At 41.8% G+C, this 72,089-nt stretch overlaps 3 protein-coding genes and 1 long non-coding RNA gene across 4 annotated transcripts; 2 read left to right on the top strand and 2 right to left on the bottom strand.

Moving 5' to 3' along the window:
- Positions 1–1,349: 1,349 nt before the first annotated feature.
- Positions 1,350–26,422, bottom strand: LOC306925042 (uncharacterized protein; the record flags this gene model as incomplete). Its single annotated transcript, XM_079503723.1, has 26 exons — positions 1,350–1,558; positions 2,053–2,130; positions 3,319–3,409; positions 5,084–5,260; positions 5,415–5,561; positions 6,094–6,126; positions 6,240–6,284; positions 6,870–6,905; positions 7,059–7,130; positions 8,559–8,612; positions 9,984–10,037; positions 10,696–10,749; positions 11,317–11,361; positions 12,883–12,936; positions 13,428–13,481; positions 14,463–14,516; positions 15,988–16,041; positions 16,515–16,568; positions 18,686–18,739; positions 19,517–19,570; positions 19,792–19,845; positions 20,940–21,074; positions 22,169–22,308; positions 23,214–23,255; positions 23,743–23,767; positions 26,384–26,422. The coding sequence occupies 26 exons, from the start codon at positions 26,420–26,422 to the stop codon at positions 1,350–1,352; spliced, it is 1,908 nt and encodes a 635-aa protein (XP_079359849.1).
- A 2,573-nt stretch (positions 26,423–28,995) lies between these two features.
- Positions 28,996–29,692, top strand: lage3 (L antigen family member 3). Its single transcript, XM_079503367.1, has one exon. The coding sequence runs from the start codon at positions 29,278–29,280 to the stop codon at positions 29,578–29,580; it is 303 nt and encodes a 100-aa protein (XP_079359493.1). The 5' UTR covers positions 28,996–29,277; the 3' UTR covers positions 29,581–29,692.
- A 932-nt stretch (positions 29,693–30,624) lies between these two features.
- Positions 30,625–36,429, bottom strand: snrnp48 (small nuclear ribonucleoprotein 48 (U11/U12)). Its single transcript, XM_079503366.1, has 9 exons — positions 36,206–36,429; positions 35,396–35,509; positions 35,113–35,173; positions 33,563–33,643; positions 32,594–32,770; positions 32,113–32,234; positions 31,583–31,689; positions 31,126–31,272; positions 30,625–30,865 (listed from the first exon to the last, which is right to left on the bottom strand). The coding sequence occupies exons 1-9, from the start codon at positions 36,395–36,397 to the stop codon at positions 30,805–30,807; spliced, it is 1,062 nt and encodes a 353-aa protein (XP_079359492.1). The 5' UTR covers positions 36,398–36,429; the 3' UTR covers positions 30,625–30,804.
- A 4,655-nt stretch (positions 36,430–41,084) lies between these two features.
- On the top strand, positions 41,085–43,783 carry LOC306924422. The gene is made up of 3 exons (XR_013790158.1): positions 41,085–41,209; positions 42,918–43,271; positions 43,670–43,783. It is a non-coding gene; the product is annotated as an uncharacterized lncRNA (long non-coding RNA).
- Positions 43,784–72,089: the final 28,306 nt, after the last annotated feature.

The raw sequence follows: 72,089 nt of genomic DNA on the forward strand, positions 1-72,089 counted from the left end.
TTGATCAACTCTTGGCGAAAGTTATGCTATGTTATTGAGCTCATAACCACACATTTGTGAAATCTAATCATCTGAGGCGAGGCAAATAGCTATGGACGTAACCCCAAAAACATCAAAAGTAAGATGTATTCTTCATGGCATCCCCAGACTAATACAGATTTGTCAGGTTTCCAGAAGTAGTTCAATTGACAATACATCAATACCACTATGTAACAAGTCCTAAACTTTTAAAAAGTTTGAACTCACATAAGCAAATAAATAAAATGACATGAATACAACAAGGTGGAATAAACATAAAACCACAAACATTTTAATAAATATAATATAGTACTATTTGTCACTTTTACTTGGTTCTCAAAAGCAATTCAGTACAGCAGTTATTTGAGCTTTTGTTGATTTTATCTATGAGTTTCTTTTGACGGAAGGTCTGTTTTGAATTCATGCGTGATAACCTTAGCTTGTTTATTTATTTTCTCTTTAACCCTTATTGAGAGGTTTTACTGAGCATGCATGCTATTTGTGTGGTAATGTCCTATTCATTAATTAACAAATTAATTAATTCCTGAGAGCTGCTAGGTAAAAATAAAATATTCAGCTGTGTAGAAATATCACACTAACAGCATTGTAGGAGGAGAGTGCACTGCCAATTTACCTGTCCAGATCATTGAATGCAATTTGAATACTGATATGATCTGTCTTTTACAAATCAAACACATTCACTAGAGAAAATGAGTGAAATGCCCAAGTATTGCCTTGGGTTTTCAAGACTCAGTAAATTAAAACTGAAGACTCATATTACAAAATTTCAAATGATTTATCTAAAACATTTCTTCCAGACACAGTACATGTATTTCAGATACTTTACAAAAATATTTACATTGCATTTTTATTTTCATTTTGTTGTCACTTTCGAACCAAAAATAAAACAAAAATCAAGAAATTAAGGATCACTCTTACTTATTGAGTCCTACTCAAGCATAGTTGGTCTGGAAACAGCTTTTGGCAGAAATATAAAAATCGAACACGTCAAAGCCTTGTCTGGCTTATATGGAATGTCCTTTTCCGATGGCTTATTCTCTGTACAGAGTCCAGCATTTCTCACCATACCTGCCCAGCACTTGAGCACCCCAAGGAACTGTACTCGGCACAACTCCCCTCAATACCCAAACAATATAAAAAATCTGAGTCTGAAATATAAGCATGTTTCCATTCAAACCCAGTATCAAGGTCACTTCCCATGTCACCTGGAATATTATTGAAACAAACCATGATGTTTCAATGAGGTGATTCTCCAATGCCCAGGAGCAACAGAACAGCCCTCATTACCAGCAGAAGCATCATGTCTGGAGTTAGATCTTAGTATAGCTGAGGGGTCCCTTTACCAGGCCCTGCTCTTTGCGCGTGACTGGTGCGTGAATGCTACAGTCTCGTGCCTCACAAAATCCAGGCACTCCTGCATTCCCAGCCATGCCAGGTTGGCCCATTGGTCCTGGGAACCCACGGGGACCACGAGGCCCTGCCATGCCATTTTTGGCTTCTGCCGGATGGCCTGGCAAACCTGGGGAGAAAATAATCATAATGGAACATGAAATGTGGACCTGCAAAATAAACCCATTTGTAAGCAGCCCAGAGAGTAATGCCTATACATTTGTTCCATTTATCAACAAACTATTTCGTTTTGAAACTGCTCCCACTTTTATGAGGTTATTTTCAACATTTTTGGCAGTGACCTGATGATTGCCTTTTGTTATATTGATAAAGTGGTATCCTATCCTTGAGATTCACACAGGAAATATTGTTTGTGTGGAACGTTAGTTCTCAATTTAACTTCTTAGCCATTTAGCCCATGAGCTAATTGTAATGCCAGTTGACTTTGCAACTGGCATTCCTTTGTTTGAATACTGGCACTCATAAAGTGAGTTAAATTACATATCTAACTTTAGCTTAAGGACACCTGACTCAAGAAAACATAATAGGAGAGTCAAGGTTTGGGTGTTCTTTTCCACAGTGTAAATACAAGGTAATTTTGTGTCAGTAAGAACAGAGCCACACCTCTGATGCCTTGGTGTCCATCGTGTCCTGGCAGGCCTTTACCAGTATCCCCCCTGACACCTTTAGCTCCTTTGGAACCTGTTGAGAAAACACAATCAAGTGTGGTCGTTGGTTGATTCCGATTTTTCAGGACACCTGACTCAAGATTTCTTCGGCCCCAGTGTGTAAAGACCTTTAGTCTGACAACTAACACTAACTATATCTACAGTGCATAGTTAAAATTTCGTTGCTGGCGGGAAGAAACACATATTAACCGTTTCCGTCCATCCGGCGTGTCCACGCGTCATAGGGAATCCAATCGACGCATCCATAGGACGTGTGTACACGTCCTAGCGCATCCTCAATGTTATCAGGCGAGAGAAGAATATTCCGAATTGTTTGCTTTTTTAAATTTTTCACTCGGACTCTCGGCCACCGTACGCTTCGCTCTTCAGTCATATTAGCTTACCGTTAGCCTCGATACCCAGGCTTTCATTAGCTTACCATTCACTAGCCTGTTAGCGCGGCAGAAAGAAAATGCCTCGTATCTGCTCATCTAGGGCGCTCTCCGTGGTTTTGATCTGATGGATATACTAGCGCTTCATTTCTGCTCCTCATCCGCCTCTCGTTCAAAATATGAACGCTTTTTGGATGTATCGTATACATGAAATCGAGAGCAAGGTAAGCTAGCAAAATATTTCTCCGGTTTTAATAAGTTACATAATAAAGACTCATTTGGAATGGGAAATAGAATTGGTAGGATTTCTTGTATGCAACTTTGTAATGCTACTGACTATTGTGTGCAACCCTGCTACTGACGTTTGTGTGCAACCCTCTTGAAAACAAAGTATTGCATTATATATTTATGATTATATATATTTTAGGGACATGTCATGTGGTCTACCAGCACAGCCTATGTGATCTACTGGTAGATCACGATCTACCTTTAGGGCACCTGGTGTAGGTGATGTAATGGTGAGGTAAAACAAACGGTGCAAACACAAACATTAAACACCATTAACAATAAAGAGATAATATGACGTAAATGGCACATTATTATATTTTCCCTTCATTGTCAATGGCGTTTACAAAACAAACATTGAACTAAAGACAAACATTAAACCTGTGTCCCCCCCACCCCCCAATGAATGCATTATTTTATACTTTGTCATATGCCAATGTTGCTTTTTTCTATTTCCTGAAGTAACAAGAACTATTTGTCTTTGTTTTACACCCAACAGCGAATGTTTTGTCCTCACTATCAAGGGAGGTTCATTTTGGACATACCTCTTTCACCCAGTGCACCCAGCTGACCCTCCAATCCTCTGTCGCCTTGGACACCCCTGGCTCCTTTGGCTCCAGCTTTACCTGCTTTGCCCTGACACATAGGAACATGAGAAAGGAAGAAATGTCCATTGATGTTCTCACTCTTATGGTTAAGTCAAGATTCTTTTCATGTCTTGTTCTTTATCCAGATAATTAATTTATAGTACTAATATCCAGCAATATCCAACATATCCAGCAATATCCAACATGTACCATACAATAACATTTCCTTGGCCAGAAATGGCCACTAACAGCCATGTAACCTTGTAGTAATACATTATTTAACCTTATAGGGTGATGGAACCTCTAGTCTCTTTTCTTCTTTGCTCGCCCTGCTAGTTTAAAAATGTACAGAAATGGGTGCTGAGAGAGCAGCAGTGTATGGGGAGGGGCTTTAGTGCTTGAAACATTATGTGCTTTTTTATTGAGGCAATGCCTAGTATTAATGTCTATTATCCCCAAATGTTGTCTCCAAATAGAGTAGTTGTCAGAGCACTCGCCTTTGGACCACAAGGTTCTGTGTTTGATCCCAGCTGTTTCCCTAATAAAAGTTGGTCACTGCATTTGAAGACAGTGTGCGGGTGTTTGTTCCTTTTTCATTTTTGGGCACCGTACCCTCTCCTACGCACCTGTCGCCTGTAGGTGTGCAAAAGCCTTGCTTTTTAGCTGTTTCCCTAATAAAAGTTGGTCACTGCATTTGAAGACAGTGTGCGGGTATTTGTTCCTTTTTAATTTTTGGGCACCGTACCATCTCCTACGCACCTGTCGCCTGTAGGTGTGCAAAAGCCTTGCTTTTTAGCTGTTTCCCTAATAAAAGTTGGTCACTGCATTTGAAGACAGTGTGCGGGTGTTTGTTCCATTTTCATTTTTGGGCACCGTACCCTCTCCTACGCACCTGTCGCCTGTAGGTGTGCAAAAACCTTGCTTTCTATTGATCCCAGGACCAGCCTAATTAGTGTTTAGATACTTTCTTGGCATCAAAATGAGAGAATCAATACTAATCTGTACTTATAGGGGTATCAAAACCATTTGCACTGATACATTTATATATACACACATTTATTTCCTGTTTGTACGCAAATGTTCTACTTTTTTTTATTAAGTTACATGTTATTTTTAAGTTTATGTTTATTTTCTATAATGATTTGTATCGTAATTGCAATGTGTAAAAAATGGATTCCGAAAAAAGTGTATCGAATCGGTATTGATATGAACGTACCCAGCCCTAACCAAGGCCTAGTGCATTGTAATGAAGTTGATAACGCCAGTTCACGAGCAGCCTACTTTTCACAACCACTCCCAGTTCACCACTGTATTAACAACTTCCTCCACTTATCAGAGCCACTCCTTGTTTTCAACCACCATTGTATAATTAAATACACCTTGCTTGACTCCACCCCCCAACATCCTCCTTTCTGCCCAGTTCTCTCTCTTTCCCCTCTCTCTCTCTATTTCTCTCTCTAGGAACCCACAGGGGGGCAGTGAAGGAGCCATGACCACCGACCACTCCAGAGGAGAGCAACGATGGTCGCCTCGCCAGGTCCTGATACTGCACCCCCACCCTGAGTGTCATCCTTCCCTGGGTTCTCACCTTAACCTGCACTCAATCATGTTATTCTTGCTTATAATAAACAATTAAAACTTCAGTAGAGATGTGGTCTCTTACTGTAAGAGACCACATCTCTACTGAAGTTTTAATTGTCAGATATAGGATTGGGGAACATACAGGTTTGCCTGCTGATCCAGATGGGCCTTTGCCTCCTGGTGGTCCAATGAGCGTTCGGTTGTTGATGGGGCAGCCCTGGGAGCACTTAGCCCTGATGGAGACAGCATACTGTGAGATCTGAGCTGTCACAACCCCTCTGCAGAGCTGCAGCACCTGATCATCAGTCAGACCTGGACCCTGAGTGGGAAGAAAGCGTTGACTTCATCAGTTCATCTGCCAACATAATAATTTATACAACAGCTACAAATGTACAGTTTTACAGTCCACCACTTTTTCAAACAAGACTTATTCAGTAGAGATGCGACGAACATGTTTTGAGAATGTTACTCACAGTGGAACCTGGCATGCCTTTGGTTCCCCCATGGCCTTTGACACCCAGGTCACCACCTGGACCTGGTTTTCCTCTAGTCCCTGGGATGCCAGGGGGTCCGATCCTGCCAGGGATGCCATCTTCACCAAGATAACCCTTCTCTCCATGCTACCAGAGGAATGGACAACAAGATATGGAGGGGGAGAACAAGGGGAAGCAGCCATAGAGAGAAGAAATGTGTGTTAAAGTGGAGACATATATGAAGGTCCTTTACTAACTTCTTCCTCAGTTTCTTGATCTCGAAAACAGTTCAAAATCAGAGCAATCCTGTTTGCAGAGCACACCTGATTTTAGCCAACAGCCTGATGCCTTGATAGAAGCATTGTGCTCCACTTGATCTCAACAGTAACTTGAAACCCATTTCAGAGCCATTACAGGCTAATTACAGGATGAAGTTACTGAATCATTCAACACCTAAAATATAGTCCATCATTGTTGTCAAGTTATCAAGTTACCTACAGTACTGATACTGTAATGTAAAAGTTAACATACAGAAAGTTATTTTAATTATTTTATTCTAATCAGTAATGTACCAACCCAGTTGTATTTCCCCCTCTTGGAATAATATATAGGAACAGAGATCTCAATCTGTAGTTTTTTTTTTCCTGCTGATGTCATGGTGAAAAATAATAATTATTACCTGTCCTTTGTCCCCACGGTCGCCTGTGACTTCCTATGAGGAAGAAGACACTGATTAACAACAAACCATGCAAAAAAGAGGAAAGAGGAAGTGGAACAACACAGTTGTACAGTATACAGATAGTCAATATGATGTTATTACTGTACCTTCTCTCCTTTCACACCTTTGATGCCCCGTTTCCCTGCTGCACCCTAAGGGAAGGCAAATAAAGCCTTTAATGATGTCACAAGGAATAAAACCACCACGCCGGTCACAAAACAACTGGTGACATGCTGATCCGCAAGGTACCCTGCATGGTAAATCCTAACAACACGTGACATTCCTCTAGGGTTTCTCTACTTATCTCAGTTTCTCTTGTGAGGTACAGTACAATGCTCGTATCTGAAAGCGTATACCTGTACTTGATCTAACTACTCTTTTTGACTTGCAGATAGATTTACAGACACAAAGATGGACTGATAGATAATAACGATATTAATCGCTTGTAAGACAATGGAGAATGTCAGAAAACTACATATGACTTATCTAGGCATCTCTAACCAACTCTGCTCCTCTTCTTATGTATCATGTTTGTTTGTGTGACTATAGTGTCACAGTATAATGTTAATAACAATGCAAATCAAATTCTATATATAATTATTTCTTCTTACATTGATAAACTAACTTCCAGTGAACAACCCTCCATGATTTATTGCATCCAAGGCAGAGTTCATCCTTTATGCAAGTTACTGTAACATGGTTTTGCTGTTTAATGAGGAGTTTCAATCAGAACTTACCGTCGGACCATCTGGCCCCGCCTCTCCTTTAGCCCCCTAAAAAAAGAGATTTATACCATTAATTGCACCATTAATTAAACCCATACTAATTTAGTTTACCATAAAACTTCTTAGATAGTGTGTAACAATGGTAATAGTGTAGTAGTGATTTATGTATATATACTGTAAACATAGAGTGCATATACACACAGGTTGGGCCTGCAGGCCCTTAGGTCCTGGTTTCCCTGGTACTCCAGCATCTCCTCGTCCTCCTTGAGGCCCCTGTGATAGATGGGTAGATAACGTTGTCAATAGCATAAGATACAGCATAGGAAAGAAAAGCAAGATGGGAATTAACACTCAGAATAGTAATATTAGTTCTCATTGTATGTTTCAGTTATAAATAATCCAATCACAAACAAACAAACAAACAAACAAACACAAATATACTAACTGTTCAAAAAGCTATCGATGAACAGACAAGCTAAAAAAGCCGTTCTCAGTTTAGGTTTGGGGTTGGGGTCAGGATTGTCTTTGAGCTGAGGGAACAACCTCACGGTATGCTCCCATCAATAGCACTAAACAGAAACCATAATAATAACAACCACAACAATAATGCATCAAAAGCAATATTGATTCTAATATGTTTTGTCATTGATTGAACAGATTAGATAATATCTCCCTTCACCATCAAATTATATGAATTTGAATGGATTATATTTTCTGTACTGAAAATAATCACCAAAAGTGAAGTCAGGGACGATCATACATCATCTCATTTCGGCCAATCACAATTTGCATCCTCACCTTCGTCTTCGATGTTTGTGTTTATGCAATGTTTGTGTTCGAAACTGGCCATTCATTGTCAATGGCATTCAATGTTAGTGTTAGGACAAACACTAAAAACTGGCCATTCATTGTCAATGGCATTCAATGTTAGTGTTAGGACAAACACTCAAAACTGGCCATTCATTGTCAATGGCATTCAATGTTAGTGTTAGGACAAACACTCAAAACTGGCCATTCATTGTCAATGGCATTCAATGTTAGTGTTGGAACAAACACTAAAAACTGGCCATTCATTGTCAATGACATTCAATGTTTGTGTTTACACAAACCCTCAAAGCTGGATATAAGTCAAAGTCAAAGGACAAACATCTAAGATAGTCCTTGCCTTTGTTCGCAAATAGTGACATCATATGCATTCTCTTATTACACCTGAATTGAGGAACTATCACATTTCAATCATAAACACGTAAAGGTTATCTGAGTGTCATTTAGATATTACAGTGTTCTAGGGACTTTCCCTGGTTGTTCTCCTCCCTTTCATTTTGAATACCAACAGGATTGTTTCGCCTACACAAAAATCACCACATGAAAAGACATGGCAGTTTAGAACAATCAGCAAGAAAACATTGTGGAATGTGATTCAATTAAGGGGAATTTTAAATCCATAGATTCTGCATACATAGTGTTGCTGTGCAGTTAGATGCAGTATCTAGAGAAGAAAGGGCATATAGGCGGGTGGTAAACCCACTTTACATATAGTCTAAACTCACCAAGACTTTGGAGCATAGCACTCATTTTACTTATACTCAACTAGTATGTACTCAATTACACCAGGGATTGCTTTTGTCATTTCAGGGTCAAACAAGGCCTCAGGAGGTCTTTGACAGAATCTTTAGTCATGTGACATGCACACACACTCACCACAGCACCCACTCTCCCTCGAGGTCCTTTCACTCCACCATCCCCTCTGCTGCCCTGCAAGAGACCGTGTACTATTTCAGTATCATCACAATCACGTTAATCACCAAGAAGTACTATTTTGTAAAGGAACTGGAGACATTGGCACAAATATATACTGTGGTAGGAGGACAATAGTACCTCATATAGCGCAAAAGGACATTGCAAAAGACATTATGGATATTGGATTGGCTGGATCCTAGATGACTTTCATATGAAGATGTTATTACTGTATTGTAAACGTGATACAGCCACTGTAGATCAACCGAGACCCTCAGATAAGCACCCAATATACCACAAGACTGTTGTGGAATTTCTTGTTCAACCTCATGACGTTCAATATACAGTAAATCTTTTAGTGTGGATATTCCCTCCAAACAAAACCCACAACGTCTAATGTTATATCTATGAATCCCTGAACGGCAACAACACAATTCAGTGTATGGAAAACCCTACTCCCTACTAGAGTAACTGTGTGAAGCCTGTCATCTATTAATGAAAAGCAGGGTACTGAGCTGGCCATCAGGTATTTGTTGGTGTTGGCTAGGTAATGTCATTCTGTATACTGGTACTGGTTCCCAAACACTGGGTCGGGTCCCGACACATTTTTATGGGTCCCTTTATTTTTTTATTTCCTGCATATTGTTTTTAATTATTTTCATGAATTTTTCAGTCATTTCATGAAGAAATCAAAGACAAATCGAAGAAATTCCATGAAAATAGCTGATGTACAAGCTCACAGCGGGGCGCGAAGCGACGCATTGTGATCGTCTAATTTCTCTTTTGGGTCTCGAGTTAAAAAGGTTTGGGAACCACTGCTCTAGAGAGTACTATTACAGTTGGGTGCCATCGATATTGTCCCTTATCATTTGACCCATTTAGGCCTGACCTCAAAATTTAAAAAAATCCTTCTAAATCCTCCAGTTTTCTGAAATAAATATTTTCACGATTTTTCAAAAATAGCAGACCTACAAGCTCGTAGCGCGCCACTTGGTGGCGCGCTATGAGCTTGTAGATCTGCTATTTTTCAATAGCTAAATTATAACATAATGTTTAAAACACCAAAAGGGGTTCCCGCCCAATTGGGTTAACTGTCCTTTTGCGCAGATCACGCAAACCTCAGCAAAAAGAAAAGGACAATATCGATGGCCTCCAACTGCACCAGCCAACAGCAGATGTTGAGTTCAGTGTTTTACACCAAGTAGATCTTAGGCTTTACACAGATATGGGTCTGAGGATTAGTATATAGTTTTACATCTGTAGGCTTAAATGATCATTATCATTGTCTGTTATGTCTGTGTAAGCATCTTCTAACTTTACCACAGTTTTCAGGTGCAGGTACCACTTGAAAACTGTGGTGAAGTTAGAAGACCAAATGGGTCTCTTTACCTTGGTTCCAAATACTCCAGGCTCCCCCATAACACCAGGAACTCCAATAGGACCCTGCAGGTAAAACAAATCATCAGGGATGAACAACATTGAGATACAACATGTTGGGTAATAGTCCTTTCTACAGAGTGCATATATTTCTTCTTTTTATCATCTATCTCACTGGTACTCAACGTGGGTTCCAGGGACTCCCAGAGTTCCCTTGCAGGTCTGTAACTCTGAGAGTATTTTGCTTCCATTTGTACACTCTCAGATTTAAATTACTGTGACTCTGAGTATTGTACAGTATCGATTGGGGACCCAGACATTAAAGAATGTATTGAATGGGGGTCAGTGGCACTAATGCATATCAAACTGATGAATTGAAAATGGAGGACCCTGATGTAAACAAGTCTTAGGGCCCTATTATGCGTGTCTTAAGTACCAGGTCTTATGACTTAACTTAAGACCTGGAGGTGTGGTCAATGCTGTTTGGCCACTCAGAATAGCCAAATGGCATTGATCACGCCTCCAGGTCTTAAGTTAAGTAATAAGACCTGGTACTTAAGACATGCATAATAGGGCCCTTAGTTTCGTACTTTCTGGTTATATCCTCAGTGTCAGTTTTTGTATTGACCTGTACTTTAATTCGTTTAACTGTACCCATTCTACAAACTGTGAATACAAATTTAAATCAATCAATCAATCCTTGAAAAAAGGTGAGAATACTCACATGTTCTCCAGGCTCCCCATCACTTCCTGGCAGGCCATCAAGGCCTTTAGTACCCTGAGAGAGAATGAGAGGGTGAAGGGGGAAAATAAGGACAGAGAGATAAAGGAATCAACAAATGTGTTTCATTATCAGATATCTTGTTCAATGTAAAATAGAAACTTTGAACAAGATAAAAACTTTGACCGCAACTTATCTATGAAAGGGCAGTAAAACAATCAAAACAGAGATGACTCTTTAGGAATAAGGTGTATAAAACAAGATTAAAGTATGCTGACCACCCAAATGGAATGCCCCCATACACATACAACACACAAGTCATGTATGAAAGACTTGTTTCTGTTTCTTTTAATTGTATCAAGAATACTTTCACTTTTGCTTGTAACTGTTACTTCACTATGAGAAATCCTTCAATCAAGCTTTTGTACTAGAAACCCCACTTGACTCAAAAAGGAATGTATTCAACTTGGACTATGATGTGCTGGGGGAAGAAGGAAAATACAACCGAATTTCATTTCCGTTTGTGACAATCTAAAAACAATACCTGTAGGGTTTAGGTGAGGTCTGAACGGAAAACAAAAGATCCCTGGCAAACACATACAAACGAGTGGTCAGTGGGTATACCTTTCCCCCAGAAGGTCCTCTGCCTCCTGGCTGTCCAGGATAGCCCTGTGAGAAAGGCACAGCCAACAATAAAATCAGATTATTAGCACTTCAACTGTCTTGACAGAATTAGAGTTGTAATACTGTTATAGAGGAGTGCTTCGATTTCAATTGAAATTGCACTCAAGACAGAGCTAACATAACCTGATCTGTCTATTTATTTAACCAGTAAAAAACACATTAAGACTAAAGTCTCTTTTACAAGTGTGAACTGGCCAAGAGAAGAGGCAAAAGTAACACAGCTCTGCCAGTAACAATAAATACAAGACAATAACAGGACAGACATGTAACATTCATAAACACAGTACCCACTAACTAAGAAGCTCAAAGGAAGGACAGGAACGTCTAATAATGCAACCAATAAAGGCTAATATAAAAAACTGAGCAACACAATTTGCTAATAAACTATTACCAGTAAGACGCCCTGAGGGCGAGAAGCGACCTCGCCCTAAAGGGCAAGGTCGCGTGCACGCATCCGCCTGGGTGACGGCAGACTGCTGAGCGAGCTCTGGTGCTTTGGCATGGGGGTCAGAACATAATACGTTCAGTACAGAATTAATTCCATGTTATGGAATGAATTCTGTACTGGCCATATATGGATCGTGTCTTGAGTGTACAGGGTTTGATGAGGTCAGATCAACATAATTATGGAATGTCAGAACAGGTCAGCTCCATATATGGAGATATAAGGGTGGCAGCGGGGGCAGTGTCTTGAGTTTACAGGTTTTGATGAGGGCCCAGTAGGGCCGGGCCTTCATTTTCTGGCCTGTTGAGAACTCTAGTTTTCGGCGGCTGCACTAATAACTTTGGGACAGGCCCGTCTAGAGTTTGAATGGAAAGGTATCAGTCAAAAGGGAGACATCGAAGAGGAAAGACAGGTGGGTCAACAGAACAGGTCAGCTCCATATATGGAGATCTAAGGGTTTGAGGTCAGATGTAGAGTTGGGGGATGATTTATTTATTTTTCCCCAACCGGTGCTGCATGCTTGCCTCTCGCTGCAATGGCCATTTTGGCTGTATAGTCTAGTCTACGTGCAGCAACTGCAGTTGCTCTCTCATCAAGGTGTCAGACAAGCTAATACACAATTCATCAATCTTTGTATGCTGGCTGTAGGTGTGAGCTGCGCCTGCCTCATGACAAAAAACATTTGTCCCCGCACTTTTTACATCCCGACGGGGGGCACACACACACACACACACACACACACACACACACACACACACACACACACACACACACACACACACACACACACACACACACTCCCCCCTCCCCTCTCTGACATTCATTAGAGAGAGCACAGAACAACCAATCAATCAACTCAAGATACTATACTTGCATATACTATACTAACAAAATATTTAGTTATGATTTAGTATATCTGAAAGTGCTCACAAAAATAGCATTACAAGTACAAGTTTCATGCACACAAAGTACATAGTGTTGTCGATAAAGAAATAAAGAGTTTAAGTAGCAGTAAAGAACATATGAAAGATAGATGATGGCATAAATCAGTAAAATCTTACAGTGTAGCCTGAATCCCCTTCATCCCCCGTGAAGCCAGGTGCTCCGATCTGGCCCTGTGAGCGACAGAACATAACAGAACACATTAATGTTTGGTGTTTTCCTCCATCGGTTTCAGCAGGCTGTCAGTGTTCTTGAAAGTGGAATAAGTGCAAACATGTATCTTACCAATATCTGCCATTTCCATAATTGTAAAAAGTATACCTTGAAGGTATACATTTATGGTCATTCATTTTGGAATGAATTTAGGAAATGGCTTTAACATTGAGCAATATTTATGCTGAGCAACTTGTCACACAACATTTCCCAACAGAGTTGTGGAAATAGCTTAAATTTGGGTGAAAGGATTGCATTTGATCACACTTGAGCCTAAGCTCATATAGCATTTCAAATTCAATGAATACAGACGGGACCTACTCCCATTTGTTTTGGGTTGACATGAAGTAGATTCAGTCGAACTAGAAACCTCTGGTTGACCTTTTAGGACATCGCTAAAACTAAAAGCCACGTGCATCATAAAGGTAATTCTGATAAACATCTGACATACCTTGTCTCCATCAGGTCCCAGAGGGCCTTGTTTCCCTATGAGACCTTGTGATCCCTGTAGGTAGTGTTTAACATCAAAATGAAAATGTTAGAAGAACTATGAATGCAGAACCATTACTAGGGGTACATCTGAATAGCGATACGATACGTATCATGATACATGGTTGACAATACTATTGGTTCATTCATGGCGATACGATACGATTTAATGATTTCAAATCGATACAGTAACTATTTAGAAAAGACATGAAATCTGTGGATAGAGCAGGTTTTTAAGGGAAACTCTGGTAAATACATGGACATTATATTTGAACACATTATAGGCAAACCTGCACCGTGAACACAGAGAATACACACATTTATCGATAGACCAAGTGTAGCGATATGGAAAAGTAATTAACCCCCTCTTTTACTATTTTGATTGATTATTTGCATTGCAAAACAATTTGATACTGATTATTTGCATTTCAAAACGATACGATACAAAGTCAAGCGATACGATATTTTGAGTTTTCATTTCGATATACTTAAAATAGATTTTTTGATGCAGTTACTATATAATTACACCCTTATCCATTACCAATTACTTCAGAGGAATATCCTTACCAAACTAAAACAGACTTGTTAAATACATGTTAAATGTTTCTGTCAGAAGAGACTACAACAATATAGGTCTTCACCCACTTGAAATGATCTGTTGCATAGGCATGGAAATGTCACTAAATTCAAATTCCAATTTAAATTATAAATTTAAATATCATTAATTAATTAATTAACTAACCACTTTCAAGCTGGCGTCCCTATTTTGGAAATTCCATAGCAAACAAACAAACAAACAAAAAATAATAGCAGCTCTACAAGCTTGTAGATTCAGATTTGGCTATTTCATCGTACGACACAATAAAGTGGCTAATGCTAATTTAATAAAATATCAAGAGTAACTGTGAAGAACATAAGACATGATTGTGATTTCAGGACTTAAACGGCAGTATAATTGCACTTATTGCAGTGTACATTATGCATAATTCATAATTACCTTGATGCCTTTACCTCCCTTACTACCCAGGGTCCCAACTCCACCACGAGGGCCCTAACATAAAATAAATACACAGTGTTAGGAAGGCCTGACAGCTTAAACCTGTAGGGGCAACTTCAAAATAGTCCCCTGAATGTGACCTTTACCATCTACAGTGCAACCTGTAGCCCCCACCAGATGTAGCAGTGATTGTGATTCGGTTTTAGTGACACATTAACCTACTTTTGGTACACAACACACCTAGATGTGATCATATACCAAGTTTGTTTGGTAATTCTAGGCCATAATAGGCGATATTCTCAGAATACAGTATGCATTATTGTGTGGTGGGCCACCACACAATAATGACCAGTGCCCACGAATGGGCCAAAAAGGCAAATAACCGCAAAAGACTGCAAAAAAACAAAACGCAAAAAAAAATCACAAAACCTTGCATGCGTGAAAGCTCCCCCCTTTGTGGACCCTGTTGTAAATAAGTGTAATACTTAATCATGGATCGTCCACAAAGTAACAGTTTTTGTATTGACTTTTGTTTGAAATGTACCCATTCTGCATACTGTGAAATAAAAATTTCAATCAATCAAAACCACACTATCAGCTTCTGGCTAGGGGAAACACTGGTACAAGATATCAGACACATAGGAGACTTAGATAGACTGATGCTAGCCTTTTATAGGTTTACCTATAAGTGGCGATTACTGAGGCACTACACTACACTGTCTCTCTGCATTTGACGTATGTGTTTACCTTGCTTACTGTAAATCACTCTGGATTAAGTTATTTAAAGTGTAACAATGCTTCTAAATGTCAGAAAACCAACATGTATCTTCCCCAAATTTGCAACCCATTTTTGCTAAAATAGTTGACCATTGACCAAATATTTCTTTTAAGAAAAAAACATAATCGTAATCATAATTGTACCAGTGACTTGTTTACACTACCACATGGATCTTGCTATTGTTTTCTTGTCTTGTGTCTGTCTATCACATAAAATGCCAAAACAAAACAAAAATGGTATAGCCGCCACGTGTACAACTGGACCAACTGGTCTCTGGACTGGGCAGATGATATGACATTTGTCAAGTGTATCAGCAAAATCACCAGTCAAACATAAGTGGACACAGTTTGACTACCTGTATAACTGTGGAACATTATAACAGTGACTTCCCCTGCATGCTATGTTCTTATGATCTTATCATAAGGAAGGTCGTATACAGTTTAACTAGTCTACACTATACATAACTCAAGCTTACAGACCTTGTGAGTATGCAGTCAATCTAGTATGCAGTCAATCTAGTACGCAGTCAAATCCTTAGTGTTGATTTACCTCTGAGGGTGTACAAATGTATTTGTACAGCCTCAAAGTTACAAATAGATAAATGAACACGGAGGAGTTTCCTGAATGCCACCTTGTGCCTGATGATTTTACAGTGTAGGGCTCAAACTGACTCATCGGCTGAGCTAGATGGCACTTCATTATATAGGGACTCTGAATTCACCACAGGAGGTTATTAGCTCTACTTACGACATCCCCATATGCACCAACTCCTCCACGGGGTCCCTCCATACCGATGTCACCCTGTTAAGAATGCAGGATATAAATAAATGGTGCATTTATATAGTGCTTTTATCCAAAGTGCTTTACATAGATTGCATTACATTCATCCACACACACATACCGGTACACCGATGGCAGAGGAACCAACCAGCACATCGGGAGCAATTAGGGGTTCAGCGTCTTGCTCAAGGACACTTTCAACATTAACTCTGAACCTCACGGATGCCATCCAGCCACTCTACCCCTGAGCCACTGCCGCCCGCCCTGGTATGATGTATGTTGGATTGTGCTATTGAACTGGTGTGAGCCACTATATGGCATAAGAACTTAGCTTTATTACAGTATACATGTTGGAAGAAAGGTATACAAGAGCTCACACACCTTAGGAACCTTGTATCTGTGTGTGTGTGTGTGTGTGTGTGTGTGTGTGTGTGTGTGTGTGTGTGTGTGTGTGTGTGTGTGGTTTAGTGGTGGGTTGAAATACTATTATTTACCTTCAGACCTAGACCTCCTACAGCACCTAGGTCTCCAGGAATTCCAGGTACCCCCTTGTTGGCAACAGAAAGAGAAAGTTTGAAGAGTTAAAATGTCCATAAACAAATGGGTGGGTGGACGGATGGATGGATAAATGTTTTGTTTGACTTTGTTTCACTGGGGATTTTATTTGACACCATTAAGGATGTATGATTGTATGAGAATGCTTGGATTACCAACAGCCTCGTGAAAAAAGGTGTGAGAGAGGCTGAGGCAGAGAATGCAAGAGAGGAAGGAAAATAAATATAGTAATGCATATACTGCATAATGTATGGCTCATACTGCCACCTATTGGTGACAGTAACAGGTTAACTTTTGGTCACAACTGATATTGAGAGAACTGTTAAATATAAACATGATCCTTGATTTAAAGGACTAAGAGGCACAGTTCGGGAGATTCTGACTTTGGTGAAGAGTAATGACGTAATCATTTAAGGACTATCGATCATCTTAGTCTATAATTCTATATGAACAACAGTATTGATTTGAGGATATGCATTCTTTTATATTGTAGGCCTATATGATTTTAAATGTCTGATTTATGGAAACTCAGGTAAGTGTTTAAGATGTGTTGAATAGGGGGAATGAGCTGTGTTGTTCCAAACCTGAATGGAAAGAAATTTTCTATTTTAAAATTCTCTATGGGAAATTAGGGAATTAAACAAGACAGGGTCTGATAACAGCAATAGGCTCACATGCAGCCAGCGTGTGACAGCAGTCATCTATGATGTAGGTTTCCGATCCGAGCAGAGGCCATATTGGAACCGTGGCCAGTTCGTTCATACTTTGCATTGGAACACCAATCCAGGATCGGAGGTCAGATGACATCACAAGTAGCGGTCTGGGTAATTTATCCTTTTCAAAAAAGAAGAACTGGCATTCTTGAAAATATTCAAGATATGTTCATATAACTATAGACCTTTTGGGCACCGGCCTACTGCACTGAACCGATGTAGGTTGGAAACAATTAAAATAGGGAATGCATGCCCCACCCTGTTACATAATACCCGTTATACATGTTGTCATAGCACCCGTGTCCCTTTTGTGCCCATATTATGTAATCGGTAAATGGGCATATATGGGCCTGCCCATTTATGGGCATATGGGGCGGGGTTGGCAGTTATGGAAAGTCCTCAATCATGACCATAGCCTTTTCTAGTGGTTCTGGACAACCACCTATCCGACTGACTGGACGCCGAGCACTGGACTCGCCCGGGTCGACTGCGTGTGTCGAATTTGAAGTCGTCGGTTGAGATGTGTGGAATACAAACATACATACATACTGTACTACATACTTACGTACATAAAGAGATTCATGCATTTATTGTCAGATTGGTCCTCAGTCCTCACTAATGCTCAGTATAAGATCATGATCTTAAACCGAGCATTAGTGAGGAGTGAGGACAGATGTGGGTTGTGGATATAGTTTGCAGAGAAGATTGTGTGCACATCTCAATGCCTACATTTAGGCCAGGTGCTGGCATCAGGCATCAAGGCAAACATCACCCTTTGCTGAGGATCTAGGGGTATAGAGGTTTTAGACCCCCTGAACCACTTCTCGTCGGAACATGAGAAGTCCAGGATACTATTATGGAGATGATGTTGAAACAATACGGGGTATGAAGGTGTGGCTCCCATGTTGCCAACTGTGTTATCTATGACGTATCTACAATGTCGATGTATGACCCCAAAATTTGGGCATGGTTTTTCAGCCTGATGCGAGCCCCTTTGACTTCCACTATAAAATAATATAAAATTAAAAGTTATGTTAAACATTTAAAAAAATATAAAACATATGAGAAAAAGAACGTCAAACACAGACAGACACACACAGGCCCTATTATAGACTGCTAGCCATAGAGTCATGCCTTAAAAAGGTGAAACGTGCCACCACTTCATTTCTCAACTCCAGTATTTAAATAATGCTTCTGTGAAAAAAAAACAATAAACAAAGTAAAAAAAGAAAAGAAAAAGAAAGCAGCCAATATGAAGGATCAGCTTCAAAGAAGAGTCATTCTGTCAGCACATTCAAATTTCAAACTGTGGGGAGACCGTAATAGACGCAACACATGAACACGTGGACACATGGTAAAGCTTTTGTAAAGTGTGTATACTCCAGTATACTCCTCACCAAGGCTCCAGAGAAACCAGAGGCACCGTCTTCACCATCAGCCCCATTGTCTCCCTACAAAACCAAAAGGGCACAAGGACAAAGTGAAGAAAAGCTTTGTTAAATTATGTGCATTGTGGTTAAATCATTGTCTGTGTGTGTCATTGGATGGACATTACTGAGGAACTGTATGTTATGGAAAAACTAACATTCATACTTAGACTACAAGAGGATAAGTTCTATAAAAAGTGGGATCTCTTCTTTCAGCCTAGGGATAATGTATGAGGATTTCAATGAATGTATCTTGTAATATGAATAATGCAGCTTTGTTTTTGTTTTTCTCCCTTTTACTTTTTTCGTATGGTCTTTTTTTTTGTCTTTGTCTTTTCATCAATAAAAATTAAGTGAAAAAAGAAAGAAAGGGTGGGATATATTCCTCAGCCTAGTAGGAAAGTCCGTAAAAGATTTCATGTAAATTGCATGCTCCGTTCATGATTTGAGGCTTTTTGTTCAAAACGGGCCAATCCTGCAAACTTTGAAAGCCAATGTTAGCCAATTAGGATGGCTTAGATTCAGATGGAATCTGAGCCGACCCGCGTCCGAAACGGTTGAGAAATTAGTTACCGTGTGGGGGTCCCCAGGGGGTCCCTCTACTGTACTGTACTGTACTGTCACACCCAAAATCATCATATATACAGTTAATATGTGTGTGTGTGTGTGTGTGTGTGTGTGTGTGTGTGTGTTAGGCTGCGTCATATCCAGGGGGGTACAGAAACAGGAGGCTCCTGCCCTATGGGCCTCACGGCTCGGCAAGGCTTACTTACATAATTATGGAAAGTATGATTTTCTCACCACTGGCCCTGTGTCTCCTCCTCTTCCTCTGACCCCTTTGAATCCCCTGTAACCCTGTAACAAAAGAAAAACGATTCTTAATAATGTCATTATCAAATTAGGCCTATAATCTCTTACACAAATAAATAATGTACTGTACTGTACTATGAACTGTAGAGGCAGTAAACATGTATAGCAAGAACTTAAACTTCAATGTTCCTTGGCCATTAATTTTAGCTATTCCATATGGATCAAATTAAATATTACTTTGTATAATAATGTGTCTGATTACTTACCTCCCTTCCTTGAATCCCTGGGAGGCCTGTTTTGCCCTGCAGGGCCCTGCTGCCCTGAAATGATATGAAAGATGAGACTCACAGATCAAATGGATAGCCATCATGAACAAACTAGGATGCAAAACTTTATCTCTTGATTACATGCTATTGTGTATAATTTCCTTAAAGGGTAAAGTAAAATGTTTAATAAACTGTGAACATTAGAATACACATACATTTGGAATAAGCTTTTACTTGGGATACAAGTGATTTAATTACTCTGAACTTGAGCATGTTTAATAGAATAATTGAGGTTCACAGACTATACCAGTGGTCTGTTAAAGATGGAGTGCCGTGATTTTTTGCCACCCTAAAACATGATCATCAGGTCTTATTGTTATATAAAGAGGTATCATTTTTTCCAAAAAGTGTACAGTATTTGTTAAAATATTTCTTATGTGGGCACGCCCACCAGTTCATTAAGTATGCCTGGTTTGCCTGGTGGGTGGTGATGGGTGGTGATCCACCTGAACTGAAGCCGCACCCACAGCTGTAGTTGTATGATAAAGGGGGAGGGGTTAGGGGAGGGGCTGATAGTGTGATGTCACTATATTACTTTTTATTTCATTGGCCCGTTTGACTGTCAAGGGTTCAGCCTCCAGGAAGAAACCCTAAATACAAAGTTAATACACAATTGCACATAAAAACGACTCCAGGGTGTCTAATGAAGTATTGTCACCTCATAGACACATGAAAAACTGGAAAAATTGTGGCACTCCCTCTTTAAGTTTGGTAACCCGCCTTAATTTAGAGTAGCCAAGTCTTTTTTACCCCCTTTAATTCCTCACCACACAATGCACTGCTGGAATGTCCTCCCAGTGAGAGGACGTCATAGCACCTACATCCTACTCCAAACTCCAACAGTCCCTACTGACAGGCGTGGGCCCAGTCCAAGTCTGTGCAATGATCATCCTCCCCTGGGCACGGCCAATTGGCTGTGCTTGGCTAAACCGGATTGTGCAGTGCATTTAAACACCAAACTTTGTGGAGGTGGGCAGGTATACTTTACCCCTGCGGAAGCGGCGCCACCCAAGCGACCCCAGATTTGGTATTGTCCATTTTTGCCATCAAATACTGCACATTCATAATGCCATTGAGATGGTGACTACCTTCGGTCCAGCAAAGCCTGCAAAGCCGGGCTCACCGGGCTCACAGTTGCAGTCTGTGGGCCCCTCCTCTCCCAAAGTGGCACCAGCACCTGACTCCTCCTCAGAGGAGTCTGTATCAGGAGGACCATATGGAACCTGGTAAAACATGATAATACACCATGAGGGCCAGCACAGACAAGTATTATGCACACATGTGCAAGCATGCCTTGAACTGATATACTTGTGAGGACATTCAACTGATTTCCATTTTCCATTTAGTAACCCAGATTTGGCACAAACAAGGGACTAAATTCATTTAGTTCCTATGCCACCAAAATGTGGAACGCCCTACCAACGGTCATTAAGACATGTGAATCCCTTGACTCCTTCAAAACCGCTCTCAAAGGGTACCTACGGACGGCTGCAATTCGAAACTGGCCCCCGTAAAATCTGAATCCCCACCCACCCCTTTTCCCCTCACTGTATATGTTTTCTTCCCCTTTTTAACTCCTCTATGATGATTTCCTGTTTTTGGCTATATAGAAGTGTATATTTGTACATATCTAAATGTTATGATGAATTGAACATGGTGGACCCTATTGTAAACAAGTGTAATGCTTTATGGTGTTGTCCACAGTTACCAGTTTTGTATTGAGTTGTGCTTGAAATGTAACTGTAATTCTCCAATCTGTTAATAAATACTTCAATCAATCAATCAAAACTTCTAACCATAAATAATACATACCGGTAGGCAAAGAGACAACCTGCAGGTGCTCACTGGAGACGTATAAGTCAATAATCTTAAAATAGTAAAAAGGTTCTCCTGGTCGGGATGAAACATCAGATAAAAAAAGACATGTTTCGACCTACGGTATAACGGTCTGTTGGTTTAATAAAGTATCTTCTCCCTTTTTAATTCTGAGTGCCCAGATCTCCTCCTTTTTTATCATAAATAATACGTATGCCTAACGTTCACACTTACCATCACTTTCTGTAATTTGTCTCACCTTATGAGGACATTTTGGCACATATTATACGTAGCTTTATAATGTGTGTCTATCTACACTACACTACAGTATCTCTATAACATTGGTGCAATGAAAGCTGGGATCGGATTCCTCTCTAATTCAATCACATGATATAACATGGGACAGGGTCTATGAACAATGATCAAAGCCTGTCTCTGTCCATTTGGCTGGTCAGCGACAGGTTCCTCCCTATGCATATCAGGGGTGTTCTGTTCTCTCTACCCGAGTGGCCATGGGGATGTCCTCTTTGGCGTAGTAGGCCTCGGTGGTGGTGGCGTACGGGTATTCATCCTCAGTGATCATGGTGACGTGGGTGGGTTCCTCATAGTCCGCTGGCTCTGGGGTGGGCTCCAGTGGGTTCTCTGTCCAGGAGAAGATGATTTTATGTCCAAACATTAGTACTGGTATACACTCTCAACAAAAACCTGCATTATGCAGGACAAAACATAAGAATAGAATACACACAGAGTTACCATGCCAGACCTTACATTATTACTCAGAGCTAAATAGTAGGGTGTAATGGTACATTTTAACAGCATGACGATACGTATCACAATACATGGTTGACGATACGATACATGGACGATATTGGTTAATTATGGCGATACGATTCAATTATTAAAATCGATACAGTAACTATTTAGCAAAGAAATTAAATCTGTGTGAAACATGTGGATAGTGCAGGTTTTTTAAGGGAAAATGTATTAATATGGATATAAATAAGTAACCAGTGATTCTCTGGCAAATACATAGACATTACATTTTAACACATAGACAAACCCTACGTTGACATGAACACAGAGAATACACACATTTATCAATAGACCAAGTGTAGCAATATTGAATGGAAAAGTAATTAAAAATTGCATTGCAAAAACATTCGATAGCGATTATTTCTATAGCAAAATGATACAATACGATTTTTGTCAATGTTGCTGTTTACATTTCTTGAAATTAAAATAGATTTTTCGATGCAGTTACTATATCGTTACACCCCTACTAATTAGTCTACTGAACGAGCAGAGTGACCATTGTTTTTGTCTTTGTAAATCTTCATGGCTACCGGCACAAAAGACTAATGTAATTTTAATTCCTAGATTAATCGTAGATGAATCTATAATTTCCCCTCCTGCTCAGTTGTCCCACAATCTCCATAACAAACCATGTGGAGGCTATGCAATTGTACAATTTATCATTTTATATGATACAACTTGAAAACTCAAATAAGCATAAATGGTGAGACAAACTATGATGCTGTGATGTTCACCTGGATGTGGCGGGGCAGAGCCCTCATAGGTGTGTTCCTCACCTGGTTGAACACAGAAATTCTCAAGTGAGTGTATTGTAACGTTATTCTTGAGACAAGTCACACTGACACAGACAAATCACACATTTGCTACGATACTATGATAGCTATGATGTTGACTTGAATAATAACACCTTCATGTTGTGAAACATTATTGTGCTTTATGTATTGCTTCAACAGTGTACTGTAAAGTACTAAGTTGAACAAGTTTAGAATAGGTATTATGCCTTTGTAATTTTCTTTTTCTTCATTTCTAAATTTAGTAGTTATGTCAATTAACCAATCCCTCCTAATGTAGTTCTTGTCACTGCTGACCGCTACAGTTGACCTTGTGGAGGGTGTAGAGTCGAACAGTGGGTTAATCACATTGTGCCCTTTTGTTGTTCTCCAAAAACCTTTGTAAAAATAACTCTAAACAAGCATACAGAAGTTCATAAAATATAACTGACAATGATAACAGTCGGCCTCTGGTTTGCTAAGTGATGCTGACCTGAGTGCTCACCAGAGGATTCATCCTGAGCATGAGAGGAGAGGGCACACAGAACGAACACAAGCAACAGTGAGGGAACAGAAACCTGTAAAGACATGTGAAAAAGACAACAGAGCAATTAAAAAAGAAGACAGGTAAGCTATCCGTCTTTATCCATTGGATGTGTACATTTTGCCCATTTAGGATATTTCCAGCTAATGATTGTATAGCATTCAGTGCAATTTGTGCAAAGCAGATTACTGTATACTCAGTGATAATTTTGATAAATATGGCCATTTCTTTAAGAATAATACATACTAGTGTGTCACTTAAAAATCACAGCATTACAGAAAAGAGATCTTGAACCCATCCACTACCATCTCTTTGATGTACACAAATGTATACACAAATCTTGAACCTATTTTTATGGTGTGGCTCTGAAGGATTGTTTTGTTTTGTTCTATATTTTATTTTAATTAATTTAGCAATGGAAGTAAACTGGGCTCAGAACTGCCTCAAACCATGTCCCATTTTTTTGATGGCTGACATAATCAATATGACATCATCGATATGACAGAAATATATTTTTTTAATCAAAACTGAGTACATGTACATTTATTGTCATTACGTGGCACTGTAGAAGCTAGTTTTGCAATGCCTGCCTCTCAGTGGGAAAGACTGCTGTCATCATCATGTCTGAGACCCACATGCGTGCCATGCTCTTATGTCTATAGAGAGTATGCGTGTGACATCATCATCATACCAGGAAGTTATGCGGAAATGCCTACTGAGTGGCAAAAAACTACTTTCTGGCCTTGACAGCCCATACATCCAAACATAAAAGTCATATTTGATTGCATTATATGACTTTAATCAACATTAAATTCACTTTGACACTCACTTTGCCACTCGATCTGCCATTCACTTTATGCATGCGCATACCCTCTATTGTTGTTGTTTAACATGTGGAGTTTCTTTCAATGCTTGAGGCAGAATTACTTATGTGCTGAAAGATTATTTCACAGAGGTTTAAGGATGTAGTAGTCAATAGATTGTTAATGTAAACAGTCAAATAAAGCTGTGGTCATTATATCATGACCAGCCAACACAGTAAAACTAAAACATCACAGGTACTTGTAGCCTACTGGGGCAAATTCTGACATAGCTACTTTGGTCCAAGACCAAACATGAATATATCATGTTTCAAGACAACACAATCTTATATGTTACAAGTCAGAGTCAGAGATGTGCAGGATGTCACAAGTAAGTAGCCTTACACTTGTCTCACACAATTCAGTTTGTCAACTTTAGAGTTCAATTGAGAACCCACTGAGATCTAAACACTCAGAGAGCTCTTTGTCTGGATGCAACCACTGCTGCAGTTCTCAAACTCATCTCACATTCCAGAACATTCCCAAGTAGTTTGAAGACTGCTAGGTCCAGGCCTCACCACTGTGCGAGAGTAGTGGTCTTTGACATGATTTCAACAATGGGAATTCTACATAGCATTTCCCAGGGTTTTGTTATTTTCTGTAAGTAGCCTATAAGGTATTTTAATAATTGGCAAACTAGGACAAAACTGCTTTGAAATGCTTGGTTCAGGAATCAGTTCACATTACTGTGCATGGGCTGGCTGTAGAATTTCATTCCAACAATTACAGCAGTCACTTTGAAGCAATCATTTCATACTCTTTAAATCCACATTTTAACAGTTAACTTGCACTAACTCATTGTAATTAATTCCCATTACTGTATCTTTGATGAAGGTTGCTGGCAGTGGGTTCGATCCCTGGTTCTATCCCCAGCTGTCCCCTGGGTTAGTCTGTCCTTGAGCAAGACACTGAACCCCTACCTGTAACTGCTAGTGCCTTGCCAGGTTTCCTCCCCTGTCTGTTTACATGTAATGCACATTGTGAGGCACTCTACAGTACAGAAAATTAGTCTAAATCCATTCCAGATTACAGTGGGCATTCAATAGATACAGTATATGTATGGTTGTGTAACCAGCATCCTTTATGTGGGTGGAGCTTGCTGTCATGGATGTTGACCTGCAGGTCCCCTGGGACAGTAAGGTGAAGCATTCGTTTCATTCTCTTCACCACTCTTTCAATCCACATTTTAACAGTTAACTTGCACAAAATAGACAGACAAGTTAAAATGTAATTATGTTGTCACAATTAAAATGAAATTAGCCATTTTTCACAATTAAACTGATTTAAAATGAGCCGTTCTTTCTTCAGGATGTACCTCAGACATGTCTTAACTTTGGTCAAAGGACCAACGTTCAGGCAGTTCCCATAAACAATTACATTAAAACATCTGCAGTGTACGTTCCTGTGTAGTTGAATACATGGTTATTGAGGGAGGGAGTTATCTCCTAATTTTACAAAATAAGACAATGACACTGCTATAAATGCAACACACAAACATAGCTTATTAGCCTTCAACACAAGCACAGCAGATATCAATTTTATAAACCATGCTAAGACCCATGTTGCATTATTGTTTTGACTTGATCTCTTCAGCAGGCTCAAAAATTAACAAAGAAGGTCCCAAATTAATGTTCACTCAGAATACCATTCGAAGCCTGTCTGTCTCTACCTTCAGCAACAGAACCAAATCCCATGGCCCTGGTTTCTGGCAGCTATACATCCTCACTTACCTGAACCCTGGAGGCTCCTATGGTGCTGGTTCTGCCCATTTGGTGATGTAAAATCCACTCAAACCAGCCTGCTTAGGGTACAAGATGCTTGCAGACCCCTACAAAAAGCAGAGGGGGAATTTTCCTGATTTTTCTTTCCTTGAAGCCAGCTCTTCACAGCATTCTTGCTTCCCGTTCTCATCGATGGTCCCCCTGCCCTCTCTCTCCGTTTATTTCCTTTCACGTGTGCCTCTCTATCTCTCTGCCCAGGGATCCGTCAGGTTCCCAGGCACTAACGGGCTCCTCTCTCTCTCCTCCTTCACAGGGTGAGAAATACCTGAGTCTTTAGGGAGAGAGTGATAAAGTGGGTCAGTTAAAGAGAGAGAGATGGAGACTTACAGATAGATAAGCTGTGTGTTCATGACTTTAGTGTGGCCACTAATTGTTGAACAGAAAACGTAATGAACTTCAAAGTAAATCCACCCAGTGAACTCAACTATAATGCCATCAATGCAATGGGTGTCAGAAGAAAACGTTTAACAGAAAATAATACAATATGCAGAAATACAAAAACTATAATATTATTAAACAATGCATTGTCAACCAACATGGAATAATCAGAGGCTTCACAAGCATCAGGTTGTCTGGAATGTTGTCTGTGAACAAAAAGATGTACCCTTAAATTAAAGGTATGATGGCTACATATCTATTCTAGATAATGCAATGAGCTGAATCAAGTTAAAAGAGGATTTTCTATCATCTCCACCTCTCACCTCCAATGACCTTTTGGCCTGGTGGTAAAGGTGTGCCAGCTATAACACTACTTTACAACATTCTATGCAGTCTGTTGTTCTTTCAGACAACCCTGTATGGGGCTCAGTCTATCTGGTGGATGTGGTAGGGACCTTTCTGTCATCAAATTAATATTAGGGCATAATATTACAGGCATAAAAACTAATACCACTATACCACACTACTAGTAAATCTCCACCAGGAGGCATACCCTACACCAGAGCCATCTAATAGAAGAGTTACGATATTGAGGGGGCGGAAACCGAGTTCATGCAGCCTGAACTGAGACAAGCTGGAGTTGGAAATACATTGTTTTCAACGAGGGCGGCGCAAATAAGAGCTATTTTAAGCATGTGTGCAACATGACAACTGTTTTAAAGTATTGTACAGTAACAACTAAAGTCTCTGTAATGTTTATGTTGTACTATTACTACAAAACAATCTAAAATAAAGGGATTTAAGATCATTAAAGCTGGGCTGTTGCCTGAGTCCAATGCATTTCTGCCTACTTCCGGTCCAGGACTTGTCCCAGTTGGTTGTCCCCATTCTCAATAGAAGTCTATGTAGGAGAGCCGCCATTGGACTGTCCCCATGAAGCGAACACAGTTTGCGTAACTCTGTCTATATCCCTCGGCCTTGTCGTTCTGTCTGTATGGTCAAGTTGATCATTGGCATCGCAACACCCAGTTAAAACGTGAATGTTTAGAATAGATAGTCTTCTCCAGAGCAGAGCGCCAGAGCCACACTGTGAAAATCATGTTTCTGCAACAGTGACATTTGTCTTTCAAAAATCACACTTGTGTGAAGTGGCCCCTCACTTCACACAAGTGTGATTTTTGAAAGACAAATGTCACTGTTGCAGAAACATGTGATTGATTGATTGATTGAAATATTTATTTCAGTTTGCAGAATTACAGTACATTTCAAGCACAAACTCAATACAAAGACTGTTAACTGTGAGTGGACGACCCAATTAAGCATTACACTTGTTTACAAGAGGGTCCACCATGTTCAATTCATCAAAACATTTAGAGACATACAAATAGACACTTCTATATAGTCAAAGAATGTAAGATGTATGTATATATGTATGTATTATGATGTATGTATATTGGCCATATGACGTAATGTAATGCCCTAAACAAACTCCATAGACTTGGCTAGCAAACGATGTATGTGATAAGTGCCCTAAATAGACGTGGCTGGCATAGCCTACTATTTTCGTCATGAGTGCTCTAAACAAACATTACAAATCCCATAGACTACACTTGGCTGCCATATCTCTTCAAAAGCCATTGGAGGGGCTACCCACTCAAGAGGGGCTAGCCTCCTATAAACAGCTATAGTGTAGATTCTGATTAAAACTAGAAACGCTTTTAGTTTTAGACTCTAGTTATAATGGAAACTATCGCAGAACATTCAGGTTATATTCAACCAATGGACTTCAGAAGAGTAATGTGTAGTGTGGGAAATCGGTTGAAGTTGAACAAAGACCATGGTCAAATCTCTATATATGGAGTACTCCGATGGAATCGATATGACATCATAGTCATGAAGTCATCGATGACAAATATTCTGGCCTGGACTCCATATTTGGGGATGGTATTGGAACTCCATGAGATAAAAGGGGCCCCAAGGGGTCACTTGCTCAAATCGCCATATCCAGTGTTACATTCGTGACCACCGTCCACCAGTCTCCAAATATTGACATATTAAGTTGTGACATTGAGATTAATTATACATGTTAAGTTTAATAATAAATGCAATTGTAATATAGGATTCTATTTTATTTTGAAGTGCAGGCGCGGACGTCCTGTTGCTCTAGTGGCGGTGCTGGAAGCGTACTTTACTACTTGATCAACTTCAACCCTAGCTACCTCCTTTCTCCTCTCCGCCGTGCTCAAAACAAAGCTTGGTGACGCAAGCTTACCCCAGTGCAAGAAAGTCAAACTAGACATCTCGAAATTACACGTGCTACAAGGAAGACGGAAACCGGCACAAACTATTTGAACACGCAACAACCCCACGTAGATCAGTTTCCACTACGAAAGCACAATAGCAGTGGGAACACCAATCCAAATCGCTACCTAAACAGATCAACAACACACATATTCACAGCAACAATGGCAGCGCCGTGCAGCGAAAACAACCAGAACCACGCGTCTGGGAAGTTGAAGTTCAGCCTGGAGGTTCCGTTCCCCTCTGCGACCGAAGCCAACATCGCTTTCCGGTCTCTGCAGCCGGACAAAGAGCCGAGAAAAGGGGGCATCAGCAAGGATATGACCGTCTCTGGGTGCGTTATGTCTGTGAGGTGGAGTGCGGAAGAGACTCGGATCCTCCGCGTGTCTGTGAACTCTTTTCTGGATCATCTGACACTGGTTCTGGAGACCATGGAGGCATTTGGACCTCCTACAGTTCCTCTTTAACTCATCTACTCATCTATTTGCGATTGTTTGTATTGATATCATGGACACTGATTGACATCACATCATGGACATTATATATTTGTCAAAAAGGATAAACAAAATATTGAACGCATTTCCATTGTGATCTTTCATTAGTGTGTAAAACAAGTGCAATGTGTGTACTTTTGTTTAGTTTTCGTTCTTTTTTGGGAGGGGGTGGGCACTGGCAGACACTTCAACTACTAGACTACAAAAATATGATAACCATATATTACCCTCTCTCAAAAGGGTTGACCATTTCAAACGACATGGTCATGAACCACCTGTTCCAGTGCATTGTTCAGTAGAATGCTGTAATGTACAACTATAATTTGTTAATGTTTACACTGTAAACCAGTTGCTGAGTGGTTTCAGATTTGTACCGTACTTCCATACATTTATACTCTTAATAATTTTGTATAATGTAGTGGCTATGCTCTTTTCTTGATATTCGGAAAGTGGATACAAACATAATATAGGATGCTTTCCCCTAAATCTGGCAATATAATGCACATCACAATACTGTGATACTGTAAGCAAGGCATTGTGGTTTAAACCATCTAATTTGAGTTTAAAAAAAAAAGTATACTCTTTATGTAGCTCTGGTCCATAGCTGCGTTGCATTAGAGCTCAAAATGCAACACAGAGCTCTAAATGCAACACAGAGCTATGGACCAAAGCTAACTCTTTATGCAATCAGAACAGTGGGATCTGGGATCTGTAATACAACACAGTACCTGTAACATCCAACATAATAGAAATTAACATTTTGCCTATATCTGTGAAAAATAAAATTACAAATGTTTGAGAATCGATGCGGTATCATTTAACATGAGATTCCAATACTCGAGTATCAATATTTACTTTACCATACCTTGTGTCACTGGCAAAAACAAAGCACCCAAATTGCCAACCAAAATATCCAATATCAAAAATATCAAATACAGCAGCTCAAATCATACCCGATGACCATGATTGTTTTGTTTCTTTTAAACTCAATAAAATAATATGTAATGACAAACTGCATGTTTTCAAACCTTTATTACAACTTAACTTGAAATAGCCCTAATTATGTCTTAAAACATCACTAACTTTCACAAGAATGTGTGGTAAATATCACCACAACTTTCTTCACATTTTGTCTCTTTAAAAGGGGTGAGAGACAATCTTCTCTTATCCATCCTCCAAGGATCTGATTCAGGAGTATCACTTATCTTTCTTCTTTTTCTTTCGGTCATGATGTCTGTCATCTGGGGAACGAGAATCCCTGCACAAAGATCAACCTTTATTTAATCAGGCAGGTCAATCAAGAACATTCTTAACTCTTCTAAAACGGTTTTCAGATCTGATTATGTTTTATGAAGAAATGTCTGTTTTCAGATAATTTATCTGTACACACCAATGTTATGTCTGTCCATTCATAATCAACTACACTGGAAGAACATTGGCTTTTAAAATCATTGTTACAGCCGTGGCTCCCCTCACGCAATAAATATACATTCCATCTTATGAAGCTAGACTTTTCACCTCTTCTTTCTCTTTTTCTTCTTCTTGCTCTCCTTGCCTTGACTGTGTTCCTTGCTATGATGGCGTCTGCTGTGGGAGCCATGTCTCTCCCGGGAAGGACAGCGGGGTGACTCTGTGGAGGATGACCGCCCTTCATCGGACCTCCGTCTGAAATTGAAATATGGAGATACATGGTTTCTTCCAAACACTGACGATAATATAAAAAGAGTTGGTAGATCCAGGTTTTAGATCTTATGATTCAAGAACTGAAAATGCCATTAGGGGTTCCTGATGGAACACCATTAACAAAACAGACAATGTTTAAGCCAGAAGGTGTGAAGGGATAGAAAACACAAACTAGATAAAACTGAAGTGAATCAATGAAAAAAAAAAGTGCTGATAACAAAATAAAAACTCAAATAAAATGTATAATGATTCCAGACAAATGAGTGTGATCTGTAAATGTCAAAAACCACACCTTTGGGAGGAATGCATGGCTCTTCTGGTTGCCTCTTCTTCTCGCTCCTCCTCTTTCCACTGCCTGGACAGCTCACCAGCGTGTACGTCAATCACCTCACGAATGACCTGTGGGTGGAATGAATGGTATCACATTAGTCATAAGCTTATGTCTTTCCTGAAGTTACTGGGGTTCAAACTCAGTTCTCCCACACAGGAGACAAACTTCCTACCAGTGGGCTAAAGCCTGTTTGGACTATGCTATGGCCTTGAGATGCAATGCCCTGCCTCACTTGGGCAATGGAGATATTGCTGTTTGGGCTTCGTTCAGGCAATACCACTCAAACTGAAGTATATAGGGTTTAAGGGGTTATAGCTGTCGCTATGTCAAAAAACAAACCACTTCAATCTTCCCCTAGCTATGTGTATGGATGTTCCATGTACATATCTTCAGTCTAAACAATTAGTTTTGATTACTGAAAGTGATGACAAGCATACTTGACCACTTCAGAGTGGGTGTAAAGCTAGCACTGTATTATAAGACACACCCACCTCAGTGTAGGACTTCTTGGTGATGTGGACGTTCTTGGCTCGGTAGGACTGACGCCTCCTCTTGTAGTCCCTCATCTCAGCCATCATTTCCATGTGTGATTTTGGCTCATTCTGCTGCTCATCTAAACAAGATTAGATTTTCTATTTATCCAAGTACATTGTTGTGTGTAAACAACAATGTGTGTAACATTTCTTATGAGTAACATAGTAACAAGCTAGCTTTGTTGCTCTTTTGAGATAACATCTTTAGCGATTTCACTGTAATGTCTTATTGGATAGGTTGAATGTTTAATCTACCAGCCCAGGTTACCTTTAGAACTTTTACATTACATTTTGATTCAGGCTTCTGATGACAAGCTTACAAGCAACAGTACATTACACTATCACAAAAATATTATTTAAGATAGACTACATTTAAAAAAAGTTGTGATTTGTGACATTGAACAGAACAGAATGTGTGCTCATCACATGCACTCCCTACCCCTTTTGAGCTTGGCCACCAAATCTACATAGAGATCCTCGTTATTAGCGGAGGTAGTTTGATCCCTCTGCTGGCTCGTCACGTGATCAAACAGAGCCAATCGATCAGCCACGGTGAGGTCGCAAATGGCTCGCTTGTGATTCTGAGGAACTTCAATAGGCTGGCTGGAGTACTGACCTGGTGGACAAGGAAGCATGTGTTACACAATACAGACTCACATACTGTAGGTCACACACACACACACACACACACACACACACACACACACACACACACACACACACACACACACACACACACACACACACACACACACACACACACACACACACACACACACACACACACACACACACACACACACACACACACACACACACACACACACTTCTACAAGATTCCACAAATGGAGCCATTCCCCAACACGTAAAGGGAAAAGTCTGTGTGTTATGTATGCATTATGCATGCACGTATGGGGGGGGGGGGGGGGTGATGTACAGGTCATGTATTTATAACCTTCCTTTTGAAAGGATATGGTATTAAAGGATACTGCACGTAATAAGGCAAGCCTGAACCAGAACAGCTGTACTGACATAGAGCCCAGCTCCTCTCTAATACTCACCCCTGTTACTGGAAACAAAACACATACATATAGAATATATATTATATTTGACAATATCAAGCTGACAATTCCAAAGAAAATAAAAAATAAACCCATCTATAATGATTTAATAATTTTGTTCAGCACGATGAAGCCATAAAAGGTCAATCAAGGTACAGCAAAAAGTAAATGAGTGAAAGAGGAGTGCTTATTCTTCCATAGATGCTGCAACTGCAGGCCATGTTAGCCTTCACACTGATCACACCAGTTCTTCTGGCATTAAGAATAATATTGCTTTTTAGTGCCATCTACTGGACAAGTTAAAAGGTAGGTCTTTCCGAGGTAATAAGCAGAAACCAAGCTCTTACCTTGCCAAAAAACTCCTTCCATTCTCATTAGTGGTGCAGCGGCTCTTGCCTGGAGAATAATCTGTTGCTGGGTGGATTTATCTGTACAGATAACACAACGGGAATAGTATGAATTTTAAATGTTCCCATGAAAACAATGAGCTTGGTAGTAGGATTTCTTCATACCATAATAAAGTATAAGGGGAAAAACAGTTGTTCACAAACAGCTGAGCAAAAAAAAGAAGCTGTTCACAAAGCAATTCCCTCATGTGCGTTGCACTCTGGCAGTGTAGACTAATCGAATAAAGTTCTGGAATAAATCAGCACACGCCCCCTACTTGCAAGGCTGAACAGCCAACCCCTGTAACCCCTGTACCCCCTCTCTGTTGCGCTTTACACCCTGCTATCGATGTGTGACAAATGACTGAGCTGGGTCATTTGGCTAGCGACGTCATACATACTACAACCAAAAGCCATGTGTACACACCACCTACACACTACAACAGATTTTCAGCCACAGATATAATCACTGGTTTCTTTCAAAAATGGCCTAAAGAATCACCTATCAGGAGACCACAAGGGGAGATAAATGCGATTTCCCACAGAAAGGAGTTGTCATTCATTGCTGCCGTGTTCCCTTTTTCTCTTTTGTATATAATATAGTGTTTTGTATTTGTTGATATGTATTACTATTTATTATTGTGTTGCCAGCGTTGTGCTGGTGTGAGGGCCTTTAGACATTGCTCTATTATGGCTAGAGCAATGTCTTTGGCTGCTGACATACAAAGAGGGCAGAGTCCAGACTTTAAGCCAGGTCAACATGGATATGGGGCAGGGGAGGGAGAGTCCTCCTTCAGATTTTAATCTGTTTCAGTATCTTTCAAAAATATTTAGTGACAAATGCATTATCACCCAGGCACCTAGCTCTGGTCCATAGCTCTAATGCGTTGCATTTAGAGCCATGTTACTCTCGACTTCCGCCGCTCGCATGAATGCAGACCAGCCTCTCGTCTTTAGCGTAAATAAAAAGAACGTTTTTGCTACTCACCAAAACAAAGGCGGGCTGTGTCATTAGAAAGCCTACTTTCCTTAGTGGAAGCACTCTGAGCCCCCCACCACATGTATAAACGGTACTTTTTGGCCAGAAAGGGATTTTTTTTCACCGAAAAATATTCTCTATGAGGCAGTTCTCTGGGCAATATCGGTAGAAGGCGCAGTGGAGTAACTAAAAGTATATTCTTTCCGGTGGAAACAAAATCCCCTTTCACCAAAAAGTACTGTTTATACATGTGGTGGGGGGAGTGCTCCCACTAAGGAAAGTAGGCTTTCTAATGACACAACCTGCCTTTGTTTTGGCGAGTAGCAAAAACGTTATTTTCATTTACGCTAAAGACGAGAGGCTGGTCTGCATTCATGCGAGCGGCGGAAGTCGAGAGTAACATAGCTCTAAATGCAACGCATTAGAGCTATGGACCAGAGCTACCAGGCACCCAAACACTTCCAATATTGTCTCAACACGTCTCTCTTTTTCTCTACGTCAAATTGTCAATTCATTAGATGCAATTACTCACCTATTGTAAAGGTGCGAATGTTGGTATTTTCATAACACACAGTGGCGTCATACATGTCTGCCTAGAAAGAGAAATTAAACAGGTTTTGTGGACAGTTAATGCCTGAATTGCTTTCAAAAAAGGAATACAAAATTAATTGATGGAGTTTCCAAAACAGTCACTCGGGTGCATAACTTGATGATAGATTAAATGTACAGCTCTACGGTTTACATACAAAATTTACGTCATGATAGTTGAATTAATTCTGAATCGAGTTTAATTTGCACATAATGTGTGTTCCTACCTGTTCCTCGTGTGAATAGCCCATTTTGCTGAGGTTACACGAGGCTTTGTGTCTCTCCATGCTTCTGACAGGGACTCTGTGGTTGGGGTCGTAGGGACACTGCTCCATCACTTCCTACACACACACACACACACACACACACACACACACACACACACACACACACACACACCAAATACATGCAATGTCATCATACTGTATCTATAGTATATCCATTAATCTATCTATCTATATACATACACACATGATGTACATACATAAATACGTGTGTCAACTTTGCACGCAACACAGTGTGAGTGTGTCTGAAGTTATGTGAACGTTCAAATACATCAGTATCTAAGTAGCCTCGGAAACCCTCTTGTTTCAGAGCTGACCTTATATTTATTTATACTAAAGGAGCAGACAGACATGGTGTCTGCATGGTGATGATCACAACAGTCAGTCACACACTCTTCGAACTGCTAGCAGCCTAAGACTCTCGTAGATGTATTTTTTTTATCGATTCTGACATTTTCAATCAGAATCGATCAAAAGACAAATACATCTACTCTACGAGAGTCTAAATCTTAGGTCTACTGTTTAATTGTAGGACTCCTAAATGAAATGAAATGAAAACAGTGTGGACTGCACTGCATACAGGCATCGCCCATTTAGAGCTTTATATGATTATTGCTGCGTTCACACAAAGTGAATAGCAGATATAGTCGTAGCCGCTTCTTTGACTTTACGTGGTCTTTTGCTGGTTTCACAAGTGAGAAGATACAGCTAAGTTAGCTAACTAGCTAACAGATAGCATGTATAACAGTGTACCTGAGGAGGTCGCGGGTCCTCGTCTTGTTTCCATCCCAAAGTGTCGAACAATTCGTTTAATTGCTTCTTGCAGTTCTCTGTGAACTCGGTCAACTCCCGTAGACAGTTCAGTCGATCTTGAAGCGTTTGTGTTTCTAAAGAGTCCGTCATTTTTGTGTTTGTTGAGTTTTGACTGAGAGCTTTTGTTTTCATTCAATGCGCAGTCGCGCACCATGTCACGCACTCGCGCAGTGTCTTTGGCTTGGCGCAAAAAGATGACGTATAACGAAGTCAGAATCACCCCCCCCCCCCCCCCCCCCAGTCACCCACAGTATTCAAAATCAAATCCAGTATTTGTCTCCTTTAATAGTAGTCAAATGTATTATTGAACAAGTGAAAGTTGCTCAGTCAAATTTGTACTGTAGTATTTTAAAATACTATAAAAATGGCTTTTAAAAACACTTCCTGTCCATCTTGTATACTATCAATAAAGGCAAAATAGCATAATATATTAAAGGTGCAGCATTAATTGATAATTATCATCACTATTAGTGTTTGTTTAGTCACAGGGTATCACCCTTCTAGATTCAGAGTAGCCTATAGTGTATAATATAGTGTATTGTCTGTGTATTACATCGTAATTACCCAGTAAATGTACTTTGTTACTGTCGACCACCGATAACCCATATTCTCTTCTCTCACCAAGATTTGACAATTCAATGAAAAAAACACCCTTATTAACTTTTATTTCTGTTGATTATGTTACATAACATGACACAGATATAAGTAATTTTAAGATTACAGTGTACAATATTTGCATGCAACAGATTGAATGTTGGTCAGCTGCTCATGTGGGGATCTGGCTGCATCAACACAGGAGGATCCACTAAATCAAGCATGAGAAAACGAGAAGACAAACAATGTGAAGCAAATTAATTAGTTAATAATATGCCTATGTTTAACTGATAAAGGCATCCCTAAAATGTACTTACATTACTTCAAGTGTCTCAGTGTCTTCAATGGTTACTTCTTCCACTATGTCAACCTTGAATCCTATTGCCACTGATAAGATGATATTCAATATTTATTTTGAAAAAAAAGGAGAAAAAAAGAAAGAAATAAAACAATTCAGAAACATAATTTGCCTCCACAAAACCCCACAGAAACCACTGGAAATATTATTCACTGAAGGATTATACTAAATACAAGCCAGTGTTGCCATTACAAAGACCCCTATGGTTTATATTCTAATCTACAAAAAATACAGATCAATATAATGACTCACTTCCCTGGGGGAAAATGGGGTATCCATCCCAGCAGTGACATGGTCTACCATGCCTATTATGCCCAAAAACAAGGTGGCTTCCAATGAAATGCTGTGATGCATCTCTACCATCTACTCTACTGAGAGTTGCTGCTGGCCGATGTGGTGAGGAGCCAGTGACCACCCAACTATTGAAAGTGTCTTGTTCTGTGTAGCTGTAGACACTGGGGATTTCTGCATGGACTACGGGAGGCGTCCATCTGTCATCAACACCTTGAGAGATGAAGTTGTGGCCTCCTAGACAAAGATGATATGAAAATAGTATTGGATGGTCAGATGATATATTTGTTAATTAACAATAAACTATAACTATTCCAGTAAGACGCCTGAGGGCGAGAAGCGACCTTGCCCGGGTGACAGCAGACTGCTGTGCGAGTGCTGGCGCTTTGGCATGGAGTCAGATCAACATATCCGCCTGGGTGACAGTAGACTGCTGTGCGAGTGCTGGCGCTTTGGCATGGAGTCAGATCAACATATGGAATGAATTCTGTACTGGCCGTTACAGAGGGTGGTGCTGATGGCTCAGTACATCCTCCTAGGTGAGCTTCCCTCCCCCATGCAGGACATACAGTTATACACTGTATACGCATGCATGGTGTATAGCCAAAGCTAAGAAGATCATCAAACACCTACCACCTATAGCTACAATCTGTTCAGGCTGCTACCATCAGGCAGGCGACACCACATGCAGTATCAGAACAAACTGATTCGTTCCCACCAAGCACTATAGGCCTAACTATAAAGATATAATTAAAACAACAGCAACAACAACAACAAAAAGCAAAAAAAACAATGGTGAATAATATAGTTGATAGTTCAACTTATCATGATCTTGCTTGGTGTGAATGGCTCTTCTACAGCCAGTAGAAGGAAGTGAGTGCTATTTATCTGTTACATTCTGTGGCTTTGTCATACTCATATGCCTATTCCAGCTATCTCATAGCCCTGCTGAGTTTGGGCAGAGCTTACTGCCAAAAGTCACCTGCATACATTGGCACATACAGGGGAATGGTCGCAATGCGTAAACGCATTGGGTATGCTGTAGGTTGCACACATTTCTTAATCCTGATTCAATTCAATAGAAGACAAACCAGATAGCACAAGAAAGACAGATTACAGATAATAAATCAGTGCTCAAGCACACATTTTGTTACAAACATAATTGAATGTTGTTATTAAATTGAAAGTAAACTAAAAGACATTTAGTTTCAAACGCATGTCATCCATTCCATATGTCATTCATAATAGATGTATTTTACCTGTAGTGTGGGAACAGCATTTGGGATGTGTATCATTTTTCTCCATGAGCTCCTCTTCGTCCTCCATATACTCCCAATGCCGAAGCAGTGTTGTACCAGCGTTGTGTTGCGGGTGGCCAACATATGCCCTGCTTGAACACCTGGTACAATTCTGTCGGTACATCAAGGCACAAAGGTAAAACCGTCCTCCTGCTTCCAATACTAATTCCGATACCACAACTGATTATTAGGAGCGAGATGAAGGTCAAGTTCGTGCAAGGACCACGGTGGATGTAGCACAAGTGGCCAAAGAGGCTGAAAATGATTGGATGGCTCATGGTCAGATCGGATGGCTTTTGCATGATGTAATGGTGTGTGTGTGCGTGTGCGCGCACGTGTGTGTGTGTGTGTGTGTGTGTGTGCGTGCGTGCGTGCGTGCGTGCGTGCGTGCGTGCGTGCGTGCGTGCGTGCGTGCGTGTTTACAACATGGGTGATCCTCAGAACTAACATTTTTGTTGATCACACTAGTATGATCTGTTTTCAAAACTTGGAAAAACAAACTATATTTTTGAAATTATTATTTTGGAACAAAACAACAAGAGCTATATGGAGTGGACACAATATCCTTGCTTGTGGACCAATGTATAATATTCATGTTAATTATTAGATTGCTTGAACAAATGTTTGTGTTGCAACACTTTCCATGAAATTGTGTAACAATTCTATTCTGCCACATTGCACGTTTTCAGTCCCCAGGCTACGCAGAGGGCTTACAATCACATCCAGATGTGATACAGATGTGGGCCATATTCAGAGTAGGCTTGCTTTGACTTCCACATTATTTTCCGAAGGGGTGTTCTGAACAATCAGAACACATAACACAGAGCCTGAAACCTCCGAAGAGCTTTAACGGTTCAAACTTTTGACAAGCCATGAAGCTCTGGGTTGTGCAAGTCCTTGGATTGTTCCTAAATCTGCAGAATGCATGCGGCAGACAGAACACAGGCAAGAACACATGCTCACCAGTGATGGTCAACTTCTGTCAAGATGTCAGGTACAACACCACCCTCCATCCAACTGGGGTGCAAGGATACAGACTGCAGAAGATTGGTAGGATTGTAGAAACAGGCTGTTCATCACACATTGCTGAGTTCATGTGCCGCATTGTGGCACCAGAATGTGCTCCAGAGGGAGAGGACCATCGTACAAGGCCATGTCGGTCTCTGTGTGAGAAGGTGAAACGGGACTGCGAGCCTGTACTGCAGGAAAATGGAATATACTGGCCAAGTCTGATCCTATGTCAGGATTTACCTGAATATAACTGTACAAGTGTAAGTGATTTTAATTTATTTTAATCATATGCACATTGTACGTTGTACCCACAATTAATAGCTATTGTTTTTTGTATGTGTGTATACATAGGGTGAGGAGGAGAGCATTTCTGAAACATGTGAACCAATCAGCATCCCTTTATGCAAAGACCTGCATTACAATGAAACTAGCATGCCCAATATGCTTGGCCACACCAGGCAGGAGGATACACGTCTTCAAATACTTCAGTTTTATCCACTTGTGAAAGTGCAATGTTCCCCTCATCTGAAGACCTTCTTGTGCTCTGTGTACACTCCTGAGTGTGTGTCGGGGAGACAACGTCGCCCCTGCAGGAAGATGTGTGAAGCAGTACGGACAGGCTGTGAGCCTGTCCTTATGAATAAGTTTGGCTTTGCTTGGCCAGAGTCTTTAAGTTGTGAACGATTTCCAATGGAATCTAGTGATAGTGTAAGTTCATATCTGTGATGCAAAATCTCTCACACGCACGCACGCACGCAAGCAAGCACGCACGTATATCATATCCCATTCTGATTGGCTATTATTGGCTTCCAACGTTTGCGGCAAAGATCTACCCAAAATGTGCGTCCCACAGTGAGGAAGAAATTTCACTTACACCCATATGGGGTGAAGCTTCTAGGTTAAAGTATGACAAAAGTATTTACCTGAATATAAAAAGTGTAAGTGTAAGTGATTTTAAAATATTTTAATCATGTGCAAGTTGTACCCACAATTAATAACAATTGCTTTCTGTATGTATATGTATGTGTGTATACATAGGGTGAGGAGGAGAGCGCTTCTGAAACATGTGAACCAATCAGCATCCCTTTATGCAAAGACCTGCATTACAATGAAACTAGCATGCCCAATATGCTTGGCCACAACCGGCAGGAGGATGCAGGTCTTGAAATACATCAGTTTTATCCACTTGTGAAAGTGCAATGTTCCCCTCATCTGAAGACCTTCTTGTGCTCTGTGTACGCTCCTGAGTGTGTGTCGGGGAGACAACGCCGCCCCTGCAGGAAGATGTGTGAAGCAGCACGGACAGGCTGTGAGCAACTTATGAATAAGTTTGGCTTTGCTTGGCCAGATTCTTTAAGTTGTGAAAGATTTACAATGGAATCTTGTGATAGTGTAAGTTCATATCTGTGATGCAAAATCTCTCACACGCACGCACGCAAGCAAGCACGCACGTATATCATATCCCATTCTGATTGGCTATTATTGGCTTCCAACGTTTGCGGCAAAAATGTACCCAAAATGTGCGTCCCACAGTGAGGAAGAAATTTCACTTACACCCATATGGGGTGAAGCTTCTAGGTTAAAGTATGACAAAAGTATTTACCTGAATATAAAAAGTGTAAGTGTAAGTGATTTTAATATATTTTAATCATGTGCAAGTTGTACGTTGTACCCACAATTAATAACAATTGCTTTCTGTATGTATATGTATGTGTGTATACATAGGGTGAGGAGGAGAGCGCTTCTGAAACATGTGAACCAATCAGCATCCCTTTATGCAAAGACCTGCATTACAATGAAACTAGCATGCCCAATATGCTTGGCCACACCAGGCAGGAGGATGCAGGTCTTCAAGTATATCAGTTTTTTCCACTTGTGAAATGTTCCCCTCATCTGAAGACCTTCGTGTGCTCTGTGTACGCTCCTGAATGTGTGTCGGGGAGACAACGCCGCCCCTGCAGGAGAATATGTGAAGCAGCACGGACAGACTGTGAGCCATCTATGAATAGGTTTGGCTTTACTTGGCCAGATTCTTTAAGTTGTGAAAGATTTCCAATGGAATCTTGTGCAAGTGTAAGTTAATATCCATGATGCAAACATTTACATACTGTGGATAACATTTATAGATTGAATACGTGACTGGTAACTCCCTCAGCACCTAAGTCTACTGCATGGCCTGACACAACCATAGAGATAAAACCTGCACATCACTAGTCATTTGGTGAATGCAAAATGTTCCCAATATTTTTCTAAAATTGTGGTTATTAACATATTGGCCCGAGTTAGCAATGACTCTAATCGTTGCTTCTTTGTCAGCGGCTCAGGGCTCATAGGGCAGAGGTTGAACGTAGTATAGAGTGCAATATATTTAAGAAATAGAATCAATTAATTTGTCCAGTTTTATTATCATCTTCACCAGACTGCCAGGCCGGGAGGTAGACCCTATCTCTCTCTCTGTGTGTGTGTGTGTGTGTGTGTGTGTGTGTGTGTGTGTGTGTGTGTGTGTGTGTGTGTGTGTGTGTGTGTGTGTGTGTGTGTGTGTGTGTGTGTGTGTGTGTGTGTGTGTGTGTGTGTGTGTGTGTGTGTGTTTCTCTCCTGTAATAAATCCCCTGGATTCCTTGGACCATTATGCAACTCCCCTTAAATAGCACAGTCAGTAGAGCACTGTTGTGCTCCACGTGACACGTCAGCAATCCATCTCCCAGTGGTGTAGCACATTGAAATAGGAATAGACCCCAATGTTCTCGGCTGACACCAACAATACGCCTCACTGCCGACTTACTGCCTTATTACGCCATTTTGCACTTGTTTCATAACAAACGTTTTGCTACTATCCCTACAGATCCTGTAGGGATCAGATTTTCCATATCCCATTCTGATTGGCTATTATTGGCTTCCAACGTTTGCGGCACATATTTACCCAACATTTGGTCCAAATTTCACTTACACTCATATGGGGAGAAGCTTCTAGGTTAAAGTATGACAAAAGTATTTACCTGAATATAACTGTACAAGTGTAAGTGATTTTAATTTATTTGTGCACATTGTACGTTGTACCCACAATTAATAGCTATTGTTTTTTGTATGTGTGTATACATAGGGTGAGGAGGAGAGCACTTCTGAAACATGTGAACCAATCAGCATCCCTTTATGCAAAGACCTGCATTACAATGAAACTAGCATGCCCAATATGCTTGGCCACACCAGGCAGGAGGATGCAGGTCTTCAAGTACAAGGCTTTGCTCCACTTGTGAAAGTGCAATGTTCCCCTCATCTGAAGACCTTCTTGTGCTCTTTGTACGCTCCTGAGTGTGTGTCAGGGAGACAACGCCGCCCCTGCAGGAAGATGTGTGAAGCAGCACGGACAGGCTGTGAGCAACTTATGAATAAGTTTCGCCTTCCTTGGCCAGATTATTTTAGTTGTGAAAGATTTACAATGGAATCTTGTGATAGTGTAAGTTAATATCTGTGATGCAAAATCTCTCACACGCAGGCACGCAGGCACGCAGGCACGCATGCACGCACGCACGCACGCACGCACGCACGCATGCACGCACGTATATCATATCTCATTCTGATTGGCTATTATTGGCTTCCAACGTTTGCGGCAAAAATCTACCCAAAATTTGCTTCCCACAGTGAGGAGTCTTTAAACAACAGAGCCAAAAAAAAATCACTTACACCCATATGGGGTGAAGCTTCTAGATTAAAGTATGACAAAAGTATTTACCTGAATATAAAAAGTGTAAGTGTAAGTGATTTTAATTTATTTTAATCATGTGCAAGTTGTACGTTGTACCCACAATTAATAACAATTGCTTTCTGTATGTATATGTATGTGTGTATACATAGGGTGAGGAGGAGAGCACTTCTGAAACATGTGAACCAATCAGCATCCCTTTATGCAAAGACCTGCATTACAATGAAACTAGCATGCCCAATATGCTTGGCCACAACCGGCAGGAGGATGCAGGTCTTGAAATACATCAGTTTTATCCACTTGTGAAAGTGCAATGTTCCCCTCATCTGAAGACCTTCTTGTGCTCTGTGTACGCTCCTGAGTGTGTGTCAGGGAGACAACGCCGCCCCTGCAGGAAGATGTGTGAAGCAGCACGGACAGGCTGTGAGCAACTTATGAATAGGTTTGGCTTTGCTTGGCCAGATTCTTTAAGTTGTGAAAGATTTACAATGGAATCTTTTGATAGTGTAAGTTAATATCTGTGATGCATCTCTCACTCACGCACGCACGCACGCACGCACGCACGCACGCACGCACGCACGCACGCACGCACGCACGTGCATGCGCACGCACGCACATACACAGAAACACACATGGGCCCATCTACACTTGATGACTGAAAACAATGAAGTAAAATTATTTAAATTGATTGATTGACCCTAACAGGAGCCCTCGTACAAGGTTTCTTTGACTATGCATGCACCTCTTGGTACCACAGCACCTCAAAGGCCCTTAAAACAAGGCTCCAGACATGGCAAACCAACCTCACCCCTGCCCACTTTGACAGGCTGGAATGACTTACACCCACAACACCAGAGGGAGTGCAACAAACCATGTGCAACACAGTTTCGGTACAAACAAGGGACTAACTTCTTTTCGCTCCTACGCCACCAAAATGTGGAACGCCCTACCTACAGTCATTAAGACATGCAAATCCCTTGACTCCTTCAAAACCGCTCTCAAAGGGCACCTACGGACGGCTGCAATTCGAAACTGGCCCCCGTAAAATCTGAAGGCCCCCCCCCCACCCCCCCACCCCTTTTTCCCCTCACTATATGTTTCTTTCCCCTTTTTACCTCCTTTATGATGAATTCCTGTTCTGTTCTTTGGCTATATAGAAGTGTATATTTGTATGTCTCTAAATGTTTTGATGAATTGAACAAGGTGGACCCTCTTGTAAACAAGTGTAATGCTTTATTGGGTCGTCCACTCACAGTTAACAGTCTTTGTATTGAGTTGTGCTTGAAATGTACTGTAATTCTGCAAACTGTTAATAAACATTTCAATCAATCAATCAAAAAAAGATTGGTTGATTGGATTTAAAATGTCAATATACTTTCTTGTCCCCAGGAACTCACTGCTGAGGGTGTTCTTGGTAGGCTGAACATTAATCATCCTTCTGGCCAAGGTATTCAACTTTTATACTGTTTTATCATATCACATAACTTGTAGCCCATAGTATTAAGCTTAATAATCATGATCTTATTTTCCTAAATTTAGCACTGAGTCTCCAGACTGCCCACATACTCTTGACTTTCAAGGATGTATCCTTATACCACTTGAAAATCTGAATACCAATCAGACTGAACTTCATTGTCACATCACAGGGGTACGGTGTAAAGAAGTGGATGAAATGTGTTTTTCTAAATTAAAGGGACATTTTCTTCTTCATATCCTATACAATAATTTCAATTACAGGGCACAGGGGCATACAGTAGTTCTGATATAATAAATATATGATATAAATACAAACAAAACAGCACAATTCAGTTGGATGTTACTGATTTTATATTTAAAAAAAAAACAAGGATTTAACAAGCTTGTAACAGTAGTTATGTATGCTATGATAACTATTGGTTGATGCATGGACATGGTCTTTAGACATACAGTGGGTGGAATTATTTTATGTAATACAGAATGTGATGCATAATGTTTCATTTGGTATTTTGAGCTCTTAACCAGCTCTTTTAGGCAGATGAATCAGGCAAACTAGACATTACCGAGTTCTCCCAACTGGAGGAGTATGTCACCCTCATGAGAAGAGACTTCACGCGCAGTTATGAGACTTATCCAAAGTTCGTCTCTGAAGACAAAATGAAATTAATTTTGGCTCATCATGGTAATATTGCACTCACTTCAACTTCAACTAATCAATTCTGCTTTCCATAATTAAGTAAAAAGGGACTTTCCCAATACAATGTTATTGCAGTTAGCAAGTTGCGTGTGGCCAGTTATGTAGTTCTACACTTATAAACGTATCACATGTTTTAAAGAAAATCTATAGGTCTTCACTGAACATTCTCTCTATGGCAGGTCTCACATTAGAAGAAGGAACCTTCAGAACTCTGTGGCGCAGATACAGCTCCAATAAAGAGATAACATATGATAACTACATGGCAGTTCTTACAAAACTTCAGATCTTAAAAGGTAATGGTGAGGATTGGATGTTTGTGGGAAGGGCAGTGGGTGAGTGTACACATAACATTTTGCTTATTTGCATCTGACAACACGGTGACAGACATAAATTCTGGAATATGAAAACCAATCAATTTGTCTACTGTTGTTATTTGGTTATTTGGTGGAAACAGTTACACATACATAATAGGCTGATTATTGAGGTGCACAATTCTGACAAAAAATATAATTCAGATTTTGTTTTGCTGAATATTGTTATCATGATTATGAATCATGATTATTGATGATGATGAATTTTGTGGACAAATATTATTTTATATTTTTAATGTCTTGGTTAAATTTCTATATTAACAGCTTTTTTATTTGCCAAGTTTCACAATATATTTCTGAAATCCAAACAAAGATTTTCGATTACCCTTTCAGTACAGTCCTAACTAATTCATTAATGCATTAAACCTGTTTAGAATATATAGGTGGCCTATAAGGGCATATGGAATGGCCGATACCTCGCAATCAAATATCTCCCAATCAAACTAACTTTAAACTTCGACTTGTTTCTTTAATCAGATCACTTTGATGCAAATAAGTTGACAATTCCATGTGATTGCCAGCTTGCCAGCTTCTCCTTCAATAAGGTATGTTTACAGGAATCCTTGTTGTCACATGAGAACCATAGTTCATAGTTACATTTGTTCAATAGCTACCTACATCAATCAATCAAATAAAACAACAACAATACAAAAGATGTTGCGATACTTATGTTTTTATAGTCTGTCTGTCTGTCTGTCTGTCTGTCTGTCTGTCTGTCTGTCTGTCTGTCTGTCGGTGCTTCATGTGTGCATTGAATGATGCACACAGGATAAGGGCACGGTCGCACATTATGCTTCTGTAGTGTATATGCATCTCTTTCACTTCCATTCTATGAAATGGATTCAAAGTGAAAGGGAGGTGGAGCCTTGGGTTGCGGAATTATGACATGACACTTTCAAAACGTCTGAAGTGTGGAGATTGGAGACATTGGTGAACTTTAACCGGACGTCAACAAAGACATCATGGGAAATTGACAATGTTCTGGCCCAGCCGCCATGCCATCTGTCTTAGAACATTATTAGAACATACTGTAGCACATCATTGCTGCCTCATTCATAAACTGCATAGTGTGCATACCTAACTTACTATGCAATAACTAGATCTTTATTGAATAGGATGATTTAATGAACAAAACTAATCATCGTTCTACCTTTCTTTGTCTTTCCAGTACATAAAGTCAACTATAATGTGAAATTGAGCTACTTCCCCGCACCATCATCAAGGACTTAAAAACGTTCCTTATATGACTAGTATAGTACATGGTTGGTTACAAAACTATTATATGCTTAAGTTATGGGACTGAATTACCATTTACAACCAAGAAGATAGTTTGTCTACTGTTCCCATGAATGCCATGTGTTACGGACCACGGCCCTTTCTGAGTATATCATTATTTGTGCCTTTGAATTCGATTCCCTTCTGTTTCTATAAGTTATGCTTTAGTTGTATTTTGCCTTTTGCTACTTCCCAGCCATTTTGTTTAGTTAAACTCTAGTATTTCAGTTTGTTCACTTTAAGAGTAAACCCTCAGTTTGTTATTGTTATTCCTATATTCTATTTGTACTTTTACCTAATGTAACTCCCTGCCACTTCCATCCTGTAGGGGTGTTAGGCGCTTTTTGTTATTCCTTCACTTTATTGTAATTTTGTTAGTTAGGTTAGTTAGGGTTTAGTATTGTATTTTTGTTTCTTCTAGGTTAGGGATTGAGTTAGTGGTAAACCTTTAGTGTTTTAGATAGTTAACTTTCTCTACAAATGTAACTAGCACCCTGAAGCCAATACTTCTTTTGAACTAAAAATAACAAAGAATTGAATCAATTGTCTCCGCTGACAAAAAAAGAGTGACAATAAAACTTAAAGTTCTTTTTGAAAATTATCTCCTCCATTATTATGTTATTTCCCCTTACCTAGACAGGGGTAAGGGGAATGATTTTTATTTGTCTGATTGCAATGAAACACATTTATTCACATGCAATAGCAATAGTGAATAGAGGATATGCACACTCCACAAGTGAGTGGAAAATTGAGTGGCAAATTGAGTGGCAAATTGAGTTTAACGCTGTTTAATGCAATCAGACTTTTCTGTTTGGATGTATGGGCTGTCAAGGCCAGAATGTAATTTTTTGCCACTCAGATTCCTGCATAACTTCTGGGTATGATGATGATGTCACGTGCATACCTCGAGTCTATAGCTTTAGTCATTGAATTGGGGGTGCATTTGAGGCCATAACATTTTAGTATTTTGAATAAAGAATAAACACAACAAGGTAGGCCTATGTTTTGTTATATAGTCTATCATGACTGGGACAAGTATTGAAGAATTGTATTGAAGATGTGGTTATATATTTGATCAATTCCCAAAAGGGAAATAAATTTTCACCAGCACAGAAACTACCAAAAAGAGATATCAAGAGATATTAAAATGAGAAAACGGGGACAACTTTTTTTTGTCTTGTCTTTTGTTCTATTATCATCATAGGGCGGCTGTTTGGTTTATTATGGGTGTGCGAGATTTGTACTCATAATGAGAAATTATATATTGGGTCAGATTGATTGGAGATTAAGAAGCTGCTCTAGGGTGAGAGAGCTCAGGTCCCCACATTCCATTCCACATTCCATTGGGGGGTTTACGGCCCTTCTCCTGTTGTGAGACAGGCCATTATTGACTCCTCTTTCACAGGGAGAGTCAACTCAGCATAGAACATACAATAATTGAAGTAACCTATCTTTAATCCCTTTCAATTGTGTAAATGTGTTCTAAATAACCTATTATATATTGGGTTGGTAAAAAGGCTAAATGATAAATACCTGTAATAATCTAAGCAGTTTAAAGTAGTTAGACATTACAGGGACTGTAATAGGAGCTGCTGTAGCCAGAGGTGCAAGCTGGATGGTCTGTGGGATCTGATTGGCTGAAAGTGTCAGTATGGAGGTGGGATCAGTCAGAGGGCTGCATTGACTATTCTGTATGGCACAAAGTGTAAATTAGATTCACCATACCATCGAACGTGAACATGTCTAGGCAGAGACCAGCGGTAATTATATGCTATAATGTATTATGCGATTATATAATTGTACATTATTAATAATTGATATAATGTGATGTTTAGATGGTAACCAAATGTCATCTGTGTTCTTGTCTCCCCATCGTTGATCAATTACCATCTGATTAACGATAAGGTAGAATTAAAACCACATAATTACACTTAATCACTTAATGTGTAACCAAGTCTGAGAGCCATCCATGACAAGCTAAGCTTACCATGATCTGGGAGTCTTAGAGTGTTCAAATGATAGCTAGAATTCCTACCGACAGAGTCAGGATAGAACTGTACCAATAGGACTGTAACCCAGAATCCGGGATACTGAATTCATCTTGTGTTGGGGGAAGTTAGGGGAAGTGTGAACAGAACGTGTGAATGTATGACTGTAAGTGTTTAATTAATATGAATTAATAAAAACCCTATAAAATGCACGTTTGAGTTCATCGAATATAAGCTATCATTGGGAGCATTTGGTTCAACTGTGCGTGTTAGTCCTTTAACTCTGCCTAGTGCAAGGGCTGGTCGGAGCCTCGGCCAACATCGCCAAATAACCGAACAGTTTTAATTCGTGGTGCCGTAATATTGTCTATAATCTAGACATATTACAGTTTTAAATCGTTGTGCACTAAAGTGCACAGGTTTAAATCATAGATTTAAGAGTTTTGTACCGTGCGCTGGGATCAGCGCACAGTTTTAATTCGTTGCGTAGCCGTGCGCACAGTTTAATTCATAGCGTGTCACTGACGTGACTTGACTTGAAACAAGATCTGTACCGTGCGCTCAGCGCACAGCTTGGATCACGGCCGGGCGGTTGGAAGCATAATATAGCCTAAACTGAGACCGTTTGGACATATTATGGTTTCAATCGCTACCGCGTTTAAAGAACTTTAAATTAGTGGTCACTAAAGTGACCGCAATTTAAAGGCAGTTGTGCTGTGCATTGGGATCAGTGCACAGTAATTCGCCGCCGAGCGAAAGTTAATTCGCCGCCGTGCGAACTGTTTAAACCATAGAGCCACTAAAAGTGCCTGGTTTGAACAGAAAGAAAGAGCCGTGCGCTGGGATCAGCGTGCAGCTGTACACGCGCCCGGGTATATTTAAGATATAATATAGTCTGAACCGTAACCGTTTGACATATTACAGTTTAAATTGCTACCGCGTTGTAAAGGGCTTTAAATAGCAGTCCCTAAAGGGATCTGCAATTTAAAGTTGTTGTAATTCAGAATATAGTTCAACTGAGACGGTTTGACTTTATTCAGTTGCCGTGCTGTTAAATTAAACAGCGTAGATCGGTGTATAGTCACTAAAGTGACCACAATATAACAAAGATAAATTGCAGTGTTGGGACCAGCACACAGAGTTGAATCGTGCCACACTAATAACCACAGGATTAAATCAGACAGACTTGGGGCCGAAAAACGGCACCCCGTTTGATTGTGGTTGTCTGGTGTGACGTTATTTAACTGAAATTTAAGCCGTGCGTTGATGAGCAGCGCACGTTGATGTGAATGCGATGCCGCAGTCGTTAGCATCCACAGGATTAAATCAACTATAAATGCTGCCGTGACGGCATGCCGTTTGATTTGTGCTACTAATGAATGCGACACCGTTAAACCGTTTTGTGTGGTTATGGGGCCATCTGCTGAAACGGACAGTTAAAACCGTGAGCCACAAAAAGTGACTGTGCGTTTAGCTAATGGTTTGGGAGTCATTGTTCGATAGGGCAAAGTTCTAATCGACGGTCAGTTTAGGAAACTGATTATTTAAGACTATTTGTAACCAAACATAAAGTTTAATTGAGACCGGATAAGACGCCGGTCGTTTAAACCAAGAGAGGTGCTTTTTATAGTAACCACAGTAAAAGTGTTTTCTTTCTGGGTGCTTAGACCGCACCAAGAAGAACAGCATTTAGTGCATGTGAGGAGGGGGGAAGTTCCTCTTTCTGTCATGCAATGTCCAGGGGGACTGGTAATTACTGTCATGCGGTATAACCTACCAAAGTAGTAATTAATAGCGGTGATAAATGTTTAGAACAAAATAGGGTTCTAAACTCAGCATTAAAGGCGATGTAATAATCTTACCAGTCAATAATGTTTAACGCTGAAAGCGCGCTTTGAAGTGCGCATAAAGGAAGGGCGTGTCTATAATAACTGTTGCGTGACGCATCTAGCAAAACCTGTAATCCAGGTTTAACGGAAGGCTAAGAGTTTGACCGCCCACGGCCAATATAAATCTATATACTTATATTATATATAATCTATATAATATAAAAAGGTTATAGTATAAAAAGGTTTATTTGGTAGGGAAGTATGGGCTTCTCTGAGTAGAAATAATGTCAGAGTCCGCTAATTAAAGCTGGGCCAAAAAACTAACCATTTACTTGAGTGAATGAATGATTTGTGAAAGTCGACTAAACCACTAACCCAGTCCAATTAGTTCCTGTACTGTTTGTTAAAGGGAGGGACAGAGGGGGTGGAAAAATGGCTTCTTTAAAGATACAGAGCTCACAGGCTCAAGCTATGTTTGATAGCACAACCTATAGGGTGGATCTTTGTATGGACAGGGGTTCATCCAGCGAGATAACTGAAAGTTTTGCTGAGCTGGACAGGGTGATGGACGCTGTAATAGACGCGTCGGTAGATTACGAGATGATCCTTCAGGAACAAAACGAAGATAGACTCGCACACATAGAAAATGAATTACTGAATTTATATGTTAAACAGTACAACAGTGAAAGATACCGTTTAATCAGGGCTGCTATCTGTCAGGAGAATGACAGGGTAGCCAGAGGTGTCGTCACAGCAGGGTGCCACCAAATAGGCCTCTGTGAGTTTCCTGCAGAGAGCAGGAACATAGGAGCCCCAGAGAAGAGGGGCATCCAGCCCGCAGACGCAGCACCAGACGTCACGAGATGTGACATCACGAACCCTTTCGCCAGCGCAGAGACGGGCGGAGCGGAGACGGTGCCAGCGGGGACCGGGACAGCCCCAGAGGGGCGAAGAGACAGGGCTACCAGTCATCCGGGCTGGGAGCAGAGAGAGCCTGTCACAACGGAGGCACAGCCTGATGCTTCCTGCAGTAACCATGCAGGGGGCCCAGAGCCCTCTACCGTGGGCAACGAACCCACGACAGGACAAGCCCTCAGTCAGCACCGTAGCAGGCCAAGTGCAGCTACGGGCAGAGCTGAGGGAAACCAACGGGCGGCAGACGTCGCACCTGTGAACCACGCAGTTCCGCAGCCTTCGACAGAGGAGGAATGGCCGAACATCGAAGTGGGACCGACAGCAGCAGCAGAGCTGTCAACGGGAGCGGAACAGGTGAGCGGCCTTCCGGAGGAGCTGGAGGCTGCCTACGCCTCACCGTTCATCAGCAGAGCCATGCCCACAAACGGCGTGGGCAAGGCCGACGAGTCATCAAACCTTCTCACCACAGAAACGCCGAGCGTGATTTGTGGCATTACTGGTGCCAGTCCACGCGTTCAAGAGGCGGTGGGGGAGGTGCATGACACACACGCCAAGCACCCTGGGGTGACTTTCGTGAGGGGTCCAGGCGGGCCAGAGAAGCACCCTGGGGTGACTTTCGTGAGGGGTCACCCGAAGATTGCCCCCGTGAAGGGTGGCAAACCAGGAATGGCAAAGTCCAGTCTGGTACAGAAAACCGCAGTGTCGACACATTTGTTGTGTCGAGTTTGTAAAGCGGCTGAAAACAAGGCCACAATAACGCCTTTTCTGATTGATCCTGAAAAAGGAACGAGACCATGGAAGAACGCTTTCATGCCAGCGAGATCAGAACTGGGACAGGGGAGTAGCATGTGAAATGCTTCTCCACCCATTTTGTTCCTACAGCAGGGAACAATTGGGGTCAGTGACAACAAGATGTCACAAACAGCACACACACACACACGCACGCGCACGCACACACACACTCACAGACGAGATGTGTGTCTACCAGTGCATATAAATGTGATGATGTATGTGGGTTCATTATATCTGTACAATAACAAGTTACAGGTAAATGGATAATTTGTGCCAATTAAGTCCTTATGGACAAAGGTAAAAAAGAATGCTGGTAAAATGATTAAGTTTCCTTCGATTGGGAGGGGGGAACATTGTCTCTCAAAGTGCAAGTGGGTTTTGTGCGTGAACGCGTGGGCGCGCGCGCACAAACTATCACACACACAGGCACAAAGACTGCATGTGTGAAAGACACATAATGTGGTTAAAATGTTGCAAGGGTTTGCAATTTTCAATTGGGTTGCTTTTGGTAAAAGTCAAAGTAAAAAATCCAAAAGTCAAATGATACCAAGTTGTTGAGATGCAAAATCGGTTATTTTGTTAAAATCACAATTTGAGGTTCCTAACACAACCAGGGGTAATAAACTGCTGAACATGTGTTTACCAACTGGGCCCCATTCTGCAACCAAAAGAGTCGTTTCAGGTGGGGGGAGCGCAGGAAGAATGTTTCTTAAGATAAGGAACCAGTCTTGTGTGGAAATAAACTGTCTTCTTAAACAAGGGGGTTGTTTAGATAAGTCTGAAGCTTTGTCCGGGCAAACAGCCATAAAGGTTAAACGGACAGAGGTGACCAAAAGTTCATGTCAGTTAGGTAACCCCTAACTGACATGACATGAAAAAGCTTCTCTCCTACAAAGTGGAGATGCACTGCACCACATTAATAGAAGTATACATAAGTTTGATTAGCTGTAACTGATTTTAATACTTAAGGGTGCGTTGGGATAATTACAAAAATGTCCACGATATCGACGCATGTAAACCTTTTATTATTTTCATTGTTTTATTGATTTATGCAGTTAATGGGTTGTGTTTTATTTTAATGTGTTTTTCAAAGTTGTATAATGTTATAACTTCAGTATGTGGATCCAGTATTATTTAACAGGTTCCGAAATTACTAAAAATGGCATGCGCCCAAATATCAAAAAATAATATTTCCGAAAAAAATTAATATCAAAAATAATCTTTCAGTTTATGGAAAATGAATAACCATATCAATTTTCATAACTGAAACGTGAGGGGTGTTTGGTTTATTATGGGTGTGCGAGATTTGTACTCATAATGAGAAATTATATATTGGGTCAGATTGATTGGAGATTAAGAAGCTGCTCTAGGGTGAGAGAGCTCAGGTCCCCACATTCCATTCCACATTCCATTGGGGGGTTTACGGCCCTTCTCCTGTTGTGAGACAGGCCATTATTGACTCCTCTTTCACAGGGAGAGTCAACTCAGCATAGAACATACAATAATTGAAGTAACCTATCTTTAATCCCTTTCAATTGTGTAAATGTGTTCTAAATAACCTATTATATATTGGGTTGGTAAAAAGGCTAAATGATAAATACCTGTAATAATCTAAGCAGTTTAAAGTAGTTAGACATTACAGGGACTGTAATAGGAGCTGCTGTAGCCAGAGGTGCAAGCTGGATGGTCTGTGGGATCTGATTGGCTGAAAGTGTCAGTATGGAGGTGGGATCAGTCAGAGGGCTGCATTGACTATTCTGTATGGCACAAAGTGTAAATTAGATTCACCATACCATCGAACGTGAACATGTCTAGGCAGAGACCAGCGGTAATTATATGCTATAATGTATTATGCGATTATATAATTGTACATTATTAATAATTGATATAATGTGATGTTTAGATGGTAACCAAATGTCATCTGTGTTCTTGTCTCCCCATCGTTGATCAATTACCATCTGATTAACGATAAGGTAGAATTAAAACCACATAATTACACTTAATCACTTAATGTGTAACCAAGTCTGAGAGCCATCCATGACAAGCTAAGCTTACCATGATCTGGGAGTCTTAGAGTGTTCAAATGATAGCTAGAATTCCTACCGACAGAGTCAGGATAGAACTGTACCAATAGGACTGTAACCCAGAATCCGGGATACTGAATTCATCTTGTGTTGGGGGAAGTTAGGGGAAGTGTGAACAGAACGTGTGAATGTATGACTGTAAGTGTTTAATTAATATGAATTAATAAAAACCCTATAAAATGCACGTTTGAGTTCATCGAATATAAGCTATCATTGGGAGCATTTGGTTCAACTGTGCGTGTTAGTCCTTTAACTCTGCCTAGTGCAAGGGCTGGTCGGAGCCTCGGCCAACATCGCCAAATAACCGAACAGCGGCTGTGGCTCAGGAGATAGAGCAGGTCGCCCAATGATCCCTGGGTCGGCGGTTCGAATCCCAGCTCCTCCTGTCCACACGTGGAAGTGTCCTTGGGCAAGACACTGAACCCTACATTGCCTCCAATGACTTGGTCGGTGTTAGCTTGCCACCATTGGTGTGTGAATGTGGGAAGTGAGGACGCTGGCGTTGACTGTTCGCCGCTTCACCTCCGAATGAATGAACCATTGTAGAGCACTTATGATGATGATATTATGATGAAATTGTCATCAGGATATGCGTGTATGCATGCATGTGAGCACTGAGCATGAATAAGATCTACTAGCCATTGATGCATGGCTATGCACAGGCTTATGTGCTGCACACATTGATGCATGGCTATGCACAGGCTTATGTGCTGCACACAAAAAGAAACGGTTCACCACAAGATGGAGGCAGAGACTCACACAAAACATTTTGAATATGAGGAAAGCCTCATTAGGCCAGTCAATCTCAGGTTTGAACCAAAAGAAATTGCAATAGTAATGATTCGAGGTTTTAAATGATCCTTAAGGTCATCCAAATAACATATTAAAAATCACACCCATGTGAAGTGAGGGGCGCTCTTATCATTGTACATCATCATGACGTACGTAAGATGACACTATGCCTATTTGCTCAGACACTATGATGTAAAATTCTCCGTCCATTGTCTCCGTCCAATTTAGGAAGTTTGTTTAAGACGAAGATTAGATTGACTGGCCTACATTGCAGTGTTATTTTTGCTGACCTAAATTGATCTCACGCACAACACAATTATTATGATTTTTGCTTGGGCATAATAACAGTACAGATAGATGATGTAATCAAAACTCGAATTCTAGTTCACCTGTAAGTGCCGTCTGTATTTTCACACAAAACGATTTTAAAAATACCAAGCCAGTTAATGCTTTTACATCTCAGAGAGAAGTGGTCAATTTATGGCATCTCCAGTTTGCCATAGACACAGATTAGACAAATCATGTACCCACTAGGTTCCCACTGTTTCCTAAAAATACAAAAGTTTCCATTAACTATTCCATAACTCAAATTTAAATGTTCATGACCAGATTTGCCCACCATTCAATTAAAACATAAATGCTGATGTTTTAAAGTCTGGCCATTGGACTTGGACTATACATGTATGGGTTTCTGCACATACCCACAAAAGTTACAAGTTAATTTAAGACCTTTTTAAAAGAAGAATTGACCAAACATTGTGAAAATAGCTGATCTACAACAACACTTCGCAGGGCGTTGTGAGCATGGTGAGCGTAGCATATTTTCACTATATTTATTCCATCCCATCCCACTACCAGAACGACGTGGGCTCAGTCAGCTACACACATTTTTCACTTTTAACATGCCCATTAATTTCACGTTATATTCACATATGGCGAATTTGGAAATAGCGCACTGAGCGCACTGTGCAATGCAAACTAATAGGCGAGTGCACTTCGGTCCGGTATTTCCGAACGCGCCCATAGAATCTCATCTTAAATATGGGGCCAGAGGTCAGAGCCCTCTATAATGTTATCCATCAGACTGCAGATGGACACTTCAGATATCTTCCCAAATCTCACATCATTCTACAGGCCACAGCTGTCTGCGTTACACCGTGTTACACCGTGTTACACCGTGTTACACCGTGCCCCGTGGCGCTAGAGCGAGACCCGCCGCAGGCCGGTCAAGCTTCTAGTCCGTGGAACCGAGTTAAACTATGGTAAATGAAATGTACAGTACACTGTGTAGGCTGAGTAAAAGTACATTTCTTTTTCACATCAATGAATTGCTGTTATTTTTTCCACATATAATTTATAGGACCTTGCAACTATTGTTTCAGAGAAGTCACTCTGAAACCACCTGCACTGCATGCACTTGCTTGTAGAACTATATTACACATCTTATTATAACAGGATTATACTTTAAACTTTATACAATACAGAAAAACGTAAGAATTGATTGTGCCGATTGTTCCATCTTAACAACAGAGAATTAAGCCCTGCTGCCACTGGTGAGCGGAGGGGGTGAGCGGAGGAGGTGAGCGGAGGGGGTGAGCGGGGGGAAGCCACAGGCAGACGTGCATGGGGAAGAAACAAAAATCACACTTGTGTGAAATGAGGGGCACCCAGTGTGGCTGCAACATGACGTCACAGTGGCCATGCTGATTTTCAGGGGGCCTGTTTTTTTTGGCATTTCCCTTGAATAAGACAAACATTAAAAGTCCATAGACTTGGCTGCTACATGACATATCTGAAAGCTAGACATTGACAAAACAGCCAAGTGAGCCAACCTAAAAGTACTCAGTATTCTACAGCCTTCCTAGAAATTTACTTGAGTAAAAGTAAAATAATAAATAAAATAAAATTGTCTTGGAAATGTACTTGAGTAAGAGTATCAAAAAGATTAAATACTCAAGTAAAGTACAAATCATCAGAATCTGTACTTAAGTACAGTACTTAAGCTCTTTAGCTCTTCTGTCCTTTGGGGCGGACATAATTCAGACATAATTGAAATCATATTTACAAGTCTTTTCTGTCTTTTATAAGTCATGCTGTTTAGCTTTTATAGCCCATAGTATACAGTGGTGGTCAAACACATGATATATCAGTAGCCTAATGTCTGTTACTGTAGCATGATCGAGACAATCTTTATGACCAAGATGGACAGGAAAGGTATTGTATAAGAGCCACACTGAAATTCAATATCCTGAGTTCATATTTTGAGCCTAACTCGAAGGAAAGTGTTTACACACATTCACACAAGCATGAATGTGTGGGGTGAATGTTCCTTTTTAGACGTCAACTGTGTAATAAAGTGGTATTTGAAGAGCCATATCTGAAATGGACCCAAGGCTCTCCCTCTCACCAAACACAGGGGATTATCATAAAATGTCCAGGACACACCAGTGCAAATTACCTTCATATGGAGCTGTGTGGGTGTGTTTACTTACATTGCATATACAGCATGTGTGTTTTGAACAACTTTCAACCAAGGGGCCCTGTTTTGGGCATGTCAATCACGATGCGACGCCTTATATATACATATATATATATATATATATATATATATTTTTTTTTTTTGAGGGGCTATACACAGGTTTAATGTTTGTCTTTAGTTCAATGTTTGTTTTAAAAACGCCATTGACAATGAAGGGAAAATTTACGTCATAATGTGCCTCATTACGTCATATTGTCTCTTTATTGTTAATGGCGTTTAATGTTTGTGTTGGCACCGTTTGTTTTACATCACCATTACATCACCTAATCAACATGAGTTAGACTTTAATATATTAGTGCCCCTCACTTCACATGGGTGATTGTTTTTCTTCTTTCCTTCCAGGTGGGAGGGTTTAATGTGGCCCTCAGGGATTTTAGTGCACGTACACAATCGTTTGTTTCCAAAAACATTGTTATCAATCCTTTTTTTAATTGTCATTTTAGTTGAGAAATCTGGTATTTGATTTAAAATACAGAGGTCAGAGGTCAGGGTATATACGTGCCAGTATCCGATAACCTGTAGAAGGTCATTGAGACATTTTAATTGGAAAATGACACAAACGTCTGAAGTGGTTGTTCCACTCACTGTTCTCCCAGACGATCTCTTTGTCATTGTTTGCATGCGTGTATGTGCCTGCATGAATGTGTGTGCGTCTGTGTACTCACATGTTTACATACATTTGCTGCAGGGGTATATGGGAGACTGTGTGGTTAAATACATACTATCCAGTTAGCCATTAACAGGCAGCCCATCTTGGACCACCCTGCCTTCCTATGTTTTATTTGAGGAAAAGCCTTTAAACCTAGTTTTACCACCCCTACTTATGTCCCTGCTGTCTCCCCTCAACCAATATCTGATGATTAGACGTGGTCGCTGTTTACAAGGGATAGACCGAAACCATTGATGGTATTGGGTATTATACACCAGATTTATACCAGGTCTGAGGTTATGTAAAACAATGCTCCATATTGGAGACTTCCCCCTTGTGTTGAAATTGAGAGCTGCATCAACCTCAACTTAATTCTCACATCACAGGTTTACATTACAGGTGTGAAATGGTAGGGTTTTTATTTTGTGTACAAGCTCCCATCATTTGTAGTTCTCAGGAAGAACAGAAACACTGGACAAGAAGGAAATAACCAGAATTATGCAACAGGTCATCTAGCCGTTCTTAAACAAGCGTGATGGAACACTTCTGCGCTGCCTATGGAACTTTCCTATTGGCTCGTTCCTGCAGCAACGCAGGTGTGCCATTAATGACAGTAAAGCACACCCTCTCATGTAATATTACTTAAATAAAGGTCAGATATTCAAATAATCAAAATATGAGTGCCATGATGAAATACATACAAACAGCTCAGATATATATTAAAACTAGAAAAAGTGCCCTTCTGGGCACAGGTCTCCACCAGGAGGATAGGAGTACTGTGTGTGATGTTTGGAAAAATGTTTAGGAGTAATATAATCATGTTTTGTGTGTGTGTGTGTGTGTGTGTGTGTGTGTGTGTGTGTGTGTGTGTGTGTGTGTGTGAGAGACTGTTGTAGCGCCACCATGAGGCTGATTTGAAAATCAAGTGTCAAGTGGCATTTCTTCCTCAGCCTAGTGGGAATATGCATGCACAGTTTCACCGCAATCGGACGCTGCGTTGAGTAGTTGTGGCAATTTGTACAAAACGGGTACAAAGCGGGCTACTCCTGAAAGGTTTAGAAGCCAATCGTAGGCAATGAAGGTGGATTATAAGAAATCAAACAAACGCGTCTTAATCACATGACTATGGAGAGCATGTGTACCAATTTGCGTGAAATTTGGATACAATCTGAAGGAGTAATATTAGAAAATGTGTTTTACATATGTCGGCCTCCTGGTGGCGCTATAAAGAGCAGATGTGAAAAATTCCAGGCAAAGGTTTTTCCTTGGCCTCTAGGGAGTTGTCATACAAAGTTATCCACAGATCCGTGCAGTTAGAGGTAAAAACACTTTTCGGCGAGTTATAGTGCCACCATGAGGCATGTTCATGTGGCATTTCTTCCTCGGCCTAGTGGGAATGTGCGTGCACAATTTCACGGAAATCACACGATGTGTTCATGATTTGCAGCATTTTGTTTGAAACTGAGCACTCCTGCGATCTTTGGAAGCCAATCTTAGCCAATCAGGATGGAGTCTGAGAAATCTGAAAGACCCGTTTCGTTGAATGGCTCTAGAGAGACTGTGTACCAATTTGCGTGATGTTTGGACAAAATCTGTAGGTGTACTGTCCAAAAACTTGTTTTGCACAAAGCGGCCTCCTGATGGTGCTATAACAGGCCGTTCTGGGCAGAGGTTAATCGTTGGCATCCAGGGAGTGTGTGTGCAAAATTTGACATCGACCGGGTTAACGGTGCCGGAGATTAGCTGTTCACAGACGGACGGACGGACGGACACACACACACACGGACACACGGACGGACGGACGGAGTGCAAAACATACTCTCTCCCCATGCCTTCGGCCTGGTGGAGACAAAAAGGCAATGGTATGAGGCAGTTCAAGAAGCAGCTCAAGAAAATATATACTAGTAAGACTAAGATGCATGACTAGCATGTGATTGATCACATTAACGCATGCTGAAGCTCCATTTATACTAGTATATCGTATGATGGTGTTGCATGACAAAATTAGCTGATGTACATTGTAGATTCTACAAGATCACAACACCTCACATCATGACACATTATGTGCTTGTAGAACCTGTATCCTAGCTGTTTACTGAGTTTTTCATTGAGATGATGGACATGGGGAGCCAGTGATAGAGTTTGCTTCTCACCTCTCTTATCCATTTGCCCTCCACCCAAAGAGCCCCCAGCCTCCTTTACTTTTGTTTTCATCCTCTTTCAGGTTGTGCAGGTGTTGAGCTCGAGGTGAGGCATACTGTACCAAAGAAAACGGCAGATTAAACAAACAGACACAAAATGCTGCAATAAACTTGAAAGATAGGCTATACTTACTGCTGGATTTGATGTTTGGATTCTGGTGAATACAGAGTAATGGAAAAACAAAGTGTGACAGGGCAATTGCTAACTTATTATTATAAGTCCTATGTCCAGCTTTTAGTGTGTGTGCACAAATACGTATCTAATACTAATACTAAGTATCTAATACTTTCTGTTTTTTAGCTTTGATTATACTAATACTATGAAGCACTTTGTAAACTTTCTATATAAATAAAGATTTTATTTTCTGGTACATTTGTAAACTAGGAAACCTTTCAATGACAATCAGATAGGTGTTCTCTGTCTCTTTATTGTCACGCCCCGTTCTGTGCTCCTCATAGGTCAAAGGTCACCAGCCATGTTCGGTACCACTCCCAACCCCGGTCTGTCCCTCCTCTCTTCCCCCTGCTGCCATCCGTCATTCATCACCCCTCTTCTCCTTCTGTAGCCTTCTCTTCTTCTCCTTGCCCAACTCTCTGTCATCACTGAGACCATGTGTCCCCTTCTGACCCAAAAACACACACGCACACACTCCATGCACGCACTCACACACCACTTTCAGGGCTATCGCGGGACTGGTGACAGTCCTCCATCGCCACCTCCATTCATCAAAGCTAGAAATGCAGGCATGGGCCTCTGTCCACCGGTTGGGATTCATTGATTCAATAGATGCACAGTTGCTTTACATTTATGTACCGTCCAAATTCATCATTATACAATCAGCAGAATCTGTTTTCAATGTTTTGAAATGCTCTCCACAGCAATATGATATGTGAATAACCTGGTTTTGAAAGAGGGTCTCTTACATAGGGAACCAAACATAGATACTGCTCAGCCCAAACGGGAATGCCTCCCCTTTGCTACAGTATATGTGCAGTATGATTGTTTTTGGCAATCTTGACTTGATTGATAATAGGAAACCAGAGGCATGAGGAACAGTACGAAAGATACAGTCTGGTGGGAATTTGTCCCAGAGCAATGAGTGAATGTGTATTTTAGGAAGTGGGAGTCTATTATTATTATTATTACCCTTATTATTATTATTATTATTATTAATTATTTTTTCCCCCTTAATTTTTGTCTTATCTTGTCTTGTCTTTTTGATTTTATTTGATTTTTGTGTCTAAAGTATTTGTCTTTGTGAAAGTCTTGCTTATTGTTGTTAATTGTTGTCATAGTGTCTTGATCACTTTCACTGTTTCATGTCCTTTTTGTAAACTAAAAATGTTCAATAAACTGATCGTGGAAAGAAAAAAAGAAGTGGGAGTCTTAATCATTTTGTCATGTTTGGACATTACACACTATACTATGTACGTACTTTGTCTTTTTGCGTCAATGTGCATAACTGCTTACGTACATTTGTACATGCAAGTGAGTATACGTGCGTGCCAATGTACTATACGTGAGAAGGCTGTCCTGTCCCACTCAAAACAAAGGCATGTCTTCTTCCCACAACAGACAACAAGTCTGCTGGTAGACACGGGAAGAGGGAACAAGACGATAAATTAAATGGACTAATACCTCATCAAACTGTCACACAGGGCAGACAGAAGACAAAACACACAGGGTTCCATTACGAAAGAAAGGAAAGAGAGAGAATGAGAAAGCAGGGGTATATACTTAAACATCCGGATGTGAGGCGTCATCCAGGATTACTCAGCAGTCACACAACCTGTTGTGAATGTACTGTCCGAGGGTTCAACAAGCCAATAACCTAACCCGTCACAAAACAAGGCCTCTCTTACAACATTTATAATGTTCATGCTAATGCTTTGTTTTCTTTTTTTGGTTCTGGTCAAGTGAGAACATATTCTTATTCGGAGCAGCTTTGGCCCGGGAATATTATAGCCTTCAAGGTAGTGGTTGTTAAAGCTAAAAGCCTGGTCTTCTAGTGCTGGTCAATGAACAACTGCAATGCAACTGCAGTGCTTTTCTCAGGTGCTTTGTCTAATCAAGGGCTTAGTTGTCGAGGGAGGGCAGGTCTTGTTTGCTTCCTCCACCCTTCGCTTCGCCTTCCGTATACTCCAAGCCTGTTCATCCGCAGCATTTCTCTGTGGATAAAACAGTATGTACAGTATGGGAGCTTTTTTCCAGTTTGCACACTATTTTCATGGTGTTTTTCTATCCAGCACCTACAGTGTGTATAACCGGTATATAACGCTGTGTTTGTCCGTGTCTCTTCTTCTAATGTATGCATGAAATAACATGTGTGTGGGTTGGAAATTCTATCATGTCTCACCCCTATAAATCACTTAGCCTTAGACTGTATACCATGCCTGAAAAAATAACCATGTTTACAGGTGTAATTTGTTTTTGTGAATTGTTTTTTTATAAACAAAGTAGTTTTCCAGAGAGAGTGGTAACAACCAGCAGTACAACCCACACACTATGTAGCCTGGCTAATAAGCCAGACTAATATCACACAACACTGTCGCGGTATATTAGTCTGGGCTGGCTCCACTTGGATTTCATTTCCCGGGGGGCGGGTTCAAACATTTTCTCTTTGACGCAATTGGTCAGAGCTACTGTCAGTCAAAGGTCTCAAGCATTGAACGTCACTGTACCAAAGCCCGCCCATATTGCATACCGTGTCCCGATTGGCCCGACCTGTTCTCGGTTGTAGGAAAGAGGCGTGCTACTGAGCCTCGCCAGACCCTAATCCGCTGGCAGGCAAAAAAAAAATTGCCAACGGCTGATTCGGTCTGGTTTATTAACCAGGCTACACACTATGCACCTCGACTCACCCACTCAACCACAGTACAACCCACACAAACCTCACTGCGACTGCATTGTGAGTGGTTCTCTTATTTAGAACCTGAGTAAAAAAGTTGAGGAGCAAAAGGACAATAGTCCCTGTAGGGGAGTGTGTGTGTGTGTGTGTGTGTGTGTGTGTGTGTGTGTGTGTGTGTGTGTGTGTGTGTGTGTGTGTGTGTGTGTGTGTGTGTGTGTGTGTGTGTGTGTGTGTGTGCGCGTGTGAAGGTTTTCAGTATTGAAGACTAATGATAGCTGTCAGCCCTCGTATGGCCCTTTAGACCCATGGCTGAGACTTCCATGGGGCTGACCCTTACAGGCACCCTGAGTGTGTGTGTGTGTGTGTGTGTGTGTGTGTGTGTGTGTGTGTGTGTGTGTGTGTGTGTGTGTGTGTGTGAGAGAGAGAGAGAGAGAGAGAGAGAGAGAGAGAGAGAGAGAGTGTGCATGCATGCGTGTATATTATCAGAGATGGAGGGGTATTCTAATGAATGACCCTTAACCCCCGAAAGGGGATCTGGCCAGAGGAAGTTGAGAGGAGAGGTGAAGAGGGGAAACAGAGGGTAGAGGCACAGAAATGGCGCCACATTATGCATACTGTCACTCAAGATGACACCCTCAGTCCCTCACCTATCCCGCCCTGGGGCTAGAAACGGTTTTCTATATGTACGTGTACGCATGTAGTCTCCCGTGGCAAGGGTTTCTCTAAGGAAAACCTTATGGTCACTGTTGGGAGGAAACATCCTATCTCCATATTTCCTTCTTTCTTTTTTTGAGGGGCACTAGCCCCTCCTATGTCCAGCTTTAAGTGTGTGTGTAAACACAAACTTTGTCCTAACACAAACATTAAATGCCATTGATAATGAATGGCCAGTTTTACGTCATTGTCCCAACACAAACATTAAATGCCATTGATAATGAATGGCCAGTTTTGAGTGTTTGTGTAAACACAAACATTGTGATTGGCCGGAATGATGTATGATGATGCATGATGATAAGAGCGCCCCTCACTTCACACGGGTGTGATTTCTTTAAGTCAATGCTGTTGGTCACACTTTACATCTCTCTGTGGGTTTTACAAATATAAGCCTATCTTATGCTTTCAGAAAAAAATACATAGTATTTGAGTCAGATTGGAAGGAATAGGGTCTGATAACATTTTCAGATCTATAAATACACATTTTGCATAATTTACTGAGCTGAAAGAACCATTTTCTCTCCCACAAGCCGACTTTTTTGTTTTATTCTGGAGAAACATAGCAAGAGTAAATACCAGTTCATTCAGTGGCCTTGTGCTTAGAGTGTCTGCCCTGGGACTGCGAGGTCGGGGTTCGATCCCCGGCCGGGTCATACCAAAAACTCTGAAAAATACGACCCAGTACCTCCCTGCTTGGCACTCAGCATCAAGGGTTGGTTTGTGGGTAAGTCCCTGTACTGTGACATACTAGCGTCATGTCCAGGGGGTGTACTTGTACATCAAGCTCACCCCCTCACGGAGTCACGCTACAGAAACAGGACATAGGCCCCTGCCCTATGGGCCTCATGGCTCGGCAAGGCTTCCTTACTTATAGCAAGAGTATTCCGTTTTCGGAAAACCGACGGAAAAATGCAGCTAAAAATCCGAAAACACGTCCAGTGTGCATGCAGGGACCTTAATGCTTGGAACACTTGTAGCTAAGAGAAAACTTTTAATAGAGTGGAAGACTTCCATCATTCCTTGTTTAGTACTAGATGGCTTAATGAGTTCGTATCACTGATACATCTGGAGAGGCTGCGTTGCAACAAACAAGACAGTTTAACAACATTGGAGTACATCTGGGGTCCTATCACGGGTCATAAGACAGTTTAACAACATTGGAGTACATCTGGGGTCCTATCACGGGTCATAAGACAGTTTAACAACATTGGAGTACATCTGGGGTCCTATCACGGGTCATAAGACAGTTTAACAACATTGGAGTACATCTGGGGTCCTATCACGGGTCATAAGACAGTTTAACAACATTGGAGTACATCTGGGGTCCTATCACGGGTCATAAGACAGTTTAACAACATTGGAGTACATCTGGGGTCCTATCACGGGTCATAAGACAGTTTAAGGACATTGGAGTACATCTGGGGTCCTATCACGGGTCATAAGACAGTTTAACAACATTGTAGTACATCTGGGGTCCTATCACGGGTCATAAGACAGTTTAACAACATTGGAGTACATCTGGGGTCCTATCACGGGTCATAAGACAGTTTAACAACATTGGAGTACATCTGGGGTCCTATCACGGGTCATAAGACAGTTTAACAACATTGGAGTACATCTGGGGTCCTATCACGGGTCATAAGACAGTTTAACAACATTGGAGTACATCTGGGGTCCTATCACGGGTCATAAGACAGTTTAACAACATTGGAGTACATCTGGGGTCCTATCACGGGTCATAAGACAGTTTAACAACATTGGAGTACATCTGGGGTCCTATCACGGGTCATAAGACAGTTTAACAACATTGGAGTACATCTGGGGTCCTATCACGGGTCATCTGGGGTCCTATCACGGGTCATTGGAGTACATCTGGGGTCCTATCACGGGTCATTGGAGTACATCTGGGGTCCTATCACGGGTCATTGGAGTACATCTGGGGTCCTATCACGGGTCATCTTGGAGTACATCTGGGGTCCTATCACGGGTCATCTGGGGTCCTATCACGGGTCATCTGGGGTCCTATCACGGGTCATCTGGGGTCCTATCACGGGTCATCTGGGGTCCTATCACGGGTCATCTGGGGTCCTATCACGGGTCATTGGAGTACATCTGGGGTCCTATCACGGGTCATCTGGGGTCCTATCACGGGTCATCTGGGGTCCTATCACGGGTCATCTGGGGTCCTATCACGGGTCATCTGGGGTCCTATCACGGGTCATCTGGGGTCCTATCACGGGTCATCTGGGGTCCTATCACGGGTCATCTGGGGTCCTATCACGGGTCATTGGAGTACATCTGGGGTCCTATCACGGGTCATCTGGGGTCCTATCACGGGTCATCTGGGGTCCTATCACGGGTCATCTGGGGTCCTATCACGGGTCATCTGGGGTCCTATCACGGGTCATCTGGGGTCCTATCACGGGTCATCTGGGGTCCTATCACGGGTCATCTGGGGTCCTATCACGGGTCATCTGGGGTCCTATCACGGGTCATTGGAGTACATCTGGGGTCCTATCACGGGTCATCTGGGGTCCTATCACGGGTCATCTGGGGTCCTATCACGGGTCATCTGGGGTCCTATCACGGGTCATCTGGGGTCCTATCACGGGTCATTGGAGTACATCTGGGGTCCTATCACGGGTCATCTGGGGTCCTATCACGGGTCATCTGGGGTCCTATCACGGGTCATCTGGGGTCCTATCACGGGTCATCTGGGGTCCTATCACGGGTCATCTGGGGTCCTATCACGGGTCATCTGGGGTCCTATCACGGGTCATCTGGGGTCCTATCACGGGTCATCTGGGGTCCTATCACGGGTCATCTGGGGTCCTATCACGGGTCATCTGGGGTCCTATCACGGGTCATCTGGGGTCCTATCACGGGTCATCTGGGGTCCTATCACGGGTCATTGGAGTACATCTGGGGTCCTATCACGGGTCATCTGGGGTCCTATCACGGGTCATCTGGGGTCCTATCACGGGTCATCTGGGGTCCTATCACGGGTCATCTGGGGTCCTATCACGGGTCATCTGGGGTCCTATCACGGGTCATCTGGGGTCCTATCACGGGTCATTGGAGTACATCTGGGGTCCTATCACGGGTCATCTGGGGTCCTATCACGGGTCATCTGGGGTCCTATCACGGGTCATCTGGGGTCCTATCACGGGTCATCTGGGGTCCTATCACGGGTCATCTGGGGTCCTATCACGGGTCATCTGGGGTCCTATCACGGGTCATCTGGGGTCCTATCACGGGTCATCTGGGGTCCTATCACGGGTCATTGGAGTACATCTGGGGTCCTATCACGGGTCATCTGGGGTCCTATCACGGGTCATCTGGGGTCCTATCACGGGTCATCTGGGGTCCTATCACGGGTCATCTGGGGTCCTATCACGGGTCATCTGGGGTCCTATCACGGGTCATTGGAGTACATCTGGGGTCCTATCACGGGTCATCTGGGGTCCTATCACGGGTCATCTGGGGTCCTATCACGGGTCATCTGGGGTCCTATCACGGGTCATCTGGGGTCCTATCACGGGTCATCTGGGGTCCTATCACGGGTCATTGGAGTACATCTGGGGTCCTATCACGGGTCATCTGGGGTCCTATCACGGGTCATCTGGGGTCCTATCACGGGTCATCTGGGGTCCTATCACGGGTCATCTGGGGTCCTATCACGGGTCATTGGAGTACATCTGGGGTCCTATCACGGGTCATCTGGGGTCCTATCACGGGTCATCTGGGGTCCTATCACGGGTCATCTGGGGTCCTATCACGGGTCATCTGGGGTCCTATCACGGGTCATCTGGGGTCCTATCACGGGTCATCTGGGGTCCTATCACGGGTCATTGGAGTACATCTGGGGTCCTATCACGGGTCATCTGGGGTCCTATCACGGGTCATCTGGGGTCCTATCACGGGTCATCTGGGGTCCTATCACGGGTCATCTGGGGTCCTATCACGGGTCATCTGGGGTCCTATCACGGGTCATCTGGGGTCCTATCACGGGTCATCTGGGGTCCTATCACGGGTCATCTGGGGTCCTATCACGGGTCATCTGGGGTCCTATCACGGGTCATCTGGGGTCCTATCACGGGTCATTGGAGTACATCTGGGGTCCTATCACGGGTCATCTGGGGTCCTATCACGGGTCATCTGGGGTCCTATCACGGGTCATCTGGGGTCCTATCACGGGTCATCTGGGGTCCTATCACGGGTCATCTGGGGTCCTATCACGGGTCATCTGGGGTCCTATCACGGGTCATCTGGGGTCCTATCACGGGTCATCTGGGGTCCTATCACGGGTCATCTGGGGTCCTATCACGGGTCATCTGGGGTCCTATCACGGGTCATTGGAGTACATCTGGGGTCCTATCACGGGTCATCTGGGGTCCTATCACGGGTCATCTGGGGTCCTATCACGGGTCATCTGGGGTCCTATCACGGGTCATCTGGGGTCCTATCACGGGTCATCTGGGGTCCTATCACGGGTCATCTGGGGTCCTATCACGGGTCATTGGAGTACATCTGGGGTCCTATCACAGGTCATCTGGGGTCCTATCACGGGTCATCTGGGGTCCTATCACGGGTCATCTGGGGTCCTATCACGGGTCATCTGGGGTCCTATCACGGGTCATCTGGGGTCCTATCACGGGTCATTGGAGTACATCTGGGGTCCTATCACGGGTCATCTGGGGTCCTATCACGGGTCATCTGGGGTCCTATCACGGGTCATCTGGGGTCCTATCACGGGTCATCTGGGGTCCTATCACGGGTCATCTGGGGTCCTATCACGGGTCATCTGGGGTCCTATCACGGGTCATTGGAGTACATCTGGGGTCCTATCACGGGTCATCTGGGGTCCTATCACGGGTCATCTGGGGTCCTATCACGGGTCATCTGGGGTCCTATCACGGGTCATCTGGGGTCCTATCACGGGTCATCTGGGGTCCTATCACGGGTCATCTGGGGTCCTATCACGGGTCATCTGGGGTCCTATCACGGGTCATCTGGGGTCCTATCACGGGTCATCTGGGGTCCTATCACGGGTCATCTGGGGTCCTATCACGGGTCATCTGGGGTCCTATCACGGGTCATTGGAGTACATCTGGGGTCCTATCACGGGTCATCTGGGGTCCTATCACGGGTCATCTGGGGTCCTAACCGTCCTATCACGGGTCATCTGGGGTCCTATCACGGGTCATCTGGGGTCCTAACCGTCCTATCACGGGTCATCTGGGGTCCTAACCGTCCTATCACGGGTCATCTGGGGTCCTATCACGGGTCATCTGGGGTCCTAACCGTCCTATCACGGGTCATCTGGGGTCCTATCACGGGTCATCTGGGGTCCTAACCGTCCTATCACGGGTCATCTGGGGTCCTATCACGGGTCATCTGGGGTCCTATCACGGGTCATCTGGGGTCCTATCACGGGTCATCTGGGGTCCTATCACGGGTCATCTGGGGTCCTATCACGGGTCATCTGGGGTCCTATCATGGGTCATCTGGGGTCCTATCACGGGTCATCTGGGGTCCTATCACGGGTCATCTGGGGTCCTATCACGGGTCATCTGGGGTCCTATCACGGGTCATCTGGGGTCCTATCACGGGTCATCTGGGGTCCTATCACGGGTCATCTGGGGTCCTATCACGGGTCATCTGGGGTCCTATCACGGGTCATCTGGGGTCCTATCACGGGTCATCTGGGGTCCTATCACGGGTCATCTCTATCACGGGTCATCTGGGGTCCTATCACGGGTCATCTGGGGTCCTATCACGGGTCATCTCTATCACGGGTCATCTGGGGTCCTATCACGGGTCATCTCTATCACGGGTCATCTGGGGTCCTATAACGGGTCATCTGGGGTCCTATCACGGGTCATCTCTATCACGGGTCATCTGGGGTCCTATCACGGGTCATCTCTATCACGGGTCATCTGGGGTCCTATCACGGGTCATCTGGGGTCCTATCACGGGTCATCTCTATCACGGGTCATCTTGACTCAGCTGTGTGACTGCTCTGCGTTGTACATGCCTAATTGTTAATGTGACCTTATTTATTATACTTGTTTTATTGTTATGTCTTGTTGGTGTATCTATCTGTAATGTCAAAAACCAATAAAAATGAATATATATATATAAAACAGCACCTCTACACATTGAGGAATACAGTGAAATTCAGGCAGACGGGATTAAACACCTCTTTATTGAGGATATGCAAATATGGAATATTTCCAGAACAGCTGCAGTCGATTACCGCCGGACAGGTGACATCTGTGGCTTGACGTTAATCAATTTATATTTAAAATGTGTGCCTACAAGACATACCATGAAACACAGAACAATACAGTGGACACTGGGGTGGATAGGTTAATAGATCATTATAAAAAAAATAAAGTTCAGCTTCAGCACATACATATCCATAGGCAAGCACACCAGCACGCACGCACGCACGCACGCACGCACGCACGCACGCACGCACGCACGCACGCACGCACGCACGCACGCACGCACACACACACACACACACACACACACACTCACACACACACACACACACACACACACACACAGCACAGGAAGCCTTCTTAGAGTCTACTCTGAAGAGCTTGTTATGGTTTCTGGCCTTTTTTGTGTGATTGGTCAAAGCACTTTAAACCCCGCCCTCTGGCCTGACCTCATGGCTGTGGTTTAATCTAAGCCTGCGGGGTCAAGGCTGGGTCATCGTCGCGATGTAATGACTTCCTCCTATTAAAGAGTTGATGTATGGCCACACTGATAGGCCCCTGCAATGACCAGAGACTAACCCCGACACTGGGGCTCCGGACACTAATACCTCTCCAAATAATGTCTATCACAGAGTTATGAGAGAGAAACACAGGGAAAAGGAGAGAGAGAAAGAGAGAGAGGGAGAGAAAGAGAGCGAGAGAGAGAGAGAGAGAGAGAGAGAGAGAGAGAGAGAGAGAGCGAGAGAGAGAGAGAGAGATAGAGAGAGAGAGAGAGAGAGAGATGATGATGATGATGATGATGACAGCAACAGGGAGACAGATGTAGATAGAGAGATGGGGAGAGAGATAGAAGATTAGTAACCGGAACAGTAGGCCCCTGAGAACACACCGGTCAGTGTCTGTTTTAAATATTTTATATTTGATTTTATATACATGTAATTTGAGTTTTGAGACATTATTTTTCTTCTTTTTACATTTGGGGGAAAAGAAGCCAGGTTTAGGTGCCCACTTGCATCCTTAGAGTTAGCATCAGGAGTTAGGATAAAGGATAGAAATGGATGATGGAGATGGAAATCACTAAAACACTTTTTCATGAGAAAACATTGCAAATGGTCAATGGATTCCACTTGAGTTACGGTATTGGCATGCAATAATGTCTGGATTCACTTGA

The sequence above is a fragment of the Electrona antarctica genome (assembly GCF_951216825.1).
Source record: "Electrona antarctica genome assembly, chromosome: 6".
Lineage (NCBI taxonomy): Eukaryota > Metazoa > Chordata > Actinopteri > Myctophiformes > Myctophidae > Electrona > Electrona antarctica.

What these genes read in the sequence shown, in the direction of transcription:
- lage3 (XM_079503367.1), top strand. Translation starts at nt 29,278, where the DNA reads ATGGCAGCGCCGTGCAGCGAAAACAACCAGAACCACGCGTCTGGGAAG.
- snrnp48 (XM_079503366.1), bottom strand. Translation starts at nt 36,397, where the DNA reads ATGAAAACAAAAGCTCTCAGTCAAAACTCAACAAACACAAAAATGACG. An exon ending in CATTCGCACCTTTACAATAG is followed by an intron (nt 33,644 to 35,112) that starts GTGAGTAATTGC and finishes TTATCTGTACAG; the next exon opens with ATAAATCCACCCAGCAACAG. An exon ending in GCCATGCATTCCTCCCAAAG is followed by an intron (nt 31,273 to 31,582) that starts GTGTGGTTTTTG and finishes TTTCAATTTCAG; the next exon opens with ACGGAGGTCCGATGAAGGGC.